Genomic DNA, 70,599 nt, shown 5'->3' with positions numbered 1-70,599 from the left:
TTCGCATAAATAAGCCAAGTTCATAAAATGTCAAAAATCGCTAAGCTTGTGTTAAAATGGAACAACTTTATGCATAATCAATCAGAGCATGATAACAAAGTACAAACATTCGAGCAAATTAGGCCAGCAAGTTGGCCAGCCTGCCATGTTGCTTCGTGTTGGTGGGGGCAATGCTGCAGGCAAAACAATAAACTCAAACGGCAGCTCCAGCCAAGTGAAATTGTCAACAACTTATCAGCAGTACAAATGAGCTGCCCGAGCGCCAAGTGCCGAGTGCAGAGTCGCAGAGTGCCGAGTGGTCAGATGATAGGGGGAACTACGCACTAAACGAGCGACTCACATAGCCGTACAGCTTCCGTTTCCGCTGCGAGCAATGGCGTCGCTGCTGGTGGCCATTGCTGCTGCTGCTGCTGCTGTTGGTCCTGCTGCTGCCGCTGCTGCTGTGGCTGCCTAATCGGGCATCGTTAGTCGCTGCGGGGGCGTTAAGCGAGGTCATACTGTATTACTTGTCCATTGTAATGATGTAGTTGTTTTTGCTATTGTTGTTTTAAATGCGTTATTGTTGCGCAGGCAACAAACAAGCGCATTAATAACAAACGGCATTGAAAGGCCATGTCATCAAATGAGCCAGCACCAACTCCTCTCTCGTTTGTCTCTCAGTCCGTTTGCTCGACTGACTGACTGACTGACTGACTGAGTGTCTGTCTTTCTGCCCGTCTGATGATGATTATGGCTGTTTATTTGTGCACGAGCACAATGACAATGCCGTTGTATCATCATTAAATGGCCAAAAGTCACGCATTTACGGTTGATGGGCGAAAAATGACGACTGACAAAGGCGACCTGCACAAGTCATTGATTCTGGTTGCGATTTTAATGGCAACTGTGCCAGCGATTACTGCGACCAGGATGATTACATCTGTCCCACTGTTAACCCACAACAACAGCCCCCTCTCTTGCCATCGGCCACTGGTTCCCTTCAAACTGAAACAGTAGCTGTCGAGTGTTGAATGTTTAGCTGTCATTACGTGTCAGTAAACCATGATCAGGCCTCCGCCATGGCTTCTGTCTCTTCTCTTCTCTTCCCTATGTCGTTGTACCTTTTGTACCCATGGGTTCTGTTCGCCTGGGGCACATCACCGTCGTTGTCCTGCAACTGGAGCGGTTGCTGATGACAACTGTGTTGTTATCATTTTGGCTTAACCATTGCGAATTGAATTCAGTGCACTGCGTACAGGGCTCAGCTTACAGTTGTGCTTCAGTGCTTAGTATCGACAAAGGCCCTTCGACTTTACTGGTCAGCCGGGCTGCGCAGGGCAGCGCCTGCCTTAGGCGGGGGGCCATAGCTAGCAATCCACACATCCGGTTCCGTAGCCCATTCAAATCCACTGACGAGCACTACGGACCGGGGCCAGGACACTGCAGTGTGGGCTTACAATTAGGATCGTCTGTTGACCAATTGCTGCACTTAAATGGAACATTTTCAGCTCAGCGAGGGCTGGTCGCAGCATTTCAATTTAATTTTATAGTTAGATATGCAAATTCGTTAGACTATTGACATGAATTTATGTTAGCCTTATGTTATTTATTTATCGCTGTCGTTATCTCTTCAATTTGGCATTTAGAATATTCCTAGCTTTAAGTACGAGTTGAGGAAAAAAGTCAAAACTAGTTAGCCTGGCAATTAATGCTGTGTTTATGCCTGAAGGAATTGCGTTTGTATCTTCTTTTTGAGGGAAATTGCTTATTGTTACACTCCTCGTTGACTGTCGGTTCTCCCATTGACAGTCAACTATGGAAATGATAAAACCCAAACAAGAGTCTCTGCTCTGACAGGCACTAACAACGACACGAACAACAACACCAGCAGCAGCAGCAGCAGGCAGGCAGGCAAAAAGACAATCGCCTGCCGCCTGCTACTTACAACAAGAACAACAACCGAAACGAACAGGGCCAACAACAATGGCTAACAACCAACAACAACAGCAATGTTGGTTAGCTTCCGCTTTACTAACTTTTCGCATTGCGCTTTCAGTTGCCGTTGTCTTGTTGTTGTTATTGTTGTTGTTGCCAAATGTTGCCGCCGTTGTTGTAATCCTATTAAAATGCTAGCATGCCACTGCCACTGCCGCTGCCACTGTTGTAGCGGGCTTTGTTTGTTGTTGTTTCATTTCAATTCGCCGAAACAAAGACTTAAAGTGCTCATTCACCTGATTTTCTAGGTTTTAGTGGCCGCTCACTCGCGTTCAAATGTAGGCAACACTTTTTGCATTTTGCACAAGCGGCGCGGCAGCTTCATCTCGCATGTTTATTTTAAACCAACAACGCCGGCAATAAAACAACAACAAGTATAAAAGCCACAGTCGAGTGTGCTCGGCTGCGGAATACTCGATATATCTGTATGATGCAGCAATAAGAGAACGCAGATCGTTCACATAATACAATTGTGTAACGAATATTGAAGCTTTGGCTATAACTCAAAGTACATATGTATATTTTTCCTTCTGAATAAGACTCCTATATATCCTTCATTCAATACACTGTCTGCATAATTTTAGACAGTAATTTACATACACATGAAAAAATTCATTATGTTCAGTTTACAAAGGGATGCATGCGTATTTCCACTTTAACTATGTTAACAGTTCCCACTTTAAATAATATTATAACTGAATAGCGGAATACAGTATGCCAAACAAAACATTCATTATTTGCTTTTTGCAAAGGGAGTGTGAATTATACATATTTTTTTTGAATTTTATATATTTTAAAATAAAATTTTACTTGGATATTAACAGCGATGCCAAGTTAAAAATTATAACAAACATTTCTCTTTTTAAGATTACGTTCAAATGAAAGTGACAGTTTTTTCATAGTAACTATCTCAAATTTAAATGCTAGCTTGATCCGTGATTCGCCTTGATTAACCTTATCTGTCACTGAGATCTAGGCGTTTATGAGAACAGACGAACGGATAAACATATTTGTATATTTGGTTAATTTATGAGTTTCATTCCTCCTAACACTAAGTTGTAATACCCTTCTACTGAATAGTTGGCGGGTATGAAAACATCGACAATAACAACAACAACAAGCTAAGCATAGCAGTCGGTTGGCTTTTGTTCGTTTGGCGTCGGTCAGAGTGGTTGAATTCTGGGAAGGAGAGAGTGAGGAGGGGAGGTACAACTGAAAGGTGCTGAATGGTGGTAATTGTTCAGCTCAAATAGGCCTCATTTTAGGCCAGCTATTTGTGATGCTCAAGTGTATATGTGGGAGTGTGTGTGTGACATACTTTTCAAGCTTCTGTAGTGCCTAATACTTGGCACAGCCATTGAAGTGGTGCCTCAATTGGTTTTGCGAATTATGCACTGATTGAAGTGCTTATTATGACCGAGAGAAATACATGGGAAACGCAACTTAATAACTCATTTTTAGTGCTGTTATTAAATAGGAGTTTCAAACTGAAAATTATTTATAGTGCTGAACTATATGTAGTACAAAGTATTCATGCTTGGAATCTCAACAGTGGACAGCAGCAGTCTTGTGAGCACATAAAACTTCACAAGAATTTTATGTGTGAGGCAATAAATTTCAGGCACACCACAAATACACACACACGCACACACATACACAGAGTGTACTCCGTTGGTACGCAACATTTGCTATTTATTACGATTTGCAGCAGAGCAACAGCTTCAATATGGCGCACTGATCGACCGATAGCATTGCCGCTTCTTTCTGCTGTATCCTGCATTATTCCTTCTTCCAAAAAAAAAGCACAAATACTCACGCCCACTGTTAGATTTATGGCAAGTTTTGGTTGTTGTGCTTTTTTTTGCGCAGCTTAGAAAACTTTTAAGCTGTTTTGATTGCGTCCTTGAGGCATTTGCTTTGTTTTCCACTTCTGCATTGATTTCCCTCCTTCCTCTTCTATTAAGGAGGGCAAGTCCTTGACCCTGCTTTGCGTTGTATTCTGTGTTTTGTCATTGAACTGCACCCGCAGACAAATTGCCGTAAAAGTCACAATAATCGTCATCGGCATCGACATCGTCATTTCAGTCCATTGGGCAGGCAACTTTGAGTAACCAGAAAGTGCGTTGCGGCGGCCATCAAGTGAAGAAAAGATGCCATTGCCATGGCTTAATATAGCAATAGTCGGGAACATTTTCGGTCCTTCATTGGGGCCGCTGTCACGTATCTCTCAGCTGTATTGCCGGCCAGGCGCATCTATTTGGCCAGAGTCTGCAAGAAATCACGTCTCAGCTGACACAGGACATGTTTATGGCCATTGAACCGTGAACTGTGAGCTATACGGGGCCAGCCAATTCGGGGAGCAACTCTTTAAACCATAAATAATCACAGAGCCTCTCATTATGCAGTCGGCAATTTCAGCCGAAAATTTACGAAAATGTACTCCATCTGGTGTTCCACAGTTATCTATTGCCCAGTTTCACGCACGTTTCGTCTATTTACGGCTATTGAACTGACACTGAGTAACAAAATACCACGAAAACACAATATTCTAGGAAAAGCATCTCAAAATAGAAGCAAACATGTTTGAAGTATCTAAATGCGTGCGGGACTAAAGTTGAGAGGTAAATATGAATAAATAGGCAGAAATCAAAGAAGTAATCGAATGTTTCACTATTTGAAGGCCTTGATCTTTTCACTCGCTTTAAATGAGAACACATTTTGTAGGCTGGTGTAATTGAAATGGTCGCCACTTGCACCGCGAGTTCAATTGAAAGAGTAAACAAATCAGAATGTTCCGAAAAGCATGACATTAACACACACACTCACACGCACACAGTCACATGGCTGTGGCACTATCATTTGACGGGTAGGGAAAGCTCCTCGAAAAGACCCCCAAACTCCAACTCAAAGCATTTCTAATTTGTCCAACACTGAGCTCTGACGCTGATGTATGGCAATAGACATTCGTGAGTGGCAGCGGAAGTGCCTAAAATGCGACAACAAGCTTTTCGAGGCGGACCCACAAATAGATTCCAAATGTGAACGCGGCAACGACAGTCCGACAATTGCGAATTGTTCTGTCCTGTCCGGCTGAAATGTTTTAGCGGAGGCGGCGGCTCCAATGGAAATGGTAACTGTCGTCGAGTCTTGACATTTCGGTTTGTTATGGCCGTGCGTGTGCTCGTATCTAGTATCTGTATCTGTATCTGTATCTGTAGCAGTATTTTTATATGTATCTGTTTGGCCACCAGCTGTAGATTTGTCAGCAGCAATTACTGTTGATCTCGAGTGTTTTTTTGGACGTCTTTTGCTGTTGCTGTTGTTATTGAAGTTGTTGTTGTTATAGCTGTTGGCACGTATTCCCACGTTCAACTCATCGCATTCAATTTGCTTGATTTTATTTCCGTTTTTCGTCGCTCGTTCAAGTCCTTTCTTCGTCCTTGTTGTCGTCGTCATCGTCCTTTGCCCAACGGCACCTGCAGCTTGTCTACCAGCATTTTCCTCATTTTCTCCTGTTTTCCTTTGTACTTTCTGCTCTGGTATTTCTTTTTTTTGTTGTATTTTTTGAACATGATTCCTGATTTCGATTTTGATTTTGATTTCTCGCGATACCAGCGCAGCGCCGCACCGTTTGCAAGTGCAGCTTGCAACTTGAGTGTGCAATTTGATTTGATTTTCAGCAGTCACGGCAACTGTTGTGCCAAGTGCTTGTGGCATGTCCTCTTGATGGGCAGTTGCGGTCTCGTTTGCCATTAAAATTGACGTTGCCAAATTTACCCACTGCCGATACCTCGACACACTCGCTACCTCGACATACAAGTACAGCAGCAACAGCAACAGCTACACAAAATTGCCATTTTGTTTAATATTCGACAGTGTATTTTGAGTGTTGTTTTATTCTTGCTTCTTCGTTTTATCGTCGCTTTTTGCAGCCTGAGAGGGCAACTATCTGTGCCAGGATATGTCGTTGCTAGTTTTTGTTGCTGTTTGTGCAACTACAGGATATGAAGTGCTGGTCGATTGGCGCAGAGTTACACTCACACACTCACATACTCACAAGCGCGCATAAGTGCAAGTGTGCCACATGTCCAACGCTGGCACACTATGGCTTATTTGGGCTGCCGTCCCCATGTCCTAGTCAATATTTATGCTATCTCATGATACTATTTATTGCAATTGTCAGTGTGAGCAGTGGCAGAAAATCGGTAATGCAATTTGCCATGTGCATGCTATCATATTAAAATTGCACACATATGAGTACTCAAGTGGTTTTTATTAGAACATCACTGTTGGATTGAGGCTAATACGCGTTAATGGCAATTACTATATTCTTCTTCTTTGCTAATAAAACGCACAAGTTGCTTCATTCGCTCGATTTTCCAACAACAGCGTTATCAAATTAATGATTATGCATCACATAAAATATCTAAGAAAGCTGCAGTCTGCAGTTCTTGATTGTCAGATACTTAAATAAGAGCAAAACAATGCGGTATTATTCTTAAAATATAACAAATTAATATTACTGAATTTTGGAATATCAATATTATACTACGTTCATACTATGGTATATCTACCAGATAGTTAGCCAAAAGCATTTCTTAAATAACTTCTAAATGTTGTATAGTTACGATCACGGTGCTGATCACGAATATATAACATATATATATAATATATTGAATGGGTTGGAGATCTTCTCCATGTCACATATATTTTCTGCAGGTTTAAATACGCAAAACACCTTAAGTAACCCAATTCTATTTTGTATAACATCATGGGACTCTAATTTGGAGGTGCTAGTACACATATATGTATATATTAATATATATATTAATTTCATAATTTTGTAATTAATAATTTATAGATTTGTACGTTGCTTATTTAAAATCTTCTTAATCTGTATGCTCTCATAAAATATAGTTTTTTAAGCAAGGTTTTTCATAATATTATCTCTCCTCTACCTAATATTGTACGCACTTTTTTGGCTTTTAGTTTGTGATGAGATTCGGCGAATCAAACTAAAACTTTTGAACCTATTTAGATAACTGAAAACAATCTTTAATTGCAAAATTCTTTCAGGAAAAAGACATCAGTGAAATATACGTGTTGTTTCTGAAAAGCATAAATTGATAGCTTACTAATAAATAATTTGCGAAAAATATCCTTGTAAATTATAAGTCTTTGCAGATGAGCGGCAATATACTTTAAGCATTTCATTGTCAAAAGAAAATTTTTAATTGTTGAATAGTTGAATTTAATTAAAATTAATTACAGTTATGTTTTAATAGAAAAAATATTTATTTTATATAAAAATATATTTAAACAAATTTTGTATTGTAATGCGAATTGTATTGTAATGTAATGCGAATTTATATTATTTACTTTTCATATTTTATTCAAATTAATTTGTACATTATTTAATAGCTGAGCTCTCAATTTGACCACAAATAACCGAACCACAATCACTCAATAACCACACGGTCGTTTTTTCCGCTGACTCCTTGACCTCTGCAGTGTTTGGTATTTGGCTGAACATGCTTTCAATAGTTATTCAGATGTATTTAATACACTCAGCTGAAGCCCCATGAATTGACCCCATTGGCGGAACGGCAAATGGTGTCCTATATAGAAAGTGATGAGTTGACGAGGGGAAGAAACAGTCACCATTATACTTTAACACACTTGCCATGCGTATGGCAGCCAAGGACATTCTCAGTACACCGTACGCCGTAAGCCGTACGCTGCTTTACGCCTGATTTGGCAAGGACACACGGAATGACCTATGCCACGAGTCGCGTTAGGTCGGCGGGAATAAACAGACAAGATGACAACAATGTCTGGGGACAATTTTCTGTGTGTGTGTGTGTGTGTGTTGACGCTGTTGGTGTTGTCTCTCTGCACGTTGTTTTCGATGTTGCTTTCATTTTCAGCTGTCGCCCTGCCAGAGCCGGCAGGCTCTATTTCTATTTCTTCTACAGCCTCTCCTCCACTTGCTCGACTTGGTTTTATTTGTTATTCATTGCGGGGTATTTGGTACGGAAATGTGGACTAGGCAACTGGCAACCTAAATATGGCAGTGGGATTCCATTGTCAGCAGCCGAAATCCTCAACTATTTCATTTCATTTAATTTGATTTATTTGCTGGTCTCTCTCGCTTGACTCTTGTGTTTTTTACGCAATTTTTTTCCTATGGAATGTTCGCCAGGGAACGCCCCTCGGTTAACGCCTCCATTCCATGCGAAATAGGAGCAGGAGCAGGAGTGGACTACTCATTTATAATGAAAACACACAAATCCAAATCCACACAGTCACAGTCACAGTGATGCAGTCAGGCGGGCTGGCCTGGGCTGTATCCTTGAAGTGTGCGAACAAGCGCCACGTCCTTGAGCCATAAAATCTTCTTGGCTCATGTTGTAGGCCGGGTTAGTTGTATTTGGCATTGACTTGGCCAGAGAGAAAAAGCATGAGCAAGAGAGAGTTGCAGAGACAGAGAGAAAGAGGGAGAGAGACAGCTCAGCGCAGCTCTGTTGCAGGCATTTCTGTTGGCAGGCAAAAAATTTGAAGCCAAAAGATTAAAACCATAAATTCTGCTGCGCTTAGTGGAAGCAGTAAGGGCAAGACTAGGCCAAGGGGTACAGTGCCAAAGCTCTTAGAGCATTTCTTTGGCTAAAGTCAAATAGAAAATATAGAAAACTTGGAATAGGGTGCAAAATTAAATTATGAAATAATGCTACATCTAAGACCAAAGCAGACTGTGATAAGAATTTTATAAATAAACGATTATTTCGATAGTGCAGGAATATTCTTAACAACAAACTTGGAACTTTAAGTGCTTGAAACATTCTCTAAAAAAAGATGAATATATAATTTAAATAAACCGATACATAATATATTTCCAGCACTTAGAATCCCAAATTAAACTTTTTTAGTTTTTAAACAAAGTGAAATGAACTTTAAGTAAAGTATATCATTAAATGTTGAATTGATGCTCAACTATTTGCCAGCGCTGGTTTCTTTGGTAAGTCTTTGCTAAGAGTCAGATATTTGTCTGCTTAATAATATTACACATACGCCGTGTATGCACACGCAAATACACAGACAGCACTTACATACGCGCACGCACACCCAAAAGCGTCTCTCTGCAATCTTTTGAAAGGTTTTCGGTTAAAATATTTTGCATATTTTTACGGAGAATGTCGAGCCTGAAAGGAGCGCTTACAGCGCAGACTTTTGCGTAGGCTTGCGAAAGGAGAAACGCGAAAGGGTTATGGGAATGAAAGTAAGGCCGCAAGTCAATGTGGGTTCGTGTATATGATACATAGTTGATAATTTCATTATGGTTTACTGTAGTTTATTGATTTTGCCAGCAGATGGTAAAATGAATCGCATATATTAATATCGAGGACTTGTTGTTCTAGGCTACTTAAGATTCATGAAATATTTATAACTTTTGCGGGATGCACATTGACTCCGGGCTTTTAAATAATATGGAAATTATTTGCCCAACAGGTGATATTGTCTTGAGGGCAAATGCTCTTTAAGCTTCAATATTTACAAGGAAATACCTTTTTAATTTCCGTCATTTATTCATTTGTTTAAAAACAATTTAATAAATAGTCAGTTTGTGTTTTCAGTTGGAGTTGAGCTAGTCATTCCATTTTATTGTGTTTCTGTTGTTACTTTTGTTTAAACCATGTCTCGTCATTCTCGTTTTCTTCGGACAAAGACCGTTCGCTCCAATCCGAGTTATAAGCGCTATCTTTCATCGAAAGGCTCAAAAGTTGACGTGCCGCCAATTGATTATAACATTAAGCTTTTGGTTCTACACTAATCGCCATAGTTTGGATTCGCAACATGTTGATCGCTTCTATGATGAATATGAAACAATTGATTTCACAAAGCGGAAAGAAAAGGAATTTTATGATGATATTAGCCAAGATCCAACTTATTCCAAATTCAAAGTACCATTGTAAGTATTCTAGACCCTACCCATGAATTATTAACAACCATATCATTTTAGCCAGATGATATGCCAAGAGCGTTACTCTGATAGTATTAAACGATATGATCAACAGTTTTCCCATGAGATAAGGAACATAATCGATAATCAGTCAACGGCCAGAGAGGCATGTTATTTTGTGCGGTATGGTAAAATGTTAATGAAAATACAATACACGCATAAAATTCAATTTCTATTTATAGAACTGTCGCGTATACGACTTTATGGCCACCCTATCATAATGAAAAGGAACTGGACCACTCAAGTCGCCTTTTCTATGCACTGACTCCTGAAGAAAAAGCTCGCTTTCAATACATTATGTCGAATGATTTCTCCTATACGTAAACTTTCGAGAATTCGTAATAAAATTCAAGTTAAATAATAGGTTTAAACAAGGATAAAATTGACTTCTTAACCGTGTGCCTCAATTTTAAGTTTCCACAACTTCACAGCACCCAGACGTAGAGAAGGAGAAGAAACAGCACATTGCATATTCACTGCCATTGGCATTGGCATGGCTGAATGTTGCAAAGTTATTGTAGACTCGAGTCTGAATATTTTTACAATTGTAATTTTTATAATGGTCTTTGGTTAGCTCCGAGTGCATTTCAAACACCGCTGAGTGGACAAAAACAGCAGCATAAATTCAGTAAAGATTTACAAGCAGAAACATGCAAAAGTGTTCATTGCATATTCGATCTACATAAACAGTTTCCGTTTCCGGGCAAACACATTTACATAGCGAGCTACTCCCTCTGCGCTCTGCTCTGTGCTGTGCCGTGCTCTTCTCTCGAATGCTGGCTTGGGGTGCTGGCTGGAGTGCACGGTGCTTGGTGTTGGCGCTTGGATGGAGGAGCATCATCAAGGCGACCGCAGCAATGGCCACCATGCCTGTCATTTACATTAAATATTAACCCAAAATGCTGATAACCGCCACACATTACAAAACATGTTTGACAGCTACCAACAGTTTTTGTTGTTCTTGTTGTTACACACAAAAGTAAAAATAATTTCCATCTTATAGTTTTTTTTCTCATTCATATTTTGTTGTTACAAAAATACCCGAAAAATGCCAACAGCACAACAAGAACAACAACAACAACGACAAAAATGAGGCAGAGCAAACGCAAATTTTTCACTTCGCTGAATTATTCATGAATGCAATTTTTGCCAACAAATAAAATATAAGCAGCAGCCACGCGCTGCCTTCTGAATGGCGACGTTATGGAAGGGCGCGTGGGCGTGGCATCCGAAACTGCAGCTGTGCGTTGTTCTGTCGCCTCAAATGTCATTGCAATATTTAGCTTAAATTAAAAAAAAAGAAAAGTAAACTGCAAAAATATGCAAGGGAATTGCTCACAAACTTTATGTGAGTTATGGAGTCGTATGTCAAAATTTCGTGGGTTTCCCTTCCCGCGTACTCTGCTTTATATTTATCATTCTGTATTTCGCAACATTTTCAATAGGTCTGTGCTTAATTTAGTGGAAATAATGTTTGACGCAATAAGGTCGAACTATTTATTTACTTATTAGCTGTAAATAAGCAGCATGTAAACTATGGATCGATTATCACAGCAAAGTTAAAAGCATGGTTAATATCCTTGCACGAATATCTATAATGTTTACATTCACATTCCCATATTATTATTGGTGAAAGTTTGAAATCGAATTGAGTAAGGTTCAAGTTCTTTATTCTTTAAAAACTTTGAGGTGTTAACTATGTCTGCATTGAAAATAAAGTGAAGCTATCTCTGAGCACGTTAAGTTCCAACTGTGACAGTAACTGAGAAGAGCCATTAAAATAATCGCTGCAATAACCGCATTTTGCACAAATTTGAACAGTTTTTTTTTGCTTTTAATTTTTTTGTTTTTTGTTTTTGTTGTGGCTTTTGTCTCTTACCTTTTCGAAGTCAACAACGAGAGAAATTTGCATGCATAAGTTATGGATGCGCTAGTTGAACTCAGTTGGGCCGGGGCTCCGTTCCAAGGGATTGGGGCAACTGGCACAAGTCGAGAGTTGCTGCTGCCGCTGCTGGTGCTGCTGCTTCTGTCAGCGCAACATATTGACACAGTAAACTGCTTAGATTGTCAGAGTTCGAGAGGAGCCGGCTGGGTGGCAGGTGCATTGAAGTTTCAGCGAGTGAGCGACTCAAAGGTAAACACACAATACGCCAAGACTACTAAACGTTGCATACTTTTTGGCATGCAGACTCAGTCTCAGCAAGTCTACGTCTGTGTGTGTGTGTGTTTGTATGCTTGTCTGAGCTAGAGTATGAGTGTGCGTGTGTGTGTGAGTACGTGCCATGAGGCATATGTGTGCCAGAGCTAAGTCAGCAGTCGCTGCTGCTGCTGCTTCTGCTGTTACTGTTGCCCGGTTCGCGTTGTATTTACCAACTTCAATTTCCACACGCTAAGAAATCCATGAGCCTCGGCTTTGCATTCTTTTTGGGTTATTTTACTCAACGGTTTAGTTTGTTTAAGGTCTCGTCAGAGGACGACATGCCATTTAAACGAGAGAGTCGACGACACGCTTGTGTTCTCTCAGTCGCTCTGCTCTCTGTCTTATTCTGTACCCGGTACCGATTGCTCTAAAGCCCCATTTGGCCCGCTGTCTCGATGTGGTTCGGAATTGTATTTCCTGCTCTCAGCATAAAATATACGCACATGCGCTCAATGTCGAAGCATAGCATGAGAAAATGAAGACTCAGAGATATATTTTTAGAGAATTATTCCCTCACATTGTGATAATCATATAAAAATCTTTCTATTTTATCATCACTTTGGACCTGAGCTCTTGTTTTGAAATGTTAATGCAAATATTAGAAAACTAAAAATCGAAATTAAATTATTTTATTTATGTTTAATTACACAGATTGCCTCATTATTTTATTTACATATAGTATATTACTTCACCTAAATGTATTATTTAATTTTGATTAAAACATTTTAAGTAAGTACTTAGGAATTGATGTTATTATTTAATGTAAAAGTATAACTTTGTAATTTTTCTAGAGTAAAGGAAATTTTCCCCAAAAATATCCCTTTATTTTCAGTGGCAATAAGGAAATTCACGGAAATTGCACAAAGTTGTGCTCAATTTCCCCTCAAATGGAGAGCTCAAGAGAGACATTCTCAGCAGCAACATTCTCTCCAGCATCTGACGACGTCACAAGGCGAGGCGTTATAAGCCGAGTTGAACTCTCTTGGTGTAGGTCATAAACAGATGCAGGTGAAGTGTTTGCTGGTCAGAAGCAACAACTGGGCTGGGGTTTATACAATTTAACGAACGCACCTGACCAACTGCAGCTGATGTTCTCATGTTACTTTATACCATCTGCACACACAGACACACAAACACACACAAAAGAAAAGAGTGTGGCACCAATACAAAGATAGAGATTTATATATTTTCGCCTCACACACTTGAAATGTCTTTTGGTTGATACTTGGCTACTTGATTTCTTCTTTAATGGCTTCGACTACAATTCCTTGACCTGATCGTCTTGGGGCTGCAGTCAAAAGCATTTACTTGCGGTCATTAATTTCGAATAGAACAGAGTGTATCGGAGGATGATTAGCATCAATCTGTTATGCGATGGTCCATAAACAGTTCGTGCAACTCGAAACTCAGCCAAGAGTTTATGCATCTCGTCTGGTTGGTCTGCGGGCTGTTGCTTTTATTAATGTTGTTTGTTGTTGGCACTGCAAGGTGGTGTTCGTTGGAGCCGTAATCGAGCGACTTTAAGCTGCAACTGTCCCTGTCCCACATGTGACGTTGTTAATGTGGCGAATCTGACAGTTGCCATGACGTTGACTTTGTCGTATTTATCCGCTTCACTCCCCAACACACGGTTGCATATCACGCTTTTTGCTTGTCCCCTTTCCACCACTTGTTTTTTTTAAAGGTGCACGAGACTCAATTATGTTGGATTGACATTTGGCGAAGGTTTTTCGCATCAATCAAGTTAACTTTTTGAACTGCAACTGGGCGTATACGTAATGGCTAGCAGCACAGCTGCAATACAAACACATGCAATTTATTGTCTTCCCTGAATGGTGGGAGTAAGGTGTTAAAGTGACCTGGAAGTATCTTTTTTTTGCTATTCTAAAGAAATTGACTAAAGAAATCGACCCCATTAGTTGGAAGTTTGGTAGATTTCTTACTTACCAATATTATTTTAATCGACAAAAATATTGGTTTCTTTATAACAGTCTCCAATGATTATTATCGATTGCTTTAAATTATGGCTCTCGTTGGCCATTAGACATATTATTGGCCATAAATATTTGCTTTCAAATTCAACCTACCAAACAAAAATTATTTCCGTTGCAAAATCCTTCCCCTTCCCTCTGAAGCCCTTTCAGGACACACCCATTCACCCCCCTGCCACAAGTCGAAATGTTATGGCCTAAACAAACAGCCAAGGCAGAAGAAGAAGCTAAGGCGAAAGCAAAAGCAAAAACAAAAATAGAAGCAAATGCAATCACCTGTAACACAAAACTGAATACACAAACAAAACAAAGGGCGCACATAAATTTAAAAGCCAGACTTTGATGTTGCCAATCGCTGTTGTCGGGGCACCAATTGAGGTCCGCGGATGTCCTGTCAAGGATTGCGGGATTGCGATAATACGGCGAGTGTCTGTCTGAGCTCAGGCATTTGTTTTAATGCTTTGATTATGGACAAAAACCGAAAACCCTGTAAAAAAAGAAAGAAACATTATACAACAACTGAAATGGTTTCAATGTCGAATCTCCTTGTCTTTTTTTTTCCACGCAAAAATAACCGCAAGGGGTGGCCCGAGAAAATTGGGCCCACTTTTTCAGCTCTTTTGTACAGTTTTGGTGTTATTGGCAAATTCCGTTTTTGTGTTTCTTATTTATGCACATTGGCTGGCTGCTTTGGCGTTTTTCTATTTCACTAAACTTTACAAGAAACCAAGTTTATTGTGTGAGCGCCCTGCATAAGCTATGAAAGGAAAAAAATGAAATCAAATGAAAGGCGACTGCACAAAGCAACAAAGTGGCACAAAAATGGGGGACACAACGGCTTTTCTGTCATTTCTCCGCCCCCCAAAATACATACACTCAGACAGACACAATAAGAAGTTGAATTTGTTTGTAAGCAAATACGCGATTCAGAATTTCGTCATAGCCTTTGCTATGATTATGTTCTCGTTTTGGGTATAAAGCTTCACTCATGTAATGCGTATAATATATTAAACACAATTTATTTATATCAATATTTAAATATATAATGTATTTAAATTTCAGTTTCTTCTTGCTTTATTGTTGATATAGTTAAATAAAAATTGTTTTTAAAATATTTCTTAGATTAAACATTTTTTGTAAATATAAATTAAGTTCTTAAAAATAATTAAGTACCGTTTTAAATTGTGTTTTTAAGTTGAAAATACATTTACATTTTTGCGTTTAAAATTACACTATAGGGAATACCTTAAAAATATTAAAAACATTCTTGAAAACAGTAAAAAATAACAAAAAAAAAAGTGAAGTCAAATTTTATAGGTCTGGATCAACTTGATAATTTCTTGCAATTATCTTAAAATATAAAAAGAATTCTAAAATCATTCTTAGTTTTAATTACAGTGTTTGCAATCTTGATTCAAAATGAAAACATGTTTTTTTTGTATTTAAACTCAACAAACGGATTTTAAGTACAATAAATTGCATTCTTGCAACTTGTTTTGAATATAATTTAATTGTTCAATTGAAATATCAACTGCATGTATCTTTCAATCGTTTCAACAAAATTTATGAACGAATAACCAAAGCCCGACAACAACAAAATATTCAATCTAACTTTATTTATTTAGTCTACGACGTAGTCTTAGCAATCGATCCTTTCAACAATAATTACAAATTTAATTATTTGAGCAGGCTGTATCAGTTACTCTTATCCCAAGCTTTCTTTCCCAAGTTTCAGTTCTTGATCAAGTTGATCTCTCACGCCGTCGCCGGTTTAAATTCGACATTTGCTCTGGATTACTGCCTGCGACTTTTACCATTTATAATTACAAACACTCATCTACGAAATCACATTAAAGTTCTAAACTAACTTGATGTACTTGCATATTATATTCAATATATATTTTAAAGAATTATAATAGCGATGGGTAGAAAAAAAATCTATTTATTATACTTAAATATTTGGATCAAAAAGATCCAAACTGTTGATGACAACCGCGTTAATTTAATAACTGATATCTAAAATATATAAATTCAATGAATAATTCTTGAATAATGGTATTACTTTAATACTATATTCGTTGATATGTTCGTTAACCAAGGAATATGTACATAAAAGTGAAATTTTAAAAATGGAGTTTCGGGTAAGGGTAACTCAAAGTTGAGTACTCTCTATTGCAGTGTCTATGCTTGTTAGAAGCGTCTTTTTTTGCAAAAACCTCAGTCGAGGATTTGAACTTGCATTAAAATAAATGAAAGGAAGTAAATTTTACACAGAATATGCAAATAATGCTGACAACAATGACTCGGCTCTGTGAGCGAGTGGTCGTGGGGGCGTTTGGTGCATGGGCGTGGCTGGTGTATGCCTTGCTATTAGCATGGACTGCACTGATACAAACAAGTAAGAAAGTTACAGTCGAGTGTGCTCGACTGTGAGATACCCGCTACCCATTTTTAATAAAGGCAAAATATTGCGGTATCATTTTCAAAATATACCGAAAATACTAAAAAAAAATACTAAAAATATACCAAATTGTATATTTGGTATATCGATATAGTACACCATTCAAAATATACCATAAACGGCACAATGTGCCAGATTGTCGGCCAAAGCAACTCAGACCCCTAGTAAGTAAGCGTTTTTCCCATACAAAAGTATTTCCTAAATAACTTCGACAATTTTTATCTGATCGCAACCAAATTTTCAGGAATCATAACTACTACAGTAATTATTGTATATACCAAAATTCGTAGCTCTAGCTTTAAAATTACACTTGTTATTCGATTTTTTTGATTTGCGGGGGCGGAAGTGGGCGTGGCAAAAATTTGAAACAAACTTGATCTGCGTGCAAACATAACAAATGCTGTCGAAAAAAAATTATAGCTCTATCTCTTATAGTCTCTGAGATCCAGTGTTTCATACGGACAGACGGACAGACGGACAGACACACAGACATACAGACACACAGACACACAGACACACAGACGGACAGACGGACATGGCTAGATCGTCTCGGCTATTGATGCTGATCAAGAATATATATACTTTATAGGGTCGGAGATGCCTCCTTCTACCTGTTACATACATTTCCTGCCGGCACAAAGTTATAATACCCTTCTACCCTATGGGTAGCGGGTATAAAAAGTATAAGATGTGGCCCATTGTATTGTACACCCACAAGAGCAGCTCCCTGCCTTTCCCACAGAAATCAGATATGTGCCTGAAATGGAATGTAAATGCGAGTAAATAATGCAACCAGCATAAATGGCAACAATTATGTTATTGAATTTGGAAAGTGGTAAATTGGCACAGAGTTTTCAATGTGCAGTCAGCTGTAAAGAAACTGGAACTTGCCACACTTTCACATTATCTTTTGTGCAGACATAACGTAGAGGTATATGTATGTTATATAGAGAGAGAAAGAAAGTCTAATAAAAAAGAGTCACTTTAAGCTAAGCAAAGATTATACAAAAAATAATTTCTAAAGAGAATCGCAATATAAATTATTGGGACATCTTCAAAATGATGTAATTCGGAAATCCATCTAATTGATGAATTTCGAGAAAAGATATAACACTTATGGAAATTGATCCACTAAATCGCTTTTCAATTACTTAACCACTTCATTTATTCATTGTATAACAAGTGTTCAAACTGGCAGCTCAGCCAAATCCTAGCCAACTACAGCCCAAACCATTCAAAACGGAGCACTTGCCGGACCGACCACCCATTGTCAGATGGCAGCAGTTTGCCACCCATTTTCAATCTCGTCGTGGGCTGCTGGTGTTTTTATTGTGCACGCTGCTCGCTTCGACACCATTAATCCGCCTGAAATGAAAGGTGAGCGATTTTTTCGCAAATCCAATTTGTTGTAAAAAAAAAGAAAATGTAGGGAGAGAGAGAAATGAAGAAAAGAGCACGAAGCGGAGAACTGAGATGGAGTTGGAGTTCCGCCCAAAAATAAAGCACATTTTGCAGCGCTACTCTGGACATGGGCTTTAATGCGCGCCCATTTAAGCAGCTTTTCACTATGGCAGATGCCCCGCCCCTCCAACACCTGACTGAATGGTGGTGTGCGTGTGGGTGTGGGTGACTGAGTGTGATGGGGTTTTGGGGAGGGGTTGGCCCATCGCCCATCGCTACTTGTCAAAAGTGTCGGCGTTAAGTGCAGCTTCATTTCTTCGATTTAGCAGGCAACGTGGGCGCCATTATCGGTTCCCGTTGGCGGGCTTATCGCCAGTTAACGTCAAATGATAATGCTCCCTAATGTGAACGTCTTTCTGGGAAATGCGCTCCATTGATTTTGCACTAGTTTTCAACGAGACTTGCCAATTATGCAGCTGCCATATTGGAAAATCAATAAGCGGACACTCGTCAGCTGAGGTCGTTAGTTAGATATACTTGGAGAGGCACCACAGTCAGCACCTCTGCTGCCAATGGACACATCCAGACTGCTAACACAAAAAAAAAAAAGAAACCGAAAAGAAAGTTGCAAAATTGTCTCAAGTGTCTTGAAAGTTCTATAAAGTTGCCTCATGCTCTCGGCCAACGCCGACGCGGCACAGTGCGTCACTTCCGCATTTCATGGTTGGCTGAGTCTCAAGGGGAAACAGCAAACCACCTCGCGCTTCTCACCTGCTCCCATCGGAGCCAGGTGGATGTGGCGCTGGCCACCTTGTTGAGCCAAGTGTGCGGTTTGTGTGCACCCAGAGGCCAAAGTTGCTTGGTGAGCAGCAACGAGGCCATCACATCTCGAGTGTTCACTCTTTGAACATTCTTCGATGAACTTAATGGCCATTGAGTGTGCGACTCCAAGTGCGAGTGCGCTCCTCTTACCTGCTGGTCTGCTCTTCTCACCTCTTCTTACCCAAAAACCGTTAAATGATTATGAAAATAGTTGGCAGCCCACTCGCAATGACCTTAGCGCGATTTTGGGCAACTGCCGCAGGTTACGCCCAAATTATTTTCAAGATTGTTTTTTTTTCCGTCAACACTTCGATTTCTGAAATGTATGGTAGGTTTTTTAAAGCCGTGCTGGAGTGAAATTCTTTTTAGTTATTAAATTTTATAAAAAAATACGTAAAAAAAACGTAGGCAAATGATTGGTAAGTGTGAACTCAGAAATTGAGCAATTGCACGCGCTGAATTTTTAAGAACTAATATTATCTTTTGCTCAAAAAGAACAAAAATTAATTATAAAATTAATGTGTTTATTGTTAGACACAATTAACTAAAATTACAAATTAAAATTACTAATTAATATGACAAAATACTTTAAATTTGAATTGTCTTTTAGTGGGTTCATTGTTTTGGTATTTTGTAAATGTATTTTTCATACAGAACTTTGTGGATGGAAACAACATATACAACATGAGAATGGATCTGGCAACGCCAAGAGACTGTCGTATCGATTACAGCAGTGAGTGACCTATCGATTAAAGATGGAACGAGTATCGATCGTCAGGAAAGACTCTGGAACACCTTTAACGAAGATAAGAACTAAGTCGTGATACTTAATGAAATGGGGTAAACCATATAAGATAATAATAATAATAACATTCATATAATCAATCCTTCAAGAATAAAATCGTTTTGTGTTCGCAGTTGATTTTTATTTATAAGGAAAGTTAAAATAGTATTTCGTTTAGAATGCCAGAATTTGTAATAAGTACTCATAAATAAAGTTAACCTAGGATAAAAGCTAACTAGTAGATTACCTTTAGAAATTAGAGATTTTGGTTGTAATCCATCAATATGCATTTGCTCTTATTGTTAGTGACTTAGTCAGGTGAAACTAATTTACGAAGGCGGCTATTCATTATTTCTAGGAACCAACATTTTATATCAGGTTCAATCAATTCGAATTTTTACTTGATCCAATTCCGTTGAATGATACGCAATAAATATGCAAAGCTAAATTTACACACGCAAACAGAATAGAAGAAGAAAATAATTTAAAATTTGGATCTGCCCGTTTCCTGTTATTGTTGTTGTTGTTCTTGTTGTGGCTGTTGTCAACAGTCATCAATTATGGGACACATACAACGTATACATGGAGTTCGATATATATACATCTATATAGGCTTAGAGCGCGCAGCCAACTGGGTATGAATCCGTTCGGGTCGGTTCGGTTTGGTTACTAGTAAAAATCCAGGCAAGAGCCAAGAGCACAAGTGTCGCCAGCGGATGCGTCCAACTAACTAAACTATGCAAATTGGTTATTTTATGGCCGCACGACGAGGACATCGCCGGGGCCGGAATGGAGAAGAACCCTTTTGTTGCCGACAAGGATAATGTTGGGACGCTGAAAATGGGTACCAAGGACAACGCCGGCTAATGGCACAATTTGAGCAACTAGCTGAATGGCTGGATGGCGGATGAGGATGCGAATGTAGAGTCGGAGTAAAATAGGAGTGGGAGTGGAAGTGGGAGTCGGATATGTGAGAATTCAATGAAATGGAAACTAACAAAATAAAATTGATGAAAAAAGGCAGAAGAAAACAGAAACCTTTAAAGGACACTCTCACACAGACATTGACAAGAAATCAGCGCAAATCAAACGGCGAAGCACAGGAAAAATTGGGCGCAACTATGAAGTCCGGTCTTGGGACCGGTAAAATGAGGGTGAGAGAGATCGAAAGAGACAGAGAGAGAGAGAGAGAGAGATAGAGATTTCGTGGGCGTCGAAAAAAAGTAAAACGTAAAACGGAAGAGAAGCGACAAAAGGGCGGCTGCCCCCGAACAACAAAAGATGCTGAAACGGGCCGAGCTATGGACATGGAACAATGCCTCCGCCGCTGCCGGAGATTGCAAGTAGGCATGCCCGGTTGATGCTGGGCAGAGGAGAGGGACAACAGGGCTGGATAATGGGCGGTAGGTTGCTAGAATGGAGGCGGTTGGGCATGGCTGGAGCATAACTCGTGCCATGCTTCCGTTCAATTTGAAGCCTGTTTGTTGGCCAAGTAGAAGAAAAGCTGACTGTAAAAACAAAAGCGGAAACGAGCAGTTGGCGGCCGATTGGAACAATTGCAGCGCCAGTTGAGCAACAACAACAACAACAACATTAACAACAACCGACAGCAAACTGGCAACGAAGGCGCAGCGGTGGCAAAAATTAAACAAACATGGCCAGCAATGGGAGTAGCTGCTTTGCTGCCGCCATTGTTTGAACTTATTATTGGTACAGTTCTGAGCAACAACAAACACAATCATCGAATTCCATGCCATACCGAGAGCTGTTCGACTGACTTGTTATTGCCTTTCCTCATTGAATATCGCTTGATTTTCTGCACTGACTTTCTTCCCTTCATTTTACTCTGTCTTCAACATAATTTATACCCTGTACACATCAAGTTTCTCAACAGAGTTGCATATGCAAATATTGAAATTTAATCATTTTTAAAACATATTGAATTCAAATTCAATTTTAATTATAAATTTACTAAAATCCTTGTTGATCCAAAGCATTTACAGGGTACCTTATAGTCGAGTGCTTCAGCTGTTCTACTCATTGTTTGTCTTGCTCTGTGCAGTTGGCATGTGAGCGTATAATTTGTAAAAATTATTTGCCTTGCTGTCGTCGTCGGCATCGTCGACGTCGCTGTGGACTCCGGAAAGAAAATATTTTTTCATCATTGCATCGCTGAACCGAACCGGTCAGGGACAGGAAGCGTTGCGGTCAGCGCCTCAAGTAAAAGGGTTAAATTTTAAATTAAGCTGCGTTATTGTTGGCAAAGGGTTACGAACTGGGATAACAGCAAAAGGAGCCCTTTAATTGCCTCAAGTGTTCAAGGGATGGAACTTTAATTGAACAAAGATGATTGTCCGATCAATACGTCAAGTGCGTCACTGAGAGATGGGCAGGTAAAAGAACACTCAGGCTCTTTGTTTGCGTATTCACTTGGTAACAATGACTGGGTAAGTGTGCACCTGGTTAGATAAGATATCTATTGATAATATTTATTAAACTTCAGCTGAAACTTGTAGCAATTCAGTTCAAATTGATTTCTGCAATATGTTGCAGACAATTTCACGCTCTGACACCGAAGAGAGCACTTTGACTATTCTATGTTCAATCAGCCAAACACATCTCATATTCTGCTGTTCATAACTTGACATTACTTAGAGCACACTAATATTTTCTTCATTTTCACATGCATATTTTATGAAAATTCAGCCTGGATAGACAAAAATCAATGTTCAGTCTACAAACAATTTGGGAAGGACTAAAAAGAGCTGCCAGATTTTAATGCAGCCATCATGAAGGACAGCAGATCAAATGAGAGTTGGCAGCCAGCAGCATCAACATTTTGTGGGCAACATCAATGGCCATGACTAAACAGCAAGTGAAAAAGAAAATTGGCAAATCCAAACCGGCTGACCAAAAATCATAAACGGCAAAATGTCGGAGGCAGCAACCGTAATTGGAAATGATGCTTCAAGTCTCAAGTTGCGTGAAGCATTAATGACACCCTCAAAAGCAACGACAGAACTGATTGTTATTGTTGTTGTTCTCTACTGCTCTTGTTGCTACTGTAGCCAATGACAACCGAACAGCAAACGGGAATGACGCTGATGATGTTTGGCGTCTGTGATAATGTGTTGCCGCTAAATGAATTGAATGCGATGCCTTTTAGTTGAGATTAAACAGCAGAACCAAAAGAGCCAACAGCACGCAAATCATCATCACCATCAACATCAGTCTCGGCAGCATCATTGCTGCAAACTACTCTACTTGCTGAGCACTTGCCGATTTCACTGTGCAACAAAGAAATGCCAAAAATAATGTTTCGATTATAAGCATAAATTTTTAAATTGTTTTATATTGCCAAATGTCATTCAGATTACTTCAATTTTACAAATTATAAAATACCCACGTTATATTTAAAAAGTTCGCATTTATTTATATACATCCATTAAGATTATCAAGAGTGCCATACAAATCTCTAGAGGAATTGATTTCCGCTAACAGCACTTCCGTTTGAAAATATCAATGGTGTCAGAGGACTTCAAGTGACTTAAGTTTTATAACCTTTAACCTTTTCGATCTTGGATATTCTTAGGGATGGCATTTTGTCAGATTAAACAGCACAAGTGATAAGCAATTTCTTTAATTGTATCAATGGAGTAATTAGCAATAATTTAATATAATATGCATAATTTAAAACTATAATATGTAAAAGTATTTAAATTATTGAGTGCTGAAGCGTTTCCCATAAGAATATATTTTAAATTCTTCTTAAGTGGGTTTTATCTGCTTAGCCCGTTTATAAAGCTTGGCTGAACAGTGTTAAGCACCAAGAATGCGAGCAGCATTGCAGGAACGTTGGCAGCCAGCTGGGCTTTGCTGCCAATCTCTGGTCTACGTTCTTAGTTATAAAGCACTGAAATGGCATTTCATCTTTTTAATTGAATTTTAATTTGTTTAGAATGCGCTTAGTGAGAGTGAGAGATAGAGAGAGGGAGGGAATGTGTGAGAAGGCGGAAGATTTTCACGCCAAGTAGCTTTTTCTGGTGTTGGCCATTGGTCGTTGGTCGTTGCTCGTTGGTCCTTGGTTGGTTCCCGTTTGGTTCGCGTTGAAGCGCACTTCACTTAATTTTCTATGCGCCTTGGCCAACTTCTAGTTTTAGTTGTACTATTTCTGCAGTAGTTTTTCGTTGTTGATGACGTTGTGTTGGCTGGCAGCTTTTCACAAATCGATTAAATTTAATTTGTTTTCTTTGTCGGCTTTTCGTGCTTCCCGTCATCGGCATTGCGATTTTCTACTTATTTTCTTTACGGCTTTTTTCTTTGCAAGCAGCAGCAGTCGTAATTTCATAATGAGTTGACTTAATGTAGCTCAACTGCTGAGGGAATTCGTTTTCTTTACTTTTCCCTCCACTTAATGAAAATAAAATAAAGAAAATTGTTCACGCGACCATTAAGTAATAATGAAAGGCAGAACTTACATATAGTAAACTGTGATTACGCTTAAAATTTGCCTAAAATTTCGGTTTAAAAAATTTAATGGCCGCTTATGACCCTGGGAGCCAAATTGAATTTTCTCATCAATTTTGCGTTTATTCAGTTCACATTTTCTGCTTTCCGTAGTTGTATTTCATGCCTAGCACCATTTGTTGATTTTTATTTCCACGCTTAATTGAAGTAATTTTTATTTTTCCAACAATATTTCCTCTTTGCTAAGGCGCATCGCCTCCGAAAAGGAAAGTTCCCAGTTCTGCAGGCTGTTAAATCATTTTATGGTACATTCGTAGCTGCAGGGGTATTTCTTTCCTTTTAATTGTTGTTTTTTCTTTTTTTTTTTGCATATATTTTTTATATCAAATATTCTCCAGCCTACGTGCACAGATTTGCCAGAGCTTGCCGCTCGAAATGCCAAAATAATTGTGAGAAAAAATACTGTACGGAAAATATGCAAATTATAATAATGATGTCCGTCATTGTAAAATTAATTAAAATTTATTTTTCTACATCACATTGTTGATATTTCAGCTCTGGATGCATATCATTTGCCATGGCTACTCCAAAGCTCTTTAGCTGCCCTGGAAATTAGTCTTGTGTGGCGAAACTGTTGTGCTACGTAAAAGCTAATGGCACAAGCATAATTTTGTGACAATTTTAAATAAATTATTACCCAGTGGCATGTCTGATATTAAATGCGAGTATAATTATACTTGCCACAAACAACACAAAAATATAAAAAAAAATTTCAGAATATTCCGTGGGGATAAGACTGAGATACAAAGACATCGAGATAGCTGCCATGTAGCCAGACAGCGCCGCGAGTATCAAATGCGTCAAATCCGCCAAATGTTGTTTTCGCTGGGAAATTAACATTTATTAACTGTCAGAACATGCGGAGCTTACCAAGTCAGATGCCAAATCACTCATAAAAATGCATACGCTAAGGCAGACAGTGAAGGCAACTTCCCGTCGGGCAATTTAGCAAGGCGGAAAAGGTGGAAAAGTTGGCAAAACGCAGAGAATACTACATGGAAACAGACCATCCATATACGAGTATATTTATCGTATGAAAAATTAAATGAAAACTTTTTACCTTCTATTTCTTTTTCGGTGAATTTTTGCACGTTGTGTCTGACATGTGTGACAAAATGTCAAAAGAAAAAAACACACGAAATAACCGCCGAAAAGGAAAAGAGAGAGGAAAAGAAAAGCACAAAACGAGAAAGACAAAATTTAAACAGAAATATTTAAATGTCACTTGCGCTTTTGTCGCGTACACGGTTAACATGGCGTATGCGCAATTTTTGTCTCTCTTCGGCATGTGTTTGCTCGCTCCATTTTTAATAGAACAAATTCTTTTTGTTCCGAAAGCGTAAAGCGTTCGTTCGTTGCCTTGCGTCCGTATGCAACTCGCGTATTTGATGCAAAAATCTGCGATAAAATGCAGAAACTTCCCTCCTCCTTCTCTTTGCAGAGGGATTACTACTATGTTGGCGAGGACTCTGACGATGTTGCTGTGTTGCATTTGCATGTGGCCTTGCAGCAAATGTTTTTGTCATTACCGGCAATGTGAACTAAACAGCCACGCCCCAGTTAACAACCACGCTCACGCCCATGTCCGCCGGAAGAAAACAAAACAAAGGGAAAACAAAGACGTTTTCACCCAAAATGTCAGCAAATTAAATGTAATTCATTTTCATTTCGTAGCAGGCTCTTAAAGTCCTGTTTGCCGTTGCCATGGCTGTTGCCGTTGCTGTTACTATTTCTAGCTGCTGCCACAGCACGTGGCAAGCTCTGTCGTAGCAAATTGCCCAAACGAGGCTGCTGCTGTTGCATGCAACGCGACATTGGCGTGCTATGAAATTAAGTTGCAAGCTGCAGGATTTGCTCTCTCAAGTTTCACCAAAATTCGCCGTGCTGTATTTTTCCGTTTTTTTCTTCACTCTCCCGCTCACACACACACACACACATCCGCTCGGTTAGTTTACAAACCTCTATAGCGGAGCATAGAAAGATTCTACGTTTCCCTCGATGTTAACACGCGTTTCTGTCGTTTCTTGCAGCTTCTTGGCTGCAGTCAGATAATGTCACGCTAATGCTGCAAGCTTTGTCCTGCTTAATGTTCCATCTGCTTGTGGTTCTTAAAGTCGCCAAATGAAAGGAAAATTTAAAAAGTCAAAACATGATTTTACTGAAAATCCTGAAAGCAAAGTTACTCTGATATTAAATCATATTTTACAAAGTTTTCAAAACTAGAAACGATTTATTTATAGTATAGTTATAAAAGCAGATTTATGTAGAAACAGAATTCAGGACACTAATGCCAATTAAACACAGAACGCATGCTTCTGCAACATACTTCAGATTCTAAATGACTGACAAATAAGTAAGAAAGCTGCAGTCGAGTGTACTAGACCGTGACTACCAATTCTCAATGAAAGCAAATGCGGTATTATAAAAATATATCTAAATATAGCAATGGCTATATTTGGTTATCGATATAGTGCTACATTTAGAGTACATCATATATATAAAAAATATCATATTAACAACCAAAGCAGCTAAGACTCTAATAAAGCAACTGTTTTTGACATGAAATCAAAGCTGCAGCTATGATTGTACCATATATGCTATGTATGTATACCAAAAATATAGCTTTAAAATTACGCTTGCTTTTCAATTTTTTCGACATCTAAAAATACTTTTTCTCGTATAGTCTAGGTGCTCAAACGAGCAGACGGAAAACAGAAAGGCATTAATTGACATTAATCAGAAATATATACTTTATGGGACTTGAGATGATTCCTTCTGTCTGTTACATTAATTTTTTTGCATATACAAAGCTCGCATACTCTTCTAACCTAACCAGGAAGCGGGTATATAAAACATATTTAACTTTAATTCGCGATGTCGAATGGGATAAACAGTAGTCATATAGCAGTCTCCTGGCTCTAAGCTACCTACCTACCAATTTTCACTTAAATCTGTTCTGCCGTTCTTGATTAATAAGTGGTGAAACTTTATAGACTTTCTTTTTTATATATATAGATAAATTAATTGATTAGAAATAGAGATAGGATATAAATACTTGTACATATTTTGAAAGTTGGTAAAATAAAATATATATACATATATTAAATGAAGCTATTGGTAAAAACAAGCACTTGAAAAGCTAAATTACTAGTAATTAAAATAAATTGTTCCTAATACTACCGATTCGCATAACAATCTAATAATATTGCTAATTTGCTGGTATTTTTATGATTAGGAAAATTAATCTGTCATGTGGCAGTCGCAGTTAACGCACAATTTGCCTGTCTGCCACGCAATTTGTGGTGTTCCGTAGGATAAAGAGCCCGTTGCAATGACAAAACGCATAAATTATGCACATGCGATGGTATTTGTGAAGCACTGCCCTTTGCTTTATAAAGCCAGCGAGGCCATCGCATAAAGCCAAAGCAAGTCGCGGAACGAGAGAAATAATAAAAACGAGAAGAAAAGTGGCTTGGGCAAGTGAAAGTGGCCATATAAAATGATTAAGTTGCAAGTGAAAATAAATCTATGGATTTTTATAATTTTGGCAAAATTTTTATGTGGCGCGCAAATTGAAAACATAAATTCCAATGACCTGCTCGCCTTTGAGGACTTTTTACGCTGCCAACGCTTAAAGCATGCGCTTCTCTTGCGACTCCCACAAGTCGAGCCACCCAACTGGACCTGGACAGAGCAAATGGAGGGCTACCGAAGACTTCTTGTGTCCAACTATAGGATACAGTTCTTTACACCCAGAATGGGAGTGAATTTCAAAGAGCTCTTCTACTATGAGGCGCCACGCACTGCAATTTTAGTCGATGCATTCGAGGGCGATGCTGCAAAACTTTGGGTATACCAAGCAGCCTCAGAGGCGGGTCTCTTTAACAATAGTCAGGCGTGGTTTATGCTGGGCTCCGGCCAGGCGAATCGAACAGACGAGAGTATTATTAAAGAGCATTTGTCTGCATATAACATAAGCATTGATGCGGACATAACAGTGGCAATCAGAGGCGTGCCGTGTGGCAAGTGAGTTGTGTACAACGAGGCGTATGTGCAATATTTGGCTTTCAAGATTATAATTGCTTTCAGGCGCAGCAATCTCTGTGCAAGCTGGCTGTTGTACGATGTGTATAGGTTGGGTCAACAGACACCGTTGCTTGTGGAATCAAAGGGTGCATGGAGCTTGGCAGCTGGCTATCGACTTTGGCCGAAATTCAACCAGAGTTGGCTGAGGCGACGCAGTAACTTGGGCAACATAACGCTGATTGGCAGCACTGCGGCAAGTAGTTGCAACAGCTGGAAAGCATAAAAGCAAAAGCAATTTAATCACTTCAATCTGCAATCTCGAATCCGCAGTTGATTGAGAAGCCGCCGGGTTATGACGATTTGAGCTATCTAAGCAACGACAGGCAACTGCTTCAGCTGGATCCGATGCAACGGAAAACCTTTCAGTTATTTCGCCTCATGGAGAGTCTGTTTAACCTAAGGTGAGCAGACTAACTTTAGAAATCTAAACCGCCAGACTGATTGACTCCAACTTGCAGCTTAGACGTTCGCTTCACCGACAACTGGGGCCAGCTGCAGCCAAATGGTAGCTGGTCAGGTGTGATGGGTCAAGTCACAAGCGGCGAGGCGCACTTTGCCCTCTGCCCCATGCGCTTTGTGCTTGACAGGCAGCGCTATGTGCAGTTCTCGCCCGTGTTGCACACACAGCTGTAAGTACTTCGCTCGACACATGTGCATCTCAATTAATGAAACTCGCCAATCTTCGATTCAGCATACACTTTTTGTTTCGCCACCCGCGCCGAAGCAGCATCCGCAACATATTCTTTGAGCCACTCAGCACACAGGTCTGGTGGTGTGTCCTCGCTCTGGTGCTGTGCAGCACCATTCTGCTGCCATTGCACATCAATCTGGAGCGACGCGAGCACACGTTGCAACATCAATTGCCGGCAGTGGGCGGACACCTGGCATTCGTCTGGTTCACCATACTGGAAACGTATCTGCAGCAGGGTCCAGCCTTGGAGCTGTTCCGTTTGCCATCAACTCGACTGCTAATTAGCGCTAGTTGCCTGTTCAGCTTTATGCTGATGCAATTCTATGGCGCCTTCATTGTGGGCTCGTTGCTCTCGGATACGCCTCGCACAATTCTCACTCTCCAGGCGCTGTACGAGAGCAGTCTCGAGATTGGTATGGAAAACGTTTCATATAATTTTGTGCTCTTTACCAACACCACCAATCAGCTGGTGCGAGATGTCTACACCTATCGCATTTGCCATGACCACCAAAGCAACATACTGGACATTCAACAGGGCGCCGAACGCATTCGAGGCGGCGGCTTTGCCTTCCACTCGGCCATCGATCGCATGTATCGTCTGCTGATTGAGCTGCTCGATGAGCAACAGTTCTGCGAGCTGCAAGAGATCATGTTTAATCCCCCGTATGTTGCCGGCTCTGTGCTGCCCAAGAGCTCACCCTGGCGAGAGCACTTGGCCCATGCTGTGCTCCATCTCCGTGAAACTGGGCTAATACAGTATAACGACAGACTGTGGACACTGCCAAAGCCAGATTGTTCGCTGTTCAAGGCCACCCAAGTGGAGGTGGACTTAAAGCACTTTGCTCCCGCTCTATTCGCGCTGCTCTTGGCCATGCTGGTCAGTGCTATGGTGTTCCTTGTCGAGTTGCTGCTCGGATGGATCAATGCTCGGCACAAACCAAAGTAATCAGCTGTCGAATGGGGGATAACTAAAAATTTGTCGTGCTTTTTGTTTCGTTGCTTGCATTTTTAATAATATTCAAAAATGTTTAATAATGCACAAGCTTAGCGCATAAATTAAAAATTCCATTAAACTGCAAACACTTGCAAGCTGGAAGCAGTAGAAGGTGAAATTAAGTTCTGCTCGCTGAGCTCACTTTTCATTTTGGCTATAGTTACAAAGTTCTTCGAGAGAGCACAATAAAATGTCAGTTATATAAGCCCTTAATCTGACAGAGTATAGAATATTTAATCAACAATATTGAAGTTCAACATGTTCAACACTTAAAGCAAAACAGAAATGTTATTAATAAATCCACATAGCGACTGGCCAAAGCTCACTCAGTAGTAAACGGCAACAGCAATAATAATCACTAAATAATCGTATTAAAATGCAATTGACGACTCTCGCACAATCTGGCTGTATAAAACTGAATGGTTATGGCCTGGTTATATCTATTTAAGCATTTGCCAACTGGCGTCACGCATAACCTTCAATTAAATGTTCATAATGTGACACAGACAAATGGCCCACTGACTGGGGGTAATGTGCGTCTGGCTCTGATCTTGATAGCCGCAATGAGTCGCTACTGACTGCAATTACACCTGACAGGTGGAAAAGTGCTTTACTAAAGGCTTGTCGTGCCTAGCAATGTTCACTTGCGTAATTGGACTACATTACATCCTATCTAAAAGACTGTCAGTGTTTCAGTTGGCATTAAAGTCAAATCAAGTTGTGGTGGCTCATTATAAAACTTGGCTTGAGCATATGAAAAGTTAATGAAAATAGGCTCAGCCTTAGTGAATTATACATTTTAATTAGAGCCTATGCCTCTTAAACGTTTTCTTTAAAGTTTCCAAGAATAAAAGAAATGAATTGAATTTTTTATTTAATATTTGTTAAGAAAGTTAACTCTTCTTTCCCATTTAAGTGACAATTATCTTATATGAAACTTTTTATTTTAATTGTCAAAGTGAAGTTGTATTATGTGTTCTGCTTTGTCTATTTTATATCTACACTTTAAAATTTATTTCCTTGTTTTAATCGCATATCAACTCGTATTAAAAAGCTTTATTACGAACAAATCGAGTAGCATATAATAAAATATTTGGTAAAAATTAATTGTTTTACAATCGAAAGCTGAAATATATATGATTATATCCATTGGTAAAAGTGTATTTTAACTTGTGTCTACAGGAAATGTCAGTACCAGGCATTTAGAGGTATCTTCGACCATAACATCCGAGACGATATAGCCAAGTCTGTCTGTCTGTCCATCCATTCGTATGAATGGAGACTATAAGAGATAGACATATAATTCGACAGTAATTGTCATTTTTGCACGCAGATCAATTTTGTACCAAATTTTTGCATTGCCCACTTTCGCCCCCGTCAAATCGGAAAAAATGATTTAAAAGTGTAGTTTTGAAACTATGTTAGGTCCTCGATTTTCGGTGCTTACAATAATATCTACAGTATTTATCATTCCTGAAAATTTTGTTGCAATCAGATAAAAATTGTATGTTTAATCCTATTATTATTATACCAAAAATAGCCTTCGATATATTTAGTATTTTTGCGGTATATGAATTCGGTTTATTTTAAGAATAATACCGCGTAATCTAACAATCGAGCACAGTCGACTGTAACTTTAAAACTTGTTTGCATTCAATTTCACTAAGTGAGGTTATGTTTGCTTATTCTGTTTTATTCTATCGAATTCATGTGCCCAAATTTAAATGAATCGCATATCAATTTATATTAAAAAGCTTAGTTACTGACATATCGATTGATATAATTTTATGCACTTTATTATTTGATACTCATGAATAGTTTTTTCAATCGCAAGCTAAAATATGTATTTCTGTTACAATTTTATATTGTTTTGAATGAAAATCGATTGTGCTGTGAAGAGCAGACGAATTGATAGTAAAGTTGATTGAAATATATACAAACACATTAGCCATCCATACATTGTATTTTATTCAATCAAATTCGATATATTCAGTTGTCTGGCCAACTACTTCTGCACACACGTCAAATTATGCAAATTTACAAAATGATTAAGCTCGTTCGTCCTCGGCATCATCATGGTCGTCGTAATCATCGTCATCGGCCTGTGTTTGTTTAGCAATTCAAATGAATTTTCTTCAGATCGTCTTCCTCCTCTCATCTTCTGGTCCTAATGCCTTTTAGCTTGTTGGTGTGTTGGCATTTAACTACATGTCTACTCGGCTCTTAGGGTCTCGCTCCTCGGTCCTCTGGCATTCGACTAGACTCGTTGAATTTGTTCTCGATAGCCTGCCTAGCCATTTGCTTGTTCCTCTACCAAAGTATCAATTGTTCGGCATTGCCGTTTATTTATGCATTGTTTTTGTCAATGTTGCTGATGTTGGTGTTGTTGGTGTTGTGTCCTGTCTGCATGTGGTGGCCTCTGCATGTACTTTATTGGTTATGCTTATAGTTTTGCCATTCTGAATGAATTTATATTGTTTTGCAAGTGTTTAAATGTTTGTATCTTGCTTGTGACGGCTACCGGGGCGTATGTGTAATGGCATTTCTGCACATCTAATTCTATTGCGATTACCGTATTAAGCGCTGGAAGCACAGACATAATGTTACCAGCATAAACTGGTTTATGTTAATCTCACAAAGAGTACATAAGCTTTATAGAATGTCTAAATAAAACAAAGTAAACAAAAGTTTGTTGGATACAATACACACACATTTAATAGAATAGAAGTCTGTTGACCTGATTTAATATGATCCATGTTTCATCAATATTGTTTGTTTTAAAGCAAGGCAAAGCGCTGTTTAATTTGTGTTGAGTTTGAGTGCAATTTGGTCAGCTGGGTAAAGTTTCAATGAAACTAAATACTAATTGTCATTCTATGGATTGTAGTAAAAACCATTTACCAAATGAAATTAACTTTGTTTATAAAATTACAAACTATTTTTGTTATTTTCTTGAAGTCGCTCGCTTTGTGTTCACTTGATATTCTTTAATAACATTTGCAATTATTTGATGTCAGTCGAGGCACTAGGGCAGACTCAAAATCTGGCCGCAAGTATAAAAACAACTTTTCCAAATCAATATTAATTGCTTAAATTCATTCAACCATATATTAATAAAGCGATAGTGGAAGCGACATCGTGTTAGCGAGAAAAAGATGGTGAGAGAGTGAAAGAGAGATAGCGAGAGAGAGAGAGAGAGAGACAGAGAGAGATATCCGCTTTGGTTGCTGTGGAAGCAAGACATAACAATTTGTAATATTTTCACAATTTATGCTGTCTCCGTTTACTTGAGTTCTGCTCCGCTCTCACCCTGTTTTGTTCTGTTCTGTCCGATTGCCGAGTGGAAAAACTTTAGAAACTTTTGCGCTGCATTTACACGGCTTCCTGCTTGCCTTACACTACAACACAACTCCTTTCCCCTTTCCACCACTCCAGCATCAGCATCATCTTTTTTTGTAGTTTCGTTTTCTGCTGCCTTTGGGGGCTGCGTTGCGCTTGTAGCTCGCTTGTGTTATGTGCTTATTATAAAATAATTAAGTCCTTTAGGAAATTATAGTTCTTGTTGCTTTTGCTTTTGATTTCGCTTTTTCTACTCAGTTTCTTTGCGTACACAATCTGTGCACGATTTTCTTTTTGCTTCTATTTCTTTTTGTTGTTTCATTCCCCACTGTGATTTCTGAACATTCTCTTTACTATCTGAACTTTTGCGTTTTCGCTTTTAACAGAATTCTCAAAGCATTTTTTTTAAGTATAAATGCATTCATATGAGTTTCCCTAACCAAGTTAATTCTTAGATTTTCCAAATTACAAGAAAATCGATATCAAAAGTTGAAAATATTTTATTTTTCCTTCTGGGGCATAATTTGAAATTGTATACCACATATTCTTAGCTGTGAATGAACTCTGCCTAAACGAGTCATTAAATACCTCTTCTTGTGATTCTTGCTTTGTTTATCTCCTGCTTCTGTCGTGTGAGTAATTTATTGTGTTTCTAATTAATTTCTGCTGTCTGCGTAAGTTTTGTTTTTTCCCTCTCTGTATTTCTTTGCCACTATCCGAAAAGGCATTAGCCACTATTCATTGACTTAATGACCAAGCCACACAGTGTCTATGCCAACGTCTCTATTAAGCCAAACTCAAATCTGTTGACATCGAAACTGTGACAATGGCAGTCAGTGTATACGAGTTTGTATCTCGGCCAGCGAAGCAGACGGTACATGATCTATGCGATGCTCTAGCTTCATTTAAATTTATGTCTCGCCGGCTAGAGCACACTTTAAAAATGTTTCACATGAGCCGCCCATTCATTTAAACATGCCATGGAGTATGACAAGTGTCGGTCAGCTCTGCTCTATAGAAACAGATTCGGTTTGACACCAGCAAAAAAGGCAGCAACTGCCGTTATGAGGCGACAGTTGATAAATGTCGAGGACGATACACGGAAACAAACAACAACCCAGAGAAGTAGCCATGACTGATACAAAGGAAGTTTCAGGTGCATGAGCAGACAGAAGAACTTTAGTTCTCTTTTTAAATTCTATCCAAGTGTGTGATTTTAAATAATAATTTAAGTGAAAATTCTTAAATATAGACATTTCTTCATTGTGTGATTCTAAGAAATCAAATTAGCTATTTTTAAATTTTCGAAACTTAGATAATTTTTGCTATGTATATTATTAACTACTGTATTTATGAGTCAGTAAAATTTGGTTGCGATCAGATCAAAATTATAGAAGTTACCTAAGAACAATTTTTGTATGGCAAATAACTTCTTCTGTAATCTGGTCTTAGTTGGTTGATAATCTGGTACATTTTGTAGTCTATGGTAGTACAAAATCGATTTACCAAATATATCAATTAGTATATTTTAGTAATTTGGTATATTTGTAGAATGTGGTTTAATTGTAAATGTGTAGCGGGTATGTCACAGTCGAGCACACTCGACTGGAATTTTCTCTCTTGTTTCTCAATGGTTCAGATTTCAATAACGTTTGTAAAGCTTGTTATGCATTTGCCAACTTCAAGAATGCCATAAATTTTGTGATATATGTTATGTTATATTTTTTATAAAGTAAACAAAATATAATTTTATTTATATGTACACTTTTTCATGAAATGAATACTGAAAAATGAAAAGGGGGCGTATCAATTATCAATGATTAAAAATTGCCTCACTTCACGGCCGACAAACTAGATTAGAGCGCAAACTGATTCAATTTCAATTCATATCCACAGCAACCACACACTCACACTAGTATTCGGTTGCAGTAGTTTCTGTGAGACCCATAGCCTATAGTCAATTCAACTGATAGTTCGCTACCGGGCTTCACAGATGGTGTGTGTGGGTGTGTGATTTGTGGTTGCTTTGGTGAGTGTGTGCATTTACCTGCGAGGAATTGCAGCACTCTGGTAAATTGTTTGCACTGCAAGAGCAACAACAGAAACATTAGTAGCAGCAGAAGCAGCAGCAACAGCTACAGCATCAACAGCAAACCGTAAACAAAGCCAAAACGCGTTAGTCCTAGAACGTGACAAGGATAATAAGCGCTGGCAGGCCTTTGGTCCAACCTATCAGATGACTTGACTTGTTAACTGAATTGAACACAAACAAAACCACATAGCGAAACAGCGAAATGATCAGGTAGAAAATTCGCTAATTTTGCCTTCGTATACTCCAACTAATGAGTAATAATTTTATATTCAATTCAAAATCAAATTATAAAATTTTGTGGCTTAACGAGGAAAATATATATTTTACATAGATGGTAATTTACCTGAAAACATGTAAGAAAAACAAAATTCAACTTCAAACTTAAAATTTCCTTGTTGTTTAATAAAAGTTAATCATTAGTTGTCCAAATCTTGAAGTATTTATACGAAATCTGATGCATACTGATGTGTCTTATTATATTGCTAATACAGACTGCATAATTTGGAATTAAAATAATTATATCTACAATAATGTGTTTTTTCTGAAGTTTATCTATATAAAAAAAATATTTCAAAGATTTATTTTCTAATGTTTGCAAACCTCTAAGCTACTCTTGATTATTGACATAAATTTGCCTGTCAATGATTCGCATAAACCTAACAACTTCAGCCCATACACGACCAAAACTCAACCAAAAAATCGTTAATCAAATTAAAATATATTTGTCGTTTGGCCAAGTGCAACGCAGCTAACAAATTAATCATGATCCAACACTGAAAAGCTACCAACATGTGTGTATCACCAGCTGCAGTTCCAAACTGCAAAATGCATTCGCATCCGCATTTTGTATCTTTGACTGCGACTGTACGAGTATCTGCATCTATAACTGTAACTGTAACTGTAACTGTAGCACAAGTAGTTGTAGTTGTAGTTGTCTGCATGTACTCTGCATAATTTGGACGCTTTGTTTTTGGGTCATGGTTTGGATTTGGGTCTGGTTTCGGTCATTGGGAGGTTTTTCCTTTGCTAGGGCCCAGTTGGTGCATAAATTTGCATGCCAATTGGCTGTTATTCGACGAACGTCGTCGTCGTTGTTGATGTTTGTGTTATTGTTGTTTTTGTTATTGTTGTAGTCGTTGGTCATTGTTACGCTTCTGCTTGTTGTTGTTGACGATTTGCCATTTTAATTAGCCAGAGTCCTGTCAGCTGCTCATCCGTCCATCTGCCTGTATGGCCCACCTACCCAACTGTCGACTTTACATTTGCTTTGATTATGATTACAGCGCTTTGATTTGAAGTCGTTGTGTGTTTAAAACACCTGATCACTCTACAAGCTTGAGAACAAGCTGAAAGTTCCAAATCAGTTTTCAAAAAATTACATTCAAAGTAATTACAATATTTGTGTGGCACGAAAAGTCAACTAAATTATATTAATTGTTGGTTGTCGAGAATGGTACCACATGAATTAAATATGACACATGCCGCAAGAGTCTGTTTCCGTTAAAGTTACGCATCCGTGGAAAAGTACAGTCAGGTATGTTTATGGAGCTTGTGTGCATATTTTACTTGCTAATTTCGAAACCTTTTTATTTTCAGCAACAAACTTTTGCATCCGTTAATACTCCCACACACATGTGCACTACATACAAACACGGAATATTTGTCAAAGTGCTGGCAACACACACTTATGTATATACACAAGCATACATACAATATGTCTGTATGTATGTAAATAGTCACAGACAGCCAACCGCGTTGCCATATCCGTTTCCGCTTTTTGCAGCACACGTGTGAGTCTGCGGCCCTTTATATGTATGTAACTGTTTCGGTGCAACTGTATGAGTGTGGCGATGTAGGCGTATGTGTGAGGCGAGCTTGTTGACAATTCTGCGGTAAATTGCAGTCAACTTCATGACAAGCTTAATAAATTACAATAACAAGTCAACATGAAAAAAGGCAACAGCTCGTTTGTGGTTAGAGTAAAAATAACTTCAGAATTGCCCAACCTGCCGTGTCAAAAGTTCGATGCATATACATATATACAATAATAAACTAACCTAATAAATATAATAAAAAATAACCTATGCAAATTTTTTTTAAATTATTATTTTTTTATTACAACAATTCATTTTTAGTTTCAGTTTTTAGCTATTTCTTGGTTAATTGTCTAGCAATTTAATTGCATAATTGATGAAGTTATAAAAACAGGAGCAAAATTAAAAAAAAAATAATATACTTTACTCTGAACTTAAATCTTATAAAGTAGATTTAATGTTTTAATATATAATTTAAATATATGTATATGTTAAATCTATTTATAGTTAGTTTGTAAGTTCGCAAATAAAGAAATGTTTTCACTACAAAAATTATTAAAATATTAAACTTCCACGGAGAAAAAATTTCGTTTTTATAAACAGTACAAAAATTAAAAAAACAAGTAAGAAGGCTACAGTTAAGTGTGCTCGACTGTGAGATACCCGCTGCCCATTTTGAATAAAACCAAAATATTGCGGTATTATTTTCAAAATATATCAAATCAAAAATATATCAAATATATATATATATTTGGTTAATAGACGGTACAATATACCACATTGTCAGCCAAAGCAACTAAGACCTCTAGTAAGTAGACGTTTTTGCCCATACAAAAATATTTTTGTAATAACTTCGACAATTTTTATCTGATCACAATCAGAAATCATAATTACTATAGTTATTATTGTATATACCAAACTTCGTGAAATTTTTGTTGATTTGCGGGGGCGGAAGTGGGCGTGGCAAAAATTTGAAACAAACTTGATTACGCAGATCAAACATAACAAATGCTGTCGATTATAGCTCTATCTCTTATGGTCTCTGAGATACAGTGTTTCATATGGACAGACGGCTAGATCGTCTCGGCTGTTGACGCTGATCATGAATATATATACTTTACAGTGGATATGCCTCCTTGTACCTGTTACATACATTTCCTGCCGGCACAAAGTTATAATACCCTTCTACACTACGGGTAGCGGGTATACAAATATTTTTCTATGAGTAAAAATCATAACTTGGAATCTTGTGTTGAACAATTTAATACGTTCCATGCCCAACAAGGCTGAAATAAGGATGCTAAAGTGTGTTGTATTCATTTCGATTCACATTCAATAAAAGAGTGATATTTTAGGCAAACTAAATCTGCTAAACCAAAATCATAAATTATTTACTCAAATAATATAATAATCCAAACAATACATAAAGTGCAATTAAAGTATATAGTGAACTGTGTTAAGTATTTTGTATGTGATTCTAAGGTTATCAATATAGAGTCGGAGATGAGCAATATGTCATTGTTTATAAATTATATTAATCTAAACGAATAGCATTTGAAAAATATATATGTTATATATATATGTTATCAATGATCAATGTCGTAGTGCGTATATAATTTAATTTAGTGGGCGGTTTTGCCCAAATGGAATTCCCATGCAAATATAACAGACAGATTTTTATTTAACAATTAATAAAATCTGAATATAAAAAAAAAGTGATTTAATATACATGAGCCTCAGTGGTGATAGAGAATTTGTAGATTTTTCTGGTATTAGCATATAACTTTTGACATGAGCAATATTTTTGAATGTGGATTTAGCTATTATTGTATATATATATATATATATATATTTTTTTTAACAATAATGGCTCTAAAACATACCAATGCATCTATTGATAGCGTCTGATAACATTGCACATCTCACTTTATTACTAAATGTTTCTCTGGTATTCCTTGTTTCTCATCGAACTCACCAATTTCATTGTGTTCCTCACTGCCGTCTCTTGATAATTGCTTGTCATGGCATTTGTTATACACATTTAAAAAAAGATCAAGTGATTGAAAGTATTTTTAACTTATTTATTTAATTCACATTCTCGAACTTGCAAATAAACATTTTGATTCCCAAATAAGTTCGCAAATAAACAATTGTTTTTTACTACAAATACAAATTCATTCGGAATGTTATCAACATACATGAGCGGATATGTTTATATTGTTAATAACTTTTATTAATGCTTAAGAATATGTTATCAAATATGACATCAGAGCTGCGACAGTTCGCAGAAAAACACATATGATGTATTATTGCAATCTTTGTAAGTAGGAAGGCTACAATCGAGAGTGCTTGGCTTTGAGATAACTGCCAATGGAGTTTCCGAAAATTACTGAAATATTCCAATTTTATTTTCGGTTTATTTGCTATATTGATATACATACTTCGTTCTACACAAGTATACTAGTATATACACAAGTACTCAACTGCAGAAGCCGTCCATTCTCATCTCTAAAATTAGGTCTTGAATAACTGTTTTGTATCTAATCGCCATCATATTATGTAATTCAGACAATAAGATTATGCTTGCTATTTGATTTTCTTTCCTTTTTTGGAGCGGAAGTGGCAAAGCTCTAAGACGAATTTGATCAACAATAATAGGTGTTGGCCACAAATTATATCTCCATCTACATCTGAAATCTATGTGTTCAGGCACACGAACAGTCGGACATTGCTTTATCGGCTCGGCTGTTGACACTGATCAAGAATATATACTGTTTCTCTTTCTGGGGTCCGAAAAGGTTCATTCAGCCTGTTACATACATTTTTTGTTGGATCAAGGTTATAGTAGTTTTCTTATGGGTAGCGGGAATACAAAAAGTTTCATTTTGATTAAAGTGTTTGCATTGTGAGTTAAAATATGAGATTTTTCAATTCATGAAATAGGATTATATTCTTGATATGAGAATATTTGTATCCTAAAGACAATCATATTTTAAGAATGGGCCCTCTTTTCAGCATTCATTTTAACTTCGATGTCGATATAGCTTTGCATTGATTACATATTTCTTATTTAAGTTTGGAGATTTTATTCGCTGTGTGTAACACTTACTTACGAATTTGAAATTATTATATAAGCTCATACGGGTTGCATTTTTAATTGGAGTAAGTTTTCGGAATTACATTTATGCTATTCATTTCAACTAATTTGCAAAGTTAATAATAAATAAATGCAACTGTAACTGACTTTTTAGTTCTTTACGCATTTAGGCAAAATTGCAAACCTTAGGAAAAACATGATTAAAATATTGCCGCAAAAGCTAAAATATTTTAATTATGAAATTTAACGCAAAATTTGCGGCCGTAGAAAAGACGAGAATTGCAATTTAAACGAGCCGTGTTCATAATTAAAAGTGTTGCCTTCTTGCTGACATCTAAGATGAAAGACTCGAGACTTCTACGAGAATTATGTTGCACACAGGCCATACGAAGTTGGTTGGCACTGGCAGCAGAGGCAGCTAGGGCAGCTGCACCGGAAACAGTCCAAAGAAACGGAAACTAAGTCAACAACTTTCCATTTTGTCAATGGTTATGCTGTTTGGCTCGGTGGGCTGTCGAGTTGTCTACTTGTCTGCTCTTGGCTCGCCTGTAAATGACACACTCTGCATATGAAACTAGAAATAATTTTTCAATTCACAAATGAAACTTTTCACACACAGCTGTAGAGATCTGAGTAAACTTTAAAGTTTGCAATTGCAGCAATGGGACTCCCCAAAGAGTAGTGGTAAACCAACCGAAGTCGGGCTGTAAAAACGAGGGGATTGGGATTGGGATTGCGATGCTGACTGCGACTGAAACTGCAACTGAGACTGGGGCTGTTGCAATCGTCATTTGCAATGCACTTCGCCTGCTGTTGTCCCTGCTGTGTATTTCTTGGGGTTTTTCGCCATTTCTGGCTGCCTTCCTTTTGGCGTCGCAAACTCCAGAAGGAAATTACAAACCAAAGTAAACGCCAAAAGCGCCGAGACCGCTGAGATCCAGTCCGAGTTCCAGCAAGGAAGTTGTTGACGCAGGACGAGCGTCGGGCGCTGAGTGTCAGTGTCATATCCTGTGCCAAAAGTGCACACAGACAGCACACACTTCGACCTTCGTCCTGGGTCCTCGCCGAGGAAAGCTCCTGCACATTACAAATGAATAATTTATGCGCGCGTTCATCTGCAGATGGATGGAGTTGGAACAGCTCGCAGCCACTCACACTCGCACTCGCACTAGGAACTGTGGGCGACAAGACGGGAAGTTGGAGCAGTAACAACAACAACAACAACAACAACAACAACATAGACCTGGTCAACGCCAAATGAGTTGTGGCACAGTCTCACTGGTGCCGTAAAAGCCAAGCGAAGCCAAGCCAAGGCGAGGCACAAGCTTGGGTAGCTCTGTTGTTGGGAATAAACTAAAATTTTGGCCGAAAACTCTGGCCTGCAAATTACACGACTACGTGCTGCTGTTGTTGGCGTTATTACTGGATGTGGGTCTGGTTCAAGTTCCAGAGGATGGGTGGTGTGAAAATTATCTGCTTGGCGCGGAGCACCACCAAAAAGTGGATAGAAGAAAGCTCCAGCTCAAAAGTTATTAGAGCTAAATTTTTGCCTTTGCCTAAGTAATGACCAAGTGCATATCTCTCAGCACATATTGAGTTATGACTTAATTGGATAAGAGCCAGCTTACCTCCTCCCATGACCTCCATTTCACATATACCGCAACAGTTCAACGTCTCTCGCTCGCCAGTCGCCGGGAAACTTTGCTAAAAGTTTTCCTGACCTTTTTTCTCTCACATTTCCTCGTATTTTAAATGGCCGCAAGATCGTGTTTTGAGTTCCGGTCGGGTATCTGCTCATGACTAAGTGCACAAGGGATATGGGCAAAGTTGAAGATGCTCTTCGCTACAATTTTAAGTTTTATTAATTGAGTAATACGTTTCTTACCCGTAGGTTTATAAATTGATTTTATGCCATAAGTAAGAACTACTCAAGACTTTTGTTTCCATTATCGTGCACTTCGTCGCATTGGCGGAAATAATAATAAATGATTATGTACAATGCTATGGTATTGATAAAATTAAAATATTTATATAAATGGCCTGTGGGAATTAATTTGACGCAAATCATTATATATCAAAATTGCCAAGTTTATCATTTTACAAATATATTTATTAGAATATATAGCTGTATTCTAATTTTTATCTAGAGAAATGCTTACACGCAACGTTACAAAGCAAAACTTGACTTCGATCCTAAAATTATTGTAGTAATTTTCAAATTACAATTGATATTCAAAATAAAATAATAGTATTAAATTATAATAATGTGCGCTTGATTGAAGTAAATGCTCCTATGGGAATTTGTATTTAGTTGGCGATATCCACTCCCATGGGGATGCAAAAATTTGCGTGTTAAAATTTTTATTTTTAATACGCTTGCTGAGGGTATTATAATTATTCTCTAGAGAAATGCTTTGTGGGTACGAAGTACAGTTTTTCACATAAGCGCATTTTGATTGCCAATTTGCAAACAATTCCATTGTCACTAGTGCACATCTGCATACGATTCAAACTCTCTCTCACTGTTCCACAGTACATTTCCCGATGCAACATCAAACGCTGCCATTGCTGTTCCACCAATATTTTATTTTACAATACAACACTCTCGGCTAGTCGTCTATAGCATTTTCGATTCACAAAAGAAATTATTCAAACTATTTCGTATAAATTTATATTAAATCAAAATAAAATAATTTATAGTGAAGTTTAAAAGTTAAAAATTATGCACACAAATACAAATAAAGTAAGAACGCTACAGTCTAGTGTGTTGGACTGTGACTATTCCATAAAATACTAAAAATACACATATGTAACCTACTTTATGTAGCTTTATATAGTACTACATTCAAAATATACCATAGAGTGCAAAATATTCGAGATTATCAGCTAAAGCAACTAAGACTCCTAGTAAGAAAGCGTTTTGCCCATACAAAAGTATTTCTTTAATAAGAAATTTTCAGGAATCTTAAAGACTATGGTTAAGCACCAAGAATCGCAACAATAACTTCTAAATTAGCATTGCTATTTGGTTTTTACCGATTTGAGGGGCGGACATGAGCGTAGAAAAATGTTGACACAAACTTGATCTTTGTGCAAAAACATAAAAAGTGCTGTCGAAAAATTTACAATTCTGCCTTTTATAGTCTCTGAGATCTAGGATTATTCATTTAAGCGGACGGACATATAAATAAATGGACATGGCTGTATCGTCTCGGTTGTTGATTCTGATCAGACCCTCTGCATGATAAATACATTTCAATGGAGGCACAAAGTCATAATTCCTTTTTACCCTATAGCTAGCTCGTATAAATATTAAAAGAAGCCTTATGTAATTAATTGTTGTATTATTTTATAGTGTTCGTGATATTTATTTATTTCATTTACGTATGATATAAATACAAGACTACGAAATTTGTGAAAATAAATGATTTGTCGATCAAGGCATTTCTGTGCATTTGCAGGCTTTGTCAGAAATTTAAATAACAACAACTTTTAGTGTACAACCACTAAACCTTATTAATTTCTTTTTTCTTATCGCTCTCTTTACTTACAGATGGCAATAGGAATTGTCGCCTCTCAATGTATGAAATTATTTCGACATTCAGTATGAAAAGTTGGTTGAACGAGAACAGTTGACTTAACATAAAGCGGAATAGTTATTTAATACGCATTTAAAATGCACAAGTATCGCTTTTGTGAACTACTTGCCATTAGCATTCTTTTATTTCAAATGGGTAAAATTAGTAAGCACTTATTTAGTTTTTCTGAGTATTGCACTTTAAAAAAATTATCATATTTTCAGTGGCTTCGCAAATTCAAAATGGCTGCTCTGCAGATCAATTCAAATGCAGAAATGGCGAATGTATACCTGCTACTTTGATGTGCGATCTTAAAAAAGATTGTATGGATGGTAGTGATGAATCATTTGAGGCGTGTCATGAAATGAGTTGCACTGCATATAAATGCTCATATGGTGCCTGCTACAGCGATGAGCAATATTGTAATGGTCATCGCGATTGTTGGGACGGTACAGATGAATTTAAGTTCAATTGTGCAGAAAATCCAAGTTATCGAAATCAACTGATGGGCGATTGTCGGTAAGTAAGCATACCTATGTTTCTACAATTTTATTGCATTGCGAATAACTTTCAGTAAAGAGGCTTATGCGGAGTTTCAATGCCAGAGATCCAAGGAATGTATACGTTATACTCAATTATGCGATGGAACTGAGAACTGTAGGGATGGGTCAGATGAGTCTAATGAATTATGCGTTGGAAAGCAATGTGGGAAAGAATCCTTTCGCTGTTCCTACGGAGCCTGCATTGCAAGAACAGCTGCTTGTGATCATAACATTGATTGTCGCGATAGTTCGGATGAGTTGGCCCCTATTTGCAATAAATGGAATAAAAAACCGTTGGAAATTGAATGGTCTATAATCCGATGGCATATTACAAATGCTTCCGTTCCTAATAGACCCGAAATTGAAATACTTACAACTAAGACTCCAGATCTATTAGGCAATGAAAAAAACTGCAGTGTGCCATCTAATAACAATGTCATCCATTTGAAAAGCATGTCCGCAGCAATGCCTTACATCACAGGTAATCCAGTGCCCCATGGGATGTCGGTTCGTCTCTCTTGCAGCGAGGGATATGGGCTAATAGGTTCCGATGTAAATACATGTGATAAAGGCAAATGGAGGCCATCCCGGTCTGTATGTATTAAGACCTGCCAACGTCACATAATCATTAACGATCCCAGCATTGAAGCGACTTGCATCTTCGATGGACAGGTCAAAGATTGTGCAAAAGATCCACTTTATGTTAACACAGAAGTAGAATCTCATTGTGCTACTGGATATAAGCCTGATCGTTGGAGCGGAAATCGTTCGAGCGGAAATCAAATTTGTGACACTACTGGCTTGTGGCAAAGTAAACCTCTCAGTTCTCATACCTTCAAATGTAAACCTGATTGCGGCAAGACTTTTAGCACAGTCCAAGGTCATCCGTGGATTGTCAGCATTTATAAACATACCCACAATGAGGTTTACGAATTTATGTGCCTAGGCACAATAGTAGATCCGAGATATGTGCTTACTGCTGCCAGTTGCTTCGCTTCAAGTCCCCCCGCTCACGCAATACTGATTGTGCTGGGCAATCATACAATTGGCTTTAACAAGGCTGATGAGAACGGTTTCGATACAAAGACGATTTCTCATATTTATACTGGCAGGTGAGTCGTAAATATAACTAAACCGCATTACATTCGATTAATTGTATATTTGCAGAAATCCTACGGTGATACTCGAAATGATAAATCCTTTCAAACTGTCTGCCAATATTCGTCCCATTTGCTTGGGTAATATTGCTCAAAATCTCATAAATAATAATATTAAGGATAACGTGTTGCCTGGAACGCCGTTGGAATATTATAATTCAACTTCACAAACTTACACGCTGACGCATATTGCTAATAACAATACAAATTTTATTGATCTCAGAGGCATCAGTAATAAGATAAAAACACATTTAAGGCGGTATGAATTAAAAAATAGGCTTTTGTAAAGTGAATTAACAACCAATATATTGAGTTTAATAAATATATATGATATGTATGTACAATTCATTTCTGCTTTCTAGATATAGTCTTCTTAATAATTTTATAGTAAGCATTTGAGCAACTGTCTGAATGTAATGAAAACAGAAATATGTTTTAAGCATTTACTGTTCTGCCAATACACATTAGACTACTTGATAGTAAATATTTTATATTGAAAAAGATGCATGATCAACTGTATCTATCTTACTTTTTCCCATACAAAAGTATTTCTTGAATAACTTTTACAATTTTTATCTGATCGCAACCCAATTTCTAGGAATCATAAATAATATAGTTATTACCAAAAATTTGTGAAAAAATTACTCTAGCTTATAAATTATGTTTTTTATTAAAATGTTATATTCGGAAGTGGGCGTGTCAAAAATTTGAGACATACTTAAGATCTAGATGTTCATACAGCTAGACGGTCAGGCGGATCAAGAAAATATATACTTTATAGGGTCGGATATGCCTCCTTCTATCTGTTACATACATTTCCTGCCGGCTCAAAGATATAATACCCTTCTACCCTATGGGTGTCGGGTATAAAAACTAAACAACATCACAAATAAAGAAAATTTTACAACGACAAACTGAAAGTCTGTATGTTAGCGTGTGTGTGTGTATGTGTGTGTGTGTGCATCAGCTCATGTCAATCCAGATAAAGTATACGCCCCTTTGGCCATGTAAAATGCCGCTTGACGCTGCCGCTTGCAGTTTGCTGAATGACAAAAGCGCATTTTGTTGTCAATTTGCAAACAATTCCATTCTCACTAGTGCACTTCTGCAAACGATTCAAAATCTCTCCCACTGTTCCACAGTACATTACCCGATGCAACATCAAATGCTGCCAAAGCTGATCCACAGTTATTTTAATATATAATTCAATACTTTCTGCTAGTCGTCCACAGCATTTTTGAAACACAATTGAAAGAACTGAAATTATTTGATATAAATTCATTTAACAATAATTCCAATTAAAAATAATATTTTAGAAGTTTAAGGCTTAATAATATTCAACAATAATTCTCAAACTTAACAATTTCATTTAAAAATAATACAAAATACTAAAAACAAATTCAAAATGTAAATGGGAAAAATATTGCTATTGTTTTTTATTATTTATTGTACAGTATAAGTTCTGTGTTTGTTATAATTATTTATTCCATTTACGTAGAGCATTTTCTAGTCAGTCTTTAAATCACCACTATTTGTGTGAGCCGATTGAATGGCTTGTCGATCAAAACATTCACACACTCAAGTGCACACACTTTCATTTCAAATTCATAGTTTTTCAATTTGTTCGAGAATACATTTTTTACTTTTGTACATTTGCCGGCTTTGTTAGTGAATTGATCAAAGAGCTTTTTTCGCACTTCAATTTTTCAATATGCACTCGTTGCATGCCCATTGATTAAAAACTAGTTTCAACATTTGAATGCAAATTAAAGGCGGCCCTTACAATTGGGTGCATGGCATAAAAATGGGTTACAATTGAATACCAAAAGGCAGAAGCAATTCTTAACAACTTTTAGTCTACTACCACTAAGCTTCATTAACTTCTATGCAAATTACGTTCTTCATCTTACCAGGTTTTAATAATATACAAAAATGTTGTATATTTCATCACATTATTGCTTTGTGTACCAATTCAATAACAAATGAACTATTTTTCAATTCTTATACTATATTCGAAATAAACATGTGCATAATTTTATTATCGCTCTTTTTTCCCACTGACGTCAATAGAAATTGTCGCCCCTCTTTTGAATAAGCTGATAGCCAATGTATTAAATTATTTCGACATTCAGTATAAAAAGTTTCTTACACGAGAACAGTTGACTCAGCATAAAGCGGAATAGTTATTTAATACGCATTTAAAATGCACAAATATCGCTTTTGTGAACTACTTGCTATCAGCATTCTTTTATTACAAATTGGTAAAATTAGTTAGCAATTATTTAGTTTTTCTGATTTTTGCTCTTTAAAAAAATGATCATATTTTCAGTGGCTTCACAAATTCAAAATGGCTGCTCTGAAGATCAATTCAAATGCAGAAATGGCGATTGTATACCTGCTACTTTGATGTGCGATCTTAATAACGATTGTATGGATGGTAGTGATGAATCATTTGCGGCGTGTCATGACATGAATTGCACTGCAAATAAATGCTCATATGGTGGCTGCTACAGCGATGAGCAATATTGTAATGGTCATCGCGATTGTTGGGACGGTACAGATGAATTTAAGTTCAATTGTGAAAAAAATCATAATCAATTGATGGGCGATTGTAAGTAAGTAAGCATACCTATGATATGTTTCTACAATTTTATTGCATTGCGAATAACTTTCAGTAAAGAGGCTTATGCGGAGTTTCAATGCCAGAGATCCAAGGAATGTATACGTTATACTCAATTATGCGATGGAACTGAGAACTGTAGGGATGGGTCAGATGAGTCTAATGAATTATGCGTTGGAAAGCAATGTGGGAAAGAATCCTTTCGCTGCTCCTACGGAGCCTGCATTGCAAAAACAGCTGCTTGTGATCATAACATTGATTGTCGTGATAGTTCGGATGAGTTGGCCCCTATTTGCAATAAATGGAATAAAAAACCGTTGGAAATTGAATGGTCTATATCCCGATGGCAGATTACAAATGCTTCCGTTCCTAATAGACCCGAAATTGAAATACTTACAACTAAGACTCCAGATCTATTAGGCAATGAAGAAAGCTGCAGTGTGCCATCTAGTAACAATGTCATATATTTGACAAGCATGTACAATGCAATGCCTTACATCAATGGTAATCCAGTGCCCCATGGGATGTCGGTTCGCCTCTCATGCGCAAAGGAATATGGCCTAATAGGTGACGATGTAAATACATGTGATAAGGGCAAATGGAGGGCATCCTGGGCTGAATGTATTAAGACCTGCGAACGTCACAAGATCATTAACGATCCCAGCATTGAAGCGACTTGCATCTTCGATGGACAGGTCAAAGATTGTGCAAAAGATCCACTTTATGTTCTCACAGAAGTAGAATCTAATTGTGCTACTGGATATAAGCCTAATAATAATACTCTTTCGAGAGGAAATCAAATTTGTGACATTACTGGCTCGTGGCAACGTAAACCTCTCAGTTCTCCTACCTTCAAATGTAAACCTGATTGCGGCAAGCTTTTTAGCACAGTCCAAGGTCATCCGTGGATTGTCAGCATTTACAAATATATCCACAATGAGGTTTACGAATTTATGTGCCTAGGCACAATAGTAGATCCGAGATATGTGATTACTGCTGTCAGTTGCTTCGATTCAAGTCTCCCCGCTCACGCAATACTGATTGTGCTGGGCAATCATACAATTGGCTTTAACAAGGCTGATGAGAACGGTTTCGATACAAAGACGATTTCTCATATTTATACTCGCAGGTGAGTCGTAAATATAACTATACCGTATAACATTTGATTAATTGTATATTTCCAGAAATCCTACGGTGATACTCCAAATGATAAATCCTTTCAAACTCTCTGCCAATATTCGTCCCATTTGCTTGGGTAATATTGCGCAAAATCTCATAAATAATAATACTGCGGATAACGTGTTGCCTGGAACGCCGTTAGAATATTATAATTCAACTTCACAAACTTACTCGCTGACGCATATTGCTAATAACAAAACAAATTTTATTGATCTCAGAGGCATCAGTAAAAAGTTAGAACATGATTTAAAGCGGTATGAAATAAAAAATAGGCTTTTGTAAAGTGAATTAACAACCAATGTATTGAGTTTAATAAATATATATGTATGTACCATTTATTTCTGCTTTCTAGTTAATAATTTTATAGTAAGCATTTGAGCAACTGTCTGAAAGTGATAGAAGCATCTGTAGAAATATGCTTAAATCAGTTACTGTTTTGCCGACACACATTTTATTACATGATATTTTTTTTTTTTTTGTAGATTTTATATTTTATTTTAAAACATTTTTTTTAATTTTAAAATGTCCGGAAGTAACGAGGCAATCGTACCTTCAGCCGGATTAAAGCCTCATGTTCAGCCATGGGAAATGCTTAAATGGTCCAATAGTCAGTTGTGCAGTATGTATACAGATTGGGGAATCTATTACGAGCGCACGGGCAATCTTCCAGCAAGCATGCGATATTTGAATAAGGCTCTGGACTTAGACCCCAATGATACTAGCGCTTTGAGGAGACGAGCACATGTGAAAAGGATGCAGGGACGAGCACCAGCTGCTCTTCTTGACTGTAGCTATGCCAAAGGTGGCAGATAACTTATATATGGCACCTATACCTATCTATAGCATTTGATTATCTTTGCTATATTTTACAGCAATCTTAAGGAATAACAATCCAGATGGGTTTGACCATAAAGTTAACTTGGAGGTTTCCGATTCATTATATGAGTCGAACAAACTTGAGAATGCTTTGCGTAGCCTTCACCATAATATGAGACTATTTAGTTATTCCAAAGTACAACCAGTGCAAAACCGCTTGACTGTCGTAAGTGCAAGCGTAATTGTTAATAATAATTGTCCAATTGAGGGCTTATCGCTTTGCAGATCACAGAAAACATCAATGATGCGCTTTCAGATGCCACATCGCCAGCTGCTCATCGTCTTATTAACAAGATGATGCATATGAAAGAAGGTAACAGAATAACAAAATCCTCGAAGCCTGCATGCGACGTGCTTAGCATTTTGGAAACTGAGGTAGAAACTGGCTCAACATTAAAAGGAGTTTCCCAAAATTATTACATCTGTTACACAGCAAGAGTTTCTTGTGCCTCTGGAGAGGAGCAGACGCAAACGTCAGTTTAAGATCTATAATGAAAGATATTTGGACAAGTTCTGGCAAGATGTTGGCTTCCTTAAGGAATTGCGCGAAAATCCGAATCTCTTGATAGATCAGTTTTCCGAGTCGTCAGCAAACTTAAAGTCTATGGCGGAGGATAGTTACAAAATAGCGCGAACATTTACCGTAAGCATTCCATCGTCATAAGTACGTATATAATTTCTAAGATACATTTGGACTAGAAAATGTTACACACGCGTTGTCCAATGTATTGTCGCAATGCTGGTAAAAACGAACTGTATCAGCAAGAGAATCTTTTTCGCATTCAATATCAGACACGACGAAACATGTTCAAGATACTGCGAACCATACGAAATCTAATCCGATCTAACAAAATGAACGTAAGTTGAACTGACGAAAATTGTTAATCTGCGAGATTCTAAATTTTTGTTTTGCAGAAATTGACAAAGTTTGTTGATGAGGTCATGGGCAATTATGTGACAGTCAAAACAAATCGAATCATGCCCTGGAAATTTGAATTCGTTAATGAGGTCTACAACTACTTGGGTTTGGCCCGCATTAACGAATACAAAATTCCAACAGACATGAAAATTTTGGGTGGCCGACAGCGTCTAATGAAACTTTTTAAGATACCAACAGAACTAGATTTGGGCAGACAGAATAAATTTGAAAACATATTTTTAAGGCGGCAATTTGTTGTTGATCCAAAAACAGAAAAATTCAAGTAAGTCATAAAGCGAATGTTGATGCTATTTCATACGCTTTACATTTTAGAAAACTTTCTGCACGCTATGAGTATCGGATGAGATTTGCCAAGTATCCCATTGAACGCAGTTATCTTTACCATGAATACGCCCAGGCGCACTTAAACATTAATTCCTTCGATGCATGCTGTTTATTGGCCCGCAAGTCTATAGATGGTAAGTTCTAGTGTTTGAGTTCTAGAGTTTGTATTGAAAACATTCAAAATTTACCATAGAGTTTTTAGTCTGACCAAATTATTATTATTGTATTTAACAAAAATCGACTCTAGCTTCAAATTTACGCTCGATTGATATCGATTTGCGGGGGCACAAATTTAAAACAAACTTGAAAAATAATTTTATCAATATTAAAGTCTCTGAGATTTCGGTTAGTACGGAATACTATATATGTATACTCGTATATGTATATGTGTACTTAAAAGTGTCGGAGATACATACAATGAGCTGCAACACTAGTAACTAGTGCTGTGTAAGCATCGTACAATTTACCAAATTCTCTCTTCGTTTGCGTAATATTACATAATCTTTTTTTTAATAAAAGTAACAAACGAAAGATTATAAACGAGAATAGTTGAACAAGAACGAACAAAATCAAAACTGATCTCAAAAAAAAAAAAAAAAGGGCTAACTTATTCAGTTTGTTTATTTTACCGTTCTCATTTGCCGACTTGTTAGTTAATATGCTCCTTAATTCCGTAGAGGCCCTTAGGTGCAATAGCTATATTTGGGCAGTGTTGAGCGCTCTTGTGGCGTGTAAGGCGCATACAATACTTGGAAAGGTTGAAAAACAAAAGGAAATGCTCCACGAGGCATTCAGGCTGGCCAAAAAGCTGAAGAGCATTGATCTATGCCTCTTCATCGACATCTGTTTGAAGGTCAACACTGAGGAAATCGATCTCAAGAAACATATGGTGACACCCGATGGCAGTATAAGGAAGAGATCACGTCGTTCCGGCAGCAGTTCCGAGGTGACACCTTCGGAATCTTCACTGGAAGGTCTTTAATATATTGTATTTTGTACTTGGTGTGTCGCAATGCAGCTGCAATTTTAGTGTGTCCAAATTAAGAGTTTCCTCTCTTGTGGAAACTCCTTTCGAAGTTTTATCCAGATATACAAAAAATAACCACAAAAACACTGACGTCTCTTGGTCATTTAATCATGGCAAGTGCTGCAACAGCAGCACAACAACCAGGACAACTTCTCTGGAAACTTTTAACTTTTATAAACATAATATGTTGTTGCTGCTTCGTTGTTGTTGGCAGCATTTTTCAAGGTAAACTTTTCACACTTTCGCATGGAACGTAAATCAGGATTTCTTCAAATGCTCTCTCGCCCACGATTTCTCTGTTGGCCGGAAGTCGCGCTAACATTGCACAAAAGACGCAAATAAATGAAGCCATTTGTTGTGATGTTAGCTGATTTTTGATGCAAAGGCTGACGCAGCTGGGAGCTCGCAGGTTCGTTGGTTGAAAACTTTTTGCCACCTGCCACTGGAAATTGTTAACAATTTCCATTAGTTGCTTGTCATTTAAATTTCGTGTGTATTTTTAAATTCAACACGCCATCCAGCCATCCAACCCGACACGCCTAACTCAACCCCAAATGAACCGACGCAACGCGACGCGACGTCAGCAACCCGAACCAACCTCAGTCCCAGGTCATCTTCCGTTTAGCCCATTTTCGGCTGTCAGCCACTTTTAGCTGGGGGCAGGTCATGTTGCAGGTGTTGGCCAACTTTGTTCATAGTTGAAAGACGACATTTAAGGGCGGAGCAGGCACGGGATACGACGGGGTGGAATACAAATGATGTACATGCAACGGAAGTGGATAATTTAACAGCGGAAATCATTTGTCGTCTTTTTGTCAGTTGCAAATTTCACATAATTTTTCGCTAATATTCATGACACGACTGTAATTAATTAGAGCCCCTCTAAGCTGCAAGCCGCTCCGATTACTGAATATTCTGCATTCTGATTATAACTACTTGTATTTTGATATTTGTTGGATTTGACTGCACTCACGAACACGAGGGGAAAGCACTCTTTAAAATCTGCTTAAAGCTATAACAAATTACCGCAAATTGTTCTAGAGCTGAAGCTGAAGCTGCTGCGGGGTAGGATCAAAAATGTCTTCAAGCTTCTGCTTTGTACTTTTTGTGCTGCAAAATTACACAAAGCCAAAGCCATAAGAACAAAGAATGTTGTAGATTGTTGGAGTAGTCGTCGGTGGGGTCGATTCGGTATGGCAACAAAGAGCACAACGAAGCCAACTGGCAGCAGGCAACTAACAAACTGCAACTCAACTTTGTAGACAGACCGGAGGCAAATGTTTGCTGTTGTTGCTATTTGTGTTGCTCACTTTGTTGTTGTTGTTTCTGCTGCTGCTCTTGTTGCTGTTGATGATGACGGTGACGTCGATGTGGAAGTCGACGCATGCCATAAAAACGCAGCACAAAAATGTTCTGCTGGCAGGGCAATTAAAAGCGCAGCAAAGCAAATAAATGGCCACGTCCCCATGATCAAGAAACGCCCACAGCTGTTATAAACTTAAACTGCATGAAAATCGCACTGTGTTCCGGCCCGTGTCCCTGCTGCTGCCCCTGCCCCTGCCCCTGCACACCGTGTCCTTTGCCACACACTACTTGGTGTTTATGTAGTTGCCAACTTGACGTAGTAGCTGACTAATTAGTCATAAAATTACATGACGCAGTACAAGAAGGAGACGAGGTAACAGTGCTGGCTGTAGATATAAGGTGGCCCTCAAAGGTCCTGCAAACAACCACTGCACGGGGAGAACAGTCGGAGCTGGGGGATTGGCGGCTGGCAAGTCAAAGTGCAAAGTGCCACCGGAAGCAGTTGGCGCTGGCGGAAATGCGTGACTGTCCCACTGATTGGGGCGGCGGAGGCGGCAGCTGGCTTCTCTCGCCTGGAGGGGCGACTGGTCTGTCTGTCACTAATTGCTGATTTCCCGTTGTTGGGAATGGCAACCCACACACACACACGCACACACCGAAACACAAGAGTTAGGTATGGACCACATGACGCACATTTGCCACTTACAAAAACTTTGTAAAATCCTACTAAAAACTACGCGCATATTTAACTCAACTTCAATCAGTTGCTGTAGTTTAAATGTGTAACGATACCAATGTACACCATATACACAGCAATCGTAAATTGTAGAATGATGTATAATATTTACTTTTTTGATATTTGGTTCTATTTCACAATGTTAGTGGTGATATTGATCGCACACTTTATTATCGATTTCTTAGTTTCTTCCTTCTCTTACGATACTTACATATTTTAAGTGATGTGAAGTACGTAATGATTACCTATTTTAAGTGTTAGATAATAATAACTTAATAATAACTTATTTTAAGTGTTGAGTAATGGTAATGAAAACTTAGTTTAGCATATAAATTTATTAACGGACTATAAAATAAGCAATTAAAAAATTATTCTTGTATTAAAATACAATTTTAAGTTATTAAAGTATTTTACTTTTGTTTTCCAAAAACTTGAGTATTTGTATCACAAAATCGGATGAAAATAATAAGATATAAACATTTTTATATTTATTAAACATCAAAGTTGCGCATTAAGTGTGTACGCAGACTTGTTCTGGTTAGTGTATAAATGTTGGGTCCCTTTTAATCATTATGTTAATTATATTTTCATATTACTAATTATTATTATAAACTTAAAACAAATAAATATATAATTTGTTTATGATTTTTAACTAAACTGTTCCGTTTCTGATCTCTTTACATTATTAAATAAGTTTAAAAAATGTGGATCTGAAGAGAATTTTCTCTGTTTAACATATTCACGTTGCCATCTCGAATAGCATTCATAGTATGTATTTATATGTAGAAGTGGCACAGGGTCTTTTATGGTTAAAAGCCTCCATGAGAACATAAGCCCAGATAGGGACAAGAATTGTGATGGTGGAGTCGATAGAAGGGGGTAAAAGAGCTGTGGCAGAGGGGAAATGGAAAGTTGAGATAGGGGGAGACAAAGAGAGGCCGCACATTTGCCACATCACTTATTAGCTTTATTGCTTTTAACAATTTGAGCTTCCGCTGCTTGGCAGCGGCAACTAAAACGTGTGCTGATTAGTGGCAGAGTCGTTCTGGGCTGTTGCAATGCTCGTTGCCATTGCCGTTGCAAGTTGGTGTTCGTTGTGTGGCAACGCCATAAATTTCTGTGGTGCAAGGCAGGCAGGCAGTCAGGACAGACGGACAGACAGACGGACGGACAGTCGGGTTGGCGGGCAGAGTCAAAGGCAACCCACGCTGAGAGGCGCATGCAACATTTAACATTGCAGACAATTTATAAGGACATTCATGGCACACGGCACAGGCGGCAGCGATGGCAATCCAGATGGGGATGTGTGCAGAGGGAGGGAATTGCGACGGATGCGCTGCAATGCGAAGCCAGGCACATGCTTGGCACTTGGCACAATGCTACGTTCTCTGCTGCGGACCCGGCCATGTCCTTTTTTCTCGCATTGTGTTTGAAATTCAACATTTAAGCCACTTATGGGCAAGTTGAACTGGCATTTCATAGGCTGCGAAGGCAGCGGCGGCGGCAGCCGCAGGACAATGCAGGTTAGCAAGATTTATGGCAGACATGGAGACAGTTAGAGAGAGAGTCTGAGAGACCAAGAGAGACACGGAGTGTACAATGACGCCTTGACGCGCTTTTACGTGCCTCTTGCGTTTCTGTGGCATTCACATTGTGGCTATGGCTGTGACTAATCCTTGAGACCGTCACATGAATGGTAAACGCTCGAAAGCGTTTAAAATAAAGCAACAGCATGTGGCATGTAATAAATGGTCATATGCCAACTGTTAACTGCAATTATCTGGGCATTAGAGTAACTCCCATCCAGAACTCGAGAGTGTGCATCCAAGTCTCTTGCATTGCTATCCATAAATCCGCATACACCTTTTTCACCTAACCGACAGCTGTTAAATTCTCGCATTTCGAGTGTGTTGCCAATTAAGAAAAGTGTTTTTCCCCAAACACACACACAACTTTTTTGGCTTACTCAGCCATGTGTGTGTGTTTGTGTGTGAGGGAGTGTGCGCATTTTGGGCCACTTATATCTGTTGGCCAATTTTATGAACGGCACTTCCTGCATCGAAGACAAAGCTGTCATTTAAACAGTAGCCATAGCAGCCACACAAGGGCTGCTCCTGCTGTTCTCGCTTTGGAGCCCTGGAGATGGAGAGGGAGCGGGATGGGGAGGGAGAGGGAGAGGCGTCATTGGGGACAGCTTAAAGTGTTGGCTAGAAAAGTGCATGCAAATTAGAGTCCAAAAGCCAGGGACTATGCAGGCAACGAGGCAACCAAACGACAGGGATAACTAAACCACAACTGAATGCGACAAGGATTCCTCCAGCTGGGCAAGTTTGCCTTGCCACATGGCAAAATCTGCGGAAAATTAGATTCAACCTGGGTGGTGGTGTTGGTGGTGGCCAATGAATGGGGTCCTATCTGGTCTTTGGGGTCTCAGGAGGGCCATATACCATATACATTTTATTTATTTTGTCTGCCACTCCTATAAAATATAATTGTGGCAAATTCGGAATATTCTGAAGCCGGGGCGAAACCTTACATGCAAATGGTGTGTAGATCTGCCATAAAACAAGGCTGGCAAATGACGAAGCACAACAATGTGTTAAATCACAACTCTTGGAAGCCCGCAAGCGTCGACGTTGCTTTTGCTGCTGCCACCGAAATTGAATTCCCTGCAACTGACAGCGTTGCAGAGGCCACTTTAATCGTTGCTTGATTGTTTGGTTGTGGCTGCTTTCGAAGACCACAAGGAAGGAAATAATAAAGAATTTTCTATTAGCAATTCTGTAATCAACAATTTTTAAATTTAAGGAATATATTTTATAGAGTATTTTCAAAATGCTTCGGGCTGTTTTAGTAATGATTTGTTTCACCATTGAGATAAAAGATGAGACAATGACGCTCCCGGAATTAGTGCAGCTCTACTAATCCTGCCACCCGCCTTCACATTGGCTTCATGTGGATTCCTTTGAGGACACAAAGTAAATCAAATAAATGCGCATGTCGCTGCCAGACAACTGCGAGCAGACTCAGGCACAATGAAACTCAACGATGGGGAGGTTCGAAATGATATAGACAATGCTTATAAATAGCGAGAAGGCAATTCAATGCGTGACTTGACTTGCCAACTGACGGATGTACTTGAGATCAGCTTCAACTTTTAATCAGCGACTGACAACAACAACAAACGAACGAACGAACGAAAATACAGAATGAAAGAAAAACACGAAAAAACACAACTATTAAAAAGGAAACGTAATAGTGTCGCACATAAAAACCGGTTGTCGAGTGTTGCTTCTGCCCTTGCCGACTTTCTACTTGAAAAATAAAAGGATGACGATGAATTTGATAAGCCTGCTGATAAGCACATGGCAGACGCGGTGTCGCTTAGTTCACTTCAAAATGGCGTCACAAAATACATTTTGAAACGAGCAGCGAAAACGTGAGTTGATTAGCAATAACCCAACTTTTTCATATACATATAAGAATGTGTGTGTCTATGTGTGTGCCTATGTGTGTGCGAGAGTATTTTCTCCTATCTGTCTCGCTGTTTTGTTCCATAGCCGAGACATCTTTAATGGGTGCCCCTAAAAGACTTGAACAAGGAAAATGACTTGCCACATTAGTGCCTCAAGTCTGATGGCCAATAAAACGGTGTGCATTAAGAGATGCGTATGGTAAACACGTTGTTAGCATATGTCGTTAAAATGAACTTTGACTCAAAATTTAAGTATATTTTTTATAGTTTTTCCCTAAATTTTAAATGATTTCCGGCATAAGAACTAAATGAATATCAATGTGAATTTTATGAAATATTAAACTATCAAGCTAACAAACAGTTGAGGGAATGTAAACAAAAATACAATAAATTTCAATTAACTAATTTACCCTTTGGGAACCAACCAATGCGCAAGGCATGAAAATATGTTCTTTAAACTATTTTATTTTCTTTTTCAAGTTTTTTACAGGGTCAAAGAACCCATGTAACATAATTACTTTTTCATATTACTTTTAATTCGATATTTATATATACAATATAGAATGTAGTAGTAACAATAATTCAAATTTAACAAATAATATCAATAGCAACTAAACTAATTCACTCGCTTTCTTTTATTAACAAGGTCTTTGGCATGAACGAAAAATTTTTGAAAAACCATGTTCATGTCCTTATCCGTACAATTGTATTTTAGGTGGCAAATATCTAGGAGGAGAAAGTATTAATTTTGTTCACCAATAATAGAAATATTTTCTTACTTGTAATTATTGTTATAAGGTAGCACTTTTCAGCGCTTGGCTTTGTGCTGGTGCCTTTCCAACCATAATATTTTTTTCTAATATTTTTGGCCGACATATTCTTCTCACTTTACCTAATCTCACTGAGCTCACAAAGTTACTAAAACTGAGTTTAGAAATGCAGAACATTGCAGCAACCCCTTCAAATTTGGTGAAAAGTGCCGTTTGAAAAATATCAACAAGATAAGGCAGAGAACAGAAAACCAAAGGAGAGCGCGCGACTAAGCTCCAAGTTCTCTCACCGAATGTTAATGCAAAGCAACAAATAATCTCATTTCAATCATCTGGATGACCAATTTTCGACTGCTTTACAATTTTGTTTTTGCTATTTTATAAATCGTATATGAACATCATTTACGACTCATTTTCGAGTCATTTTCGAGTCATTTTCGATTCATTTTCTAGTCGCTCATAAAAGGAATCTTTTTTTAATCATTTCAACGACTCGAAGAAGACTCGTCAAGGTGATTAATTCAAAAACGATCTTCCAATTGCTGGCTGGGTAAACCCAAATGGCAAACCCCAAATGCAGACATTGACAAAGTTCTCAAATATTGGCTGTGTCAACGGCCAAAGCACAACACAAAAGAAGACTAGGACAGAGAGAAAAGAGAAGTCAACGAAACACATGAAAAAACAGAAACACAATGAAAACAAAGGAAATTAAAAGCATAAATAAAAGAGTCAACCCTCAAATGTAGCTTTTCCTCCCATCCCCTGTCCACTTGCCACTTAACCAATTCTCATGACCTTACTCAGCCAAGTAAACGAAGAAGACGAAGCAGAAAAACAAACTAGTGAAAATTATGAGCCAGAGAGCCTGGTCTACAAATGGGATTGTGAGTATGTAAGTATTGTAATTCATTTTGCTGAGCAGTTGGGCAGCTGAGCAACTGAAACGCAGCGAGCGACAATGAAAATACAACTCAAGAAACAATAAACAAAAAATAAAATACAAAACGAGAATTAAATGCAAGGCAAGAACAACAATAATAACAGCAACAACATGGCCATAACAACGGCGACAAAGTGCACTAAAAATTCAACACTTTTCCATTTGTCTAGGTTGGGTTTGCTACTGGGTTTTCTGGGTCTTGGGTGCCTCTACTTTTTCGACTTGTTGTTGCTTTTTTGTTTCTGTTTTTTTTTTTTTTGACCAGCCTGCTTGCCTAACGTAGATAAATTGCGTTAGAAAAAGAGTCGGCGTCCCGGGTCCATTCGTATAATTCACTTTTGTCAGACTCATAAAAATTGTTGAGTGACATTTGTTTGTGTTTCCCGTTTGCCGGCTTTGCCTGGTGTTGTTGTTGTTGTTGCTGTTGTTACTACTACCACTGATGTTGTTGCTTCTCACTGATTCCGTGTCACTGCAGCCATCTTTTTCTTTTCCACAAGAGCTAACACACAGACATACACAGCACAGACATGCACACACCTACACAGCAAAGCATTTCATTTTGTTTTTGCCGCTTTGCTTGTAGAATCTTTCTTTTGCAGTACTTTTTCGCTTTTATTATTTTTTGTTTTGTTCTTTGCCAGTTGTTGTTTTTGTTGTAAAGCGTTTCGTGTTGCTGTCTGTTTTGTGCCCGTATAAAAGAAAATTAGTGAGTTTTGTTGCAAAAATATAAAACATTCGCCTTTTAGGGTTATTTTTTTCGTTGGTCGTTGTTCGTTGTTCGTTCTTTTTGCCGCTTCTGATGTTTCAGTTGCTTGTGGAGGTACGCGTAATGACAAAGGCTTCCGCTTTCAAATGGCTGCACAAAAAATAAATCGCATGAAATATATATGAATGCATGCGAGCTTGGTCGCCAGTCGGACCTGGTTTGGCTTTGGCTTTGGTTTTGATTTGTCTGTTGTTTGCAATGTGTTAGAAAAGTTTGAAAATGAATTGCAATCTCTGTTCGACGATGAATAACATCAAATCATACATGCATATTGCAGCAATCAGAAGTGTTAGTATTAGAATCTCTCACACACACACACACACACACCCATCCATACACATACATACAGCTGTGAACTTTGAAATAGCAGTGCGACACAAGAAAAAACAAAAAACGGATTTTCATATATTCCTTTTTGTTAGTTGATCCCCGGCACATTATTTTTGTAAAGTGAAACATATAGATAAGAAACTACCAAAAACCCCGTTAGATTTGTTCAGTTTTCTAAAATTTTGATATTTTTACCCAAATGCACCACTTTTGGGCTGAACTTTAAAATAGCAGATGTTTTTGATTTTCTTGTTTTTATTTACACAAAAAGTACGAAGTTCATCGCACTAAGCGTCTTTTCGCCCACTGTGTATTTATGTTTGGAGCTTACACTGCACTATGCTTTGTTTTTATTTAATTTTCGTTGCACGATAAGAAGACAAAAGAAAGCACGTCTGCACTCGCCGACGTTCGCGTTCGTCAACTACAAATTAGTTTGTATATTTTAAACAAATAAATAATTTGTTCCATATGCACAACGTATAATCTTAAATAATAATAGTAAATTGAAGTTTAGCGTTAAGATTTTCATTTTGGGAACCCATAACATAAATATACATTTTACATTTTACATTTAACATAAATATACATTTTACGGGACCGTTGCGCAAAGTTCTATAAAAATATATACTGGGTCAAACGAAATCCAAAAATTGCAAGCTTATTGGAAAAATGATTTTATATTGAAAAGTAACTGGGAGCAATAAAGGATGTGGCCTTGTTATGGAGCTGCTTTGTGTGCCAAACAAATCTAGCTGACAAAACTCACTCAAAATTCCAGGCAATAAACCCAAATGGCAAACCCCAAATGCAGACATTGACAAAGTTCTCAAATATTGGCTGTGTCAACGGCCAAAGCACAACACAAAAGAAGACTAGGACAGAGAGAAAAGAGAAGTCAACGAAACACATGAAAAAACAGAAACACAATGAAAACAAAGGAAATTAAAAGCATAAATAAAAGAGTCAACCCTCAAATGTAGCTTTTCCTCCCATCCCCTGTCCACTTGCCACTTAACCAATTCTCATGACCTTACTCAGCCAAGTAAACGAAGAAGACGAAGCAGAAAAACAAACTAGTGAAAATTATGAGCCAGAGAGCCTGGTCTACAAATGGGATTGTGAGTATGTAAGTATTGTAATTCATTTTGCTGAGCAGTTGGGCAGCTGAGCAACTGAAACGCAGCGAGCGACAATGAAAATACAACTCAAGAAACAATAAACAAAAAATAAAATACAAAACGAGAATTAAATGCAAGGCAAGAACAACAATAATAACAGCAACAACATGGCCATAACAACGGCGACAAAGTGCACTAAAAATTCAACACTTTTCCATTTGTCTAGGTTGGGTTTGCTACTGGGTTTTCTAGGTCTTGGGTGCCTCTACTTTTTCGACTTGTTGTTGCTTTTTTGTTTCTGTTTTTTTTTTTTTTTGACCAGCCTGCTTGCCTAACGTAGATAAATTGCGTTAGAAAAAGAGTCGGCGTCCCGGGTCCATTCGTATAATTCACTTTTGTCAGACTCATAAAAATTGTTGAGTGACATTTGTTTGTATTTCCCGTTTGCCGGCTTTGCCTGGTGTTGTTGTTGTTGTTGCTGTTGTTGCTGTTGTTACTACTACCACTGATGTTGTTGCTTCTCACTGATTCCGTGTCACTGCAGCCATCTTTTTCTTTTCCACAAGAGCTAACACACAGGCATACACAACACAGACATGCACAAACAGGCACACATACACACCTACACAGCAAAGCATTTCATATTGTTTTTGCCGCTTTGCTTGTAGAATCTTTCTTTTGCAGTACTTTTTCGCTTTTATTATTTTTTGTTTTGTTCTTTGCCAGTTGTTGTTTTTGTTGTAGAGCGTTTCGTGTTGCTGTCTGTTTTGTGCCCGCATAAAAGAAAATTAGTGAGTTTTGTTGCAAAAATATAAAACATTCGCCTTTTAGGGTTCTTTTTTTCGTTGGTCGTTGTTCGTTGTTCGTTCTTTTTGCCGCTTCTGATGTTTCAGTTGCTTGTGGAGGTACGCGTAATGACAAAGGCTTCCGCTTTCAAATGGCTGCACAAAAAATAAATCGCATGATATAAATATGAATGCATGCGAGCTTGGTCGCCAGTCGGACCTGGTTTGGCTTTGGCTTTGGTTTTGATTTGTCTGTTGTTTGCAATGTGTTAGAAAAGTTTGAAAATGAATTGCAATCTCTGTTCGACGATGAATAACATCAAATCATACATGCATATTGCAGCAATCAGAAGTGCTAGTATTAGAATCTCTCACACACACACACACACACCCATCCATACACATACATATATACACGTCTAGGGAGCGCACTGCAATTTACGTGCTGTACAACTATATGTGTTTTTAAAGTCAACATTGGAAGTTGGTTTGGCATATTGAACTTTTAGCACCTACCCTTTGCATTCTTCTAACGAACCGCAAAAACATGGCAGACACCCGTTCCGTCCCCCCTGTGTTACCTATCCTCCTATATATATAATATATATATATATATGTGTGTATATATTGCCCACTCGTCCACATTCAAGTGAAATCACAGCTTGTACGTGCAGAGTCCCAACTGTCCAGGCAGTTGGTCGCGTCCCCAATTCCAATGCAACTGCGCTTATTAACAATCCTCGCTTGGAATTGCCAAGTCCCCTCTCTTCATCTCTCTTTCAGCGCATATCCTAACGTTCTCGCATTAATGAAGTGCTCGTGTGCGGGTGAGAAGCAAGAGAGTGAGAAGCAGTAGTCGCCGTAGTAAGTTGTTGGCCAGCTTCCAATCCCAGCGTTGATTACATAAGAAATTCATGTTCAAATTAAAATTTTTGGGGGAGAAAACATTCGAGCTAAACTTCGTTGGCAGGTAAAAGTATGCTCTATAACAACCCGTGCTTCCCTTCTTAAACAACTATTTAGTGTACTTGGTGTATCTTAAAGATGCTCTCCAGACAACTGCTTGGCCACGTCCTTTGACTGACCATTGTTATGCTGCCCAGTGCAGTATAAAATCTTCCAATGTGCTGCATTCAAATATTATCAATTTGGTAGCTAACGATTTCTTCTCGACGCTAACTGATTGAATTGTTACAACGTTTTACGTGGGCCGCATTGCCAATGCGCTTCCCTTTTTTATCGCTGCTCGTTTTTGGTCTGCCTGCCAGCCAGACCTCGCACAATCCACGAGCGCACATCAATGGTTCAGCAGGGCGGGGCGGAGTGGGGCGTGGCATCAGCAAAATCAATTTCATTGAAATAAATTGTCGAATTTCTGGTATAAATTGCAAAACGCTTTAGCAATACTTTCCTGCATCCAACAACTAGCAGCCATTTGTTATTGCCCCCAGCTCGTTGTGGTTATTCGAAATGATTATTAAAAAAAATAGTAAACAAACCACCAAAAAAAAAAAATCTTTAAAATCATTTACATATTTCAAAAAGCGCAATAAATACACATTACAAAATCCTTTTTCATGCTCATAGGTAATAAATCAAGACGATGCGTCCTGCATGTCATTCAGGCATCTCATTAGGCTTCACCCTTGATATTAGTTACTCATTAATCTATTTAATTATTTACTCAAAGGTTTGGGCGCTATCGATTACACAGAAATCATTTAATACCCCCTTGGATTACATCATGATTTATTAATCAGCATATTAAGGAGAGGAGAAACCACTAAAAGAAATGCCAAAAGCGAGCACTGTCTAATACGTAATGTGTTGAAATTATTAAATACATTTTTCTGCTTTACTTAATACATTTTACTTACCCTTTAATAATAGGATTTTATAGCTTATTAGGTTATTTTTATTTTAATTACAGTTAACAGAATCCTTTTACTCTTGAACTGTTTAAAAAAAGTTGAAATTTTTAAGCATATGTTTTATTTCCTTTTTAGTTAACATTCGGATAGAGTTGCCAACCATACTATTAGATGCAGTATTATGCAGTATATACTAAAACGTAACGTAACGTGAATGAAAATAAAGTATGAAAACACATCCGTTTTTATTAAAGTAATGCATTTATTTTTTTTGAATAAGACATTTTATGCGTTTGAAATTAAAAATAATAAAATGACATACTGGTAATATTGTTACTCATCGGTCAACATTATTTAAGAAATACTTTTTTATATATATGTACATATATTTATGTATATGTGAGTATTTATCTATGGTATATTTTAAATGTAGTATTATATCAATATACGAAATATAGAATTCGAAAAAATTCTTATTATTTTTGCGGTATATTAGTTCGGTATATTTTAGGAATAATACCGCACAGGCGAGTACACTTGCCAGTATATTTTTTACTTGCTTTGTTGCACACTGGGCAAAAACGGCAGACATTTAGCTCTAACATTTTAGATTGTTCGTTGATAGATTAGATAATAAGTCTCGAGAACAAATGTTAAACTAAAGCTATGTAGTAAAATTTACTCTGTAAACTAAATATAACAATAATATAAATATATTTACGCCATTGAATAAATAAGTTAAATGGTTGAATAAGAGTTTTGCACAAAAACAAACCGTATGCTATCCATCAGCAGCAGCTTCATTATATTTGCGTGACGATAAAAATACAGTCATACATACACTGACGAGCAAAACTGTAACACGAGTTCGTTGTTGCAACTTCAAAGGTCTGTAACTTTTTTTCTAATGGACGGATTTTAAAAATCTTAGTCTTGTTTTATTGGTTATATCATTTACTATTATTAAGCAAAATTTAAAGCCATTTGTTATCAGTTAAAGAAAATGGCACGCCAAACTGTAAAAAAAGTCAAATGTTACAGTTTTGCACTCACAATGGCAAAACTTTGGTTTTTAACTCTAAAGCTAAGTTAACCGTTAATGTTTATTTGTTTACATTTTACTCGCTGAGTTTTGATATTTTAAAGCCTAATGGTAATTGAATTTGTAATGGCTAGTGAAAAAAATAAGATCATTCTTGATTTACTAGAAGCTGGTGAATCTGTTCGAAAAGTGGCTAAAAAATTCGGTGTTAGCCATATGACTGTGCAGCGACTAAAAAAATACGGTCTAGGAAACTTTCCAATAAATCCAGGAGGCCGACCCAGAGTTTTGAGTGAACGTGACACACGCCACGTCGCTAACTTGCTAACGGGCAATCCTGATCTCACACCAATAAAAGCGGCGTCAATGCTTAATTTGAGTGCCAGTGCTTGGACAGTTAGCCGTAGCCTCAACAAATTGGGTCTAAAAGCTAAAGAAATGAAAAAAAAAATCAATTCTTACAAAAAGACACATAATGCTGCGTCAGAACTTTGCCGCAACATACACAAATTGCACATTAGCGGATTGGGATACTGTAAGTCATTGCTACCAGTGTCTAAAAAAGCAAAAAATTCCAAAATATTTTTGTTTCCAAGTTTATATGGTCGGATGAAACCAAAATTAATCGGTTCGAGTCAGATGGACGCTCCTGGTATTGGACTAGAGATCATACGATCCAGTCACCAAGGAATGTGCGACAAACCGGCAAGCACGGTGGCGGTTCCATCATGGTTTGGGGTGCATTCACACAAATGGAGTTGGTCTCTTGGTGCTAATCGATGGAATTATGCGAAAGGAGTAATATCTAGCAATATTGCAAGAAAATCTTCCGAAAGTTATTGGGAATATGGGTCTTTCTGTCGAAAAATGCGTCTTTCACCAAGACAACGATCCGAAGCACACGTCCATATTAGTTAAAAATTGGATTTCAAAACAGAAATTTCAATTTATGAAGTGGCCACCACAATCTCCCGATATGAATCCGATTGAAAACTTGTGGAGTCACGTAAAATCGCAGCTGGCGAAATATGCAGTTCCTCCAAGTGGAATGAAGGAGGACACAGGATGTATGGTATGCTATTCCCCCGGAAATGGTGCAACGGTATACCCAAAGTATGCCCGATCGCTTAGAAGAGTTGGAAAAGTCCAAGGGGATGTGGACTCATTATTAAAAAATCATTAATAAAAATATTTGTTAAAAAAATAACCAGAGTACAAAACTGTAACATTTGACTTTTTTTACAGTTTGGCGTGTCATTTTCTTTAACTGATAACAAATGGCTTTAAATTTTGCTTAATAATAGTAAATGATATAACCAATAAAACAAGACTAAGATTTTTAAAATCCGTCCATTAGAAAAAAAGTTACAGACCTTTGAAGTTGCAACAACGAACTCGTGTTACAGTTTTGCTCGTCAGTGTATGTATGTACAAAAGTATGTGTATAAATATGAACAATCACCATTGCTCATATACCGTGGATGTCATGCTGTGGTAAAATAATGCTCTTGTTGCTAATTGTTCCTAAATGACGATGCAAATTTGGACAAAATTCTATTGGCACGTGGCTCCTTTTGCTGTTGATGCTGATGCCGCTGGAGTTAGTGTTGCTATAAAATGCTGCGCAAAATAGCCGAAAAATGAGTGTTAAATAAGCGGATAAAAGCAATGAAAGTTTTGCCACTTGCCCGCATCCAATGGCAGCCTGTCTGTCTGTCTATCCATCCAGCTGATGGCCAACGCTGGGCGCCGTTTTCTGTAGTGTTGTGCCAACTCATCATCGCCACACAGCACTGCGTTGGCGTGTGTTAAATTTAAAGCCTGCTCTTTCGGGCGCCTCCTAAGTGACGGCACGTTTCAAGTGTTTATTTCGGGGTCGCTCATTTTGATTCGCATTGCCATTGCCTTTCTGATTGCCCCTTTTCGTTCGCATTTAACGTGAGCTGCTTTTCATTTTCAATCCCCAATTGTTTCACGCCAGAAGTTTGATTACTTGCCGGTTTCCCTGATTGAGTTGATTACCCCACGCATGTTGGGTGCATTAACATTTTTATTCAATTTGCGTATGACGTTTGCTCAGGTTCCATTTCCATTTCCGCTATGACACACAGGACTCCATTATAGTTGACAGCGTTGCCAAAACAAATTTGCTCAAGACATGTCATCGCCGAATCTCTCTTACTCACTCTCACTTTCAATCTCAATCTCTCTTTCTCTCCCTATCATTTGCTTGGCTTAGCGAGAAAACAATGCCGAAAAAAAACAAATTTTTTTGTTTAACAACCACTTATTTAGATTATATTTGCTGATTTCCACTTATGTTGCACTTAATGTGAGCATGCGAGAAAGCTGCCACACACACACTCACATACTCACATACGTATAATGTATCTTTTATCCGTGCAGCGTATCTGGCGGTAGCGATATTTGCGCTGTATCAGTTCCTCAATGTTTGCCAAGTTGCCGCCACTCGAACATGATTGATAATTCTGATGATTCATGCGTGTAATTCGGCTTATGGTTTGGGATTTTTCTCTCTGCTTCTCTCTGTCAACCTCTTTGTCCTTTATTTCCTTTCACTGTCGCCATCCCCAGAGGTCATATGGCGTACATATGTCCTGACATTTATGATAAATTCATGTGCCAAATTGTTTATTATGTCATACATAGTCTCTAAGAGAGTGCGATTCTCATTCAAGCCTGCGTTCTGTATCAATGCAGCGACTGTCCTTTTCACTATTGTTCAAGCTGCAAAATTTGTTGGCTCAATTAAGTGGCAAGGCATTGTCAGAGAACTTTCTACAATGGGCATCAACTAAGTAAACAACCGCAACCCATTAAAATGAAGCTAATTAAAATTCAGCACGTTCTCAGAGTCTCGGAGTCCTAAAGGAGCCACTCAACCACTCAGCCTTCCGCTCTCTCCATATCAAGTCCGTCCATAAGCCAGGCCATAAAATAGTCAACAGTCAACAGTCAGAGACCACACCGATGCCATCAAAAATATTGTAACACACTTTGCCTATTAATTGCGAACATCCACAATGCTGACCCCAAAACTCTCACTCTCTCTCTTTATATATATATCTCATCCCGGACCAAGTTTGCCAACAAGACAGTTGCAAAATTCGCAATTTGCTACCTTGCAGGAGGGAACAAGGAGCACTTCAAAAAACAGGCAGCAAGAGCTGTTGATGACCATTGGATTGGCCCCCAAAGCATCCGTCATAATGAAATTTTGCAACTTTGAAAGCACAACTGAGCTGCCGATTCAAAAGGTTGGACAGATACTCAGATTGAGGCGCTACATTTCACACAGCTCGAAGTTCTTTTAATAATGAAAATGGCAACTATAAATTCATTTGGGTATTGGGAATCCAGCCGGCTACGTGATTCAAGCAATGAAAACTTTATGCACACCTCAACATCTGGGAAAGCCATTAAAGGCGAGCCATAAAGTTTGTGTACTTTAATAGATATGTATGTATTTTGAGGATTTAAGACGTCTTCAAATAATATTAATTGTATTATATAAATGATGCTTGGAAATAGTTTTTGTGAAAGTGCGTAATTGCTTTTATAAGTCAAAATATCTAGATAGATTCAACAACAAGCTCAGCTCACTGTCAGCCCAGATGTCGCTTTGGGAAAGCAAATAAATTTTCAGTACTGAAAATGTTGTATGCAAAGTAAACTAAGTACACGTCAGTAAGTTCAATGCGTCAACGTTTGCAGAGATGCACTGAAAGATACAAAACTTTCGCTCCCCATAGAGCAACAGGGCAAAATAGCAGCTGGCAAACCGACAGCGAAATGACGAATACACGACCTCCATTTTCGCGAATGGCTGACTGAATGACTGAGTGAGTGACTGAGCTGGAGTTTGAGCTTGAGTTTCCCTTTGTATGTGTGTGTGTGTGTCGCGCAAAAGTTCAGCCATATTTATGGTAATTAAAATTGATTCGAAAAGTTTAGATTGTCTCTGTGGTTTGATACCGGTGTGGGCTCTAAAACTCGCTGCACAGATTTCATCATGTTTCAGCCATGTTACAAAGTGCACAAGGTATCTTCTATCCTTGCCTCTTTTCCGTAAACGTGAAGGCAAATTTTGGCAACATGACGGCGTCGTCAGTGGCATCGTCAGCGGCATCGGCACCCAGCATGTGACAAAACTTTCTAATTAAAGTTTTTGTGTGGCATTGCGAGTAAACCAAATAAAACCCAACCCAACGCAACCCAACCTCAAAACCAAGTAACTGTAGAGAAAGCGTCGAAAGTTATCAAGTTTTCACGTGTATATCTATCAGTGTCTGTGTGTTATGTGTTTGTTTTTGGTGCTCGAGCAGAAAGTTTGTCGGTGTCGGCTTTTAGGCGCAATGCGTAATGTTTTTGCGGCGATTATGCTGGCAATTCGAAATCATTTGCATTTTGGCTGAGGTTGAGTTTTAATTAGCTCCCTGGCCAATTAGACTTCCCATATGGGCAATCAATAGCCGCCAAATGAACTCAAATTGAATATGCCAAGCTTTTTCTTTCTCTCTCACTTTCCCTTCACAATTCTCTTTTTAATTCGACAAGCGTCGTGTCGCGACGTTGATGTTTCGTTTTCATGCACAAATCGTATTTACTTGTTCAGCCAAATTCAATTTAATTTATTCATTTGCCAACGTGACAAGCTCCGAATGATTAATCTGTGTTTCAGGCACTCTCAGTACAAGGAACCGAATAAATATACAAATTGTTTATTTGAGTTTTAACAATGTATTTAATGATACAATTTATGAAAATGTTATGTAATGAAATACATTTTGTAGTTATTTATAAAGAAAACAATTCAATATTAAAAATAAACAAGTAAGAAAGTTACAGTCGAGTGTGCTCGACTCTCACTACCCATTTTTAATAAAGGCAAAATATTG

At 38.0% G+C, this 70,599-nt stretch overlaps 4 protein-coding genes across 6 annotated transcripts; all 4 read left to right on the top strand.

The window, feature by feature from the left end:
• Positions 1–7,658: 7,658 nt before the first annotated feature.
• On the top strand, positions 7,659–10,373 carry LOC117574727 (uncharacterized). Its single transcript, XM_034258657.2, has 4 exons — positions 7,659–7,700; positions 9,621–9,940; positions 9,992–10,114; positions 10,174–10,373. The coding sequence occupies exons 1-4, from the start codon at positions 7,659–7,661 to the stop codon at positions 10,313–10,315; spliced, it is 627 nt and encodes a 208-aa protein (XP_034114548.2). The 3' UTR covers positions 10,316–10,373.
• Positions 10,374–27,874: 17,501 nt separating this feature from the next.
• Positions 27,875–29,900, top strand: LOC117576917 (ionotropic receptor 75a). The gene is made up of 5 exons (XM_052006829.1): positions 27,875–28,203; positions 28,267–28,453; positions 28,534–28,664; positions 28,722–28,892; positions 28,955–29,900. The coding sequence occupies exons 1-5, from the start codon at positions 27,875–27,877 to the stop codon at positions 29,898–29,900; spliced, it is 1,764 nt and encodes a 587-aa protein (XP_051862789.1).
• A 13,989-nt stretch (positions 29,901–43,889) lies between these two features.
• LOC117576916 (uncharacterized) lies at positions 43,890–49,695 on the top strand. Its single transcript, XM_052006828.1, has 8 exons — positions 43,890–44,033; positions 44,093–44,387; positions 44,443–45,522; positions 45,578–45,850; positions 47,066–47,103; positions 47,897–48,182; positions 48,243–49,316; positions 49,372–49,695. Exons 1-8 carry the CDS (start codon positions 43,967–43,969, stop codon positions 49,646–49,648), a joined length of 3,390 nt encoding a protein of 1,129 aa, XP_051862788.1. The 5' UTR covers positions 43,890–43,966; the 3' UTR covers positions 49,649–49,695.
• Positions 49,696–49,815: 120 nt separating this feature from the next.
• On the top strand, positions 49,816–68,890 carry LOC117575907 (uncharacterized). 3 transcript variants are annotated; one of them, XM_052006782.1, is made up of 9 exons: positions 49,816–50,168; positions 50,239–50,408; positions 50,468–50,617; positions 50,676–50,885; positions 50,942–51,100; positions 51,158–51,444; positions 51,495–51,640; positions 58,540–58,563; positions 61,445–61,839. In XM_052006782.1, the coding sequence occupies exons 1-9, from the start codon at positions 49,889–49,891 to the stop codon at positions 61,480–61,482; spliced, it is 1,464 nt and encodes a 487-aa protein (XP_051862742.1). In that variant the 5' UTR covers positions 49,816–49,888; the 3' UTR covers positions 61,483–61,839. The 3 variants fall into 3 exon arrangements, with proteins under 3 accessions (XP_051862742.1, XP_051862741.1, XP_034116242.1); XM_052006781.1 differs by lacking the exons at positions 58,540–58,563; positions 61,445–61,839 and adding an exon at positions 68,784–68,890; XM_034260351.2 differs by lacking the exons at positions 58,540–58,563; positions 61,445–61,839 and adding an exon at positions 52,184–52,647 and having other exon boundaries at positions 49,817–50,168.
• Positions 68,891–70,599: the final 1,709 nt, after the last annotated feature.

This window comes from Drosophila albomicans, chromosome 2R (genome assembly GCF_009650485.2).
Source record: "Drosophila albomicans strain 15112-1751.03 chromosome 2R, ASM965048v2, whole genome shotgun sequence".
Lineage (NCBI taxonomy): Eukaryota > Metazoa > Arthropoda > Insecta > Diptera > Drosophilidae > Drosophila > Drosophila albomicans.
The sequence above is the reverse complement of the archived record's forward strand: the minus strand, read 5'-3'. Positions and strand labels throughout refer to the sequence as shown.

Coding starts and splice junctions, on each gene's coding strand:
- LOC117574727 (XM_034258657.2), top strand. CDS start 7,659: ATGCGTATGGCAGCCAAGGACATTCTCAGTACACCGTACGCC. Junction 7,701..9,620: donor TTCTCAGTACACCGTACGCC/GTAAGCCGTACG, acceptor GAGTTGAGCTAG/TCATTCCATTTTATTGTGTT. Junction 9,941..9,991: donor TCCAAATTCAAAGTACCATT/GTAAGTATTCTA, acceptor ATATCATTTTAG/CCAGATGATATGCCAAGAGC.
- LOC117576917 (XM_052006829.1), top strand. CDS start 27,875: ATGGAGGGCTACCGAAGACTTCTTGTGTCCAACTATAGGATACAGTTC. Junction 28,454..28,533: donor TAACGCTGATTGGCAGCACT/GCGGCAAGTAGT, acceptor TCGAATCCGCAG/TTGATTGAGAAGCCGCCGGG. Junction 28,665..28,721: donor GAGAGTCTGTTTAACCTAAG/GTGAGCAGACTA, acceptor TCCAACTTGCAG/CTTAGACGTTCGCTTCACCG.
- LOC117576916 (XM_052006828.1), top strand. CDS start 43,967: ATGCACAAGTATCGCTTTTGTGAACTACTTGCCATTAGCATTCTTTTA. Junction 45,523..45,577: donor TCTCATATTTATACTGGCAG/GTGAGTCGTAAA, acceptor GTATATTTGCAG/AAATCCTACGGTGATACTCG. Junction 47,104..47,896: donor TTTAAATCACCACTATTTGT/GTGAGCCGATTG, acceptor TCATATTTTCAG/TGGCTTCACAAATTCAAAAT.
- LOC117575907 (XM_034260351.2), top strand. CDS start 49,889: ATGTCCGGAAGTAACGAGGCAATCGTACCTTCAGCCGGATTAAAGCCT. Junction 50,409..50,467: donor TGCAAAACCGCTTGACTGTC/GTAAGTGCAAGC, acceptor ATCGCTTTGCAG/ATCACAGAAAACATCAATGA. Junction 50,618..50,675: donor TTAGCATTTTGGAAACTGAG/GTAGAAACTGGC, acceptor TCTGTTACACAG/CAAGAGTTTCTTGTGCCTCT.